Here is a 71,467-nt window from a genome sequence, read left to right on the forward strand (position 1 = left end):
CCTTGCCTTTAACTTGTCACGTTACTTTTGAATTTATTCACCCTCTCTTGTCTCTTTGACACAGAATTTTAAAGGTGGAAATATTCGAAAATGCTTGAACGTCTCAGCAGATTTGTTTTAGTTTCTTTGTTTTTAGCTTCTCTCAAGCGCATCACTGGAAGTATACATGGAAGGACACGCCTGAGTTTGTTCATGAACATTTTTGCTGTTGTTAGCTTTAAGCTACACGTGGCTGGCTCTCTCTGTATTATCAGAAGCGAAGAAGTGATGGAGGATGGAAATGGTGTCTTTTATCCTTTTCACACAAACAAACGCGTGTCAACGCGGGTGTTTGGACCCGTGTTTGCTTGCCATTAGGACGCATTCAAGCTTCTAGAAGACCCTGGTCTGAGCTCCCGCTGTGAGGGCTTCGTGCCTGTGTTTTTCTCCCCTCGTACGTCATCGTGCTGACAGCGTCATCATTTCACATAAACGTGCACCGGAACACTGAGAGGAACATTAGCGTTGTCGTTGTGTGCATTGCAATGCTGTCTCTTTTGCAAAGCACACAAACTCGGCGCAGATTGGAAAATGTCCCGAGCGCTAAAGCAGCGAAGGAGGATGGAGTTTTATGGCTCGTCTGGAAGGGAGCCGAAGAAGCTACAGGTGAAGCCTGACAGGCGGCACAGTGACAAAATCAGGATGCAACAGGAAGGTCGCGTGAAACCTGAGACGTTTCGCACTGCAGGCGAGCCGAGTCGTTAAACACCCGGGTCGCTTGGCGAGTCGGTCGGACGCGGGTCGAAATGCCAAGTCGACCCTTTCAGAGTGCCCAACAACCTGTGTTGACCCGTGTCTTTGGTGCAGCGTGAAAGGGGCTTTAGTGAGGAAGACACACTTATTTGTGAGTGCTTGAAAGGCAAAATACCCTTTTTGCGTGGAGTAACACTTCAAAAGGAAGCACAAAATCTCTACTTACTGAATTATCTGTAAAAAAACACCAAAAAAAAGCAAACAAACTCGAACTTAAGTAACTTTCATACATGTTCTTTTCAATAAATGTGAAGCATTTTCCATGGGGGCCAGAGCAAATGTTGTCTCGTTGATAGAATCAATTACTAATTTTGTTTTCTTCGAGTGATTCATTTTCACTACGGTCACATCAAGAATAATTACTACGTTTTATAGGATTGTGGACTTCTTGTCTTTGAACTGTTAATCAGACCAAACAAGCAGTTTGACAATCATCGCATGAAGAATAATTGGAATAATTAGTCATTGACGTGAGAATAATTGTGTTTGATATTTGCTCAGATCTACGAGGCTTTGATAATGTTTTACCCTCTCCAAAAAAAAAAAAAGGAAATTCTGGTGGTGCTTCGTGAAATTAGAATACCAGGGGGGAAACACAGAGCTAATCTGTTTAACATGATCATTTTTCCTTAGTGGTGAATGGACTACATCTCTCATCAGTCGTCCGTTCCGTGTTAAGAGAGGAAATAGTACATTTTCAGCAAGTTAAATAATAAATCTGAGCAGATCCGACGGCTCAATTAAACATCCTCAAATTTGAAACTCAGGACATTACACAATTAACCAAACTGTAAGTGCACTGTATATGAATGGCTCACTAATGTATGTGTTTCACTCCTCCACTCAGTTTAAATGAATTAAATCGAATCTGGTTTAATATAATTCATCGAGTGTAATTTAATTACAGCTAGCTTTGTGATTTCCCTCTGGAGTTTTCCATTTTGTCCTCGCCACTCTCGAAATACCACCCCAGTGAAAGCTACTGGAATTGACCCACAGCATTTTTGAAATGCTTTCAAAATGTATTTATTTGGAAAACACTTATGCTAATGCGTTTTTGTCATTTAAAGCGTCTGTGTGTGCTGCAGCAGCTCCGCCGGCGACGGCTGGCGGCCAACGCTGAGGCCTGGAAAAGTCAACAGGAATCAGTACGTCCCAGTCGTCTGAGCCAAACCAGCACCAATCAGCGGAAACAGATGGGTGTTTGTTTAGCAGAACAGGGGACACTGGAAAATATGGAGGAGCTTAAACTCTTTTATTGACTGTACTTAAAAAAAAAAATCCTGACTAGAGAACACCAATGTAGGAGGTGATTCTTTTATTTTATCCTGAAATGGTGTCCAACTCTGTAGAGCTCAACAGTGAGTGGGACTGCTAGCATTAGAGGTGAACTGTGGGCACGGAACCGTCCACGGACGACTCTTCCCCACAGAACCATGGTTTCCTCCCCTTCCTATGATATCAATTTTCGTTTAAGAAAAACAGGTTTTTACCAGCAATTTCACTGAGAATCACTGCGCTACCCACGATCCCAAAGAGTGTCAGCTACATGTTTCATCGGTAGTGTGGTGTTACCGCGGACATGTGTCCTGAAGTAGTCACTGTCAGCCATTTTGATTCAGTCATGATCTCCCTCTCTGGTGACAAACTGCATATTTTGATCTTGTATTCGATGACATCAGTGACAGAATAGCTAGGAGCAACAATGACTCCAGGATGCAGGAGGAGCCAGCCATGTATTATTAGCTTGAAGCTAATAGCAACTGACAGCTAACAATAGTAAATCTGTGCCAAAATTGCGCCAAAGTGAGCATCGTCCCGCATCGCCCTCTTTATCCAGCTGTTAGCGTGGCCATCCACCAACACTCTGAGACAGCAACAAATTAGCTGTAAGGCTTGTTGGTCGGTGCTGCTATGAACACACGGCAACCTGCTGCTACTGCTGGTTCACATTAGCGCCAAACTGGAAGTGTTATTGGCGGAAGCGACGCAGAAGGAAAAAAAACACACCTTTGTGAGCTCGGGATGTCTGCTTGTTAGCACCTGAAAGGCTAAATACACTTTTTGGGTTTGGGTTTGTGGCGGTTTGAGATGAATATGCACGCAGCCTAGAACATCTGCCTTTTATGTCCACTTTCCTCACGATCTTTTCTTTTTGCACCGAATCAAACATGTCCCGGTCACAATTCATCTGCTCACCGTTTGAGCCCAGCCTTAAAACTCTTTACATGAAGATTTGCTGCGACGTCGATGGAAGAATTGAACGGGGAATTACTTCTCGGGCAGCTCTTTTAGTGGGCTGTTGAGCTCTGTTCTCTTCACACTTCCTTAAAGGATCTGACCTTTGCCCGGTCCCATCACTTTCAGCGTTTAAACATACATCAGAGTGACATATTGGATCCCCGCAGCAGGCCTGTGACAGTTAAATCTGTGCCATACTTCATGTGGGATGTGATAACATTTACCAGAGCAAAGCTGCCAATTGTTTGATGACCCTTGAGCAATGCAAGAGCCTGGGTTTATAATTTAATCACAAGAGCCCAGTGGTTTTCTGTTCCACAGCCCACAGTGAGGACTGAATCGGGGGGATTATTCATTCCAGGAGAGACTGGCTGTAGGCTACCATCTCATGAGTGTCCCATGATTCTCATCAAGCAGCACTCCTACACACACACACACACACACACACACACGGACAGTGATACTTCAAAGGAAGTCTTCACTTTCTGATTTTTGCGATAATTGTAAAATGCCTCCAGTTATTGTTTGGCCTGTTTATCAGAATATGTTTTGTTTTAATTCACCACAGAAGGCCCTGTGATTTATGAAGAATAATGATAAAACACATGGATTTGGTGCATAGCTTTAGCCATTGTCTCCGTCATTAATGAATCCTACTCACCACCAATCTGGGCAGGACAACAAAACAGGAGTGGATCAACCGCGCGATACAAGCCAAGATATTTTTATAGATTTTCTTTCATGTTTGTTGAGCTTTTACTCAACGGCGGACAGTAGAGCCAGAGAACAAGAGCACTTGGGATTAGACAGAAATAACCTGCTGTTATCAAATGGTGCTTTCATCATGTGGCGTGTGTGATATCAGTGTCGGGGTCACTAGGACGCGCCACAAGATTAGCCAGCCAGCACAATGGTTTAACCAGATTATCTAAAAGTCTTTATGTGGAGCTTAAAGGTACGCGCTCTTAACGATCCCCACAGGTTATGATATCTGGATACAAACGCTTGTTGCCCCATTTGTCTTTTTTAGGGATGTCATGTTTTTTTTTTATCTTAGAATTTACGCTAACGGCAGTAGTTCAAGTAAACATGCTGAAGTTGCAGGTCTAGTAGAGAGGTTTCCTCCCTTCCCATAGTGACACGGATGGAGGAGACCTGTTACGGTCTACGTCCTAGCAAGCTTTGCTATTTTCTCAAACCGGTTTCGTAAACCAGCTGACTTGTGAACTCGCTTGCGTGCTTCCTTTTTATTCTCATTGCCCAGGAAAGTCCGCTGGCTCATGTTCTGAAATAGTTTTAAAAAAAAAAAGAAAAAAGAAGCAGTTCCACAAAAACAAGGACTAAACACAGAGAGCGTTCTAGCTACATAGGCTACCGATTTCACAAATACCAACCCAGAGCAGTTCTGCTGCACCCACGTCTGCTCCCTCCAATGAGGAAAAGCTACTCCAGCTGTGATGCGTCTCTGTCGTTTTTTTTGTCCGTAGCTTCCTTTTGTTTTCTTCGTAACTCTTCGGTCCAATGAGGAGGATCCATTTCTTCAGTACAGGGGCACTAGCGAGGGAATGGTGCTCAAAACTCAATAATAATGTGAAAAAAAATCCAAAGATTTACCCGGCAGAGATGAACTTGTTGGGGGCTTTCCCTCAGGGACGCTCATCGACAAGCTGAGTACTACAGTAATACAGGATATAAGCCAAATCTCCTACTTGAAGAACCAGAACCTCATGAATTATCCTGTCCCTTGCGCAGGTCTCCCCCCAGGCCCAGTCCAGGCAGTCTCCACTATTCCGATGAAGATGTGAGCACCAAGTACAACGATCTGATCCCCGTAGAGAGCAGCAGCCTGACTGAGAAACCCTCAGAAATCTCAGATTCCCAGGTAAAGCACTTTTGGTTTTTATTCCGTCTCGTATGGTTTGTGTACAACACCGTGTGTTTGCTATTTGTAATTGTCAACGTATGCTCACCATCATATCCTTGAATTCTTCAGGAATTCAGCTTTGCATTGTTGGCTGTACAGTGTTTTGTGTCAGTCCATACTCCTTTTTTCTGTCATCCTCTGGAACACATTCGACCTGCAGAGCTCATACGTTGGAACTGCACTAATACACACGGAGAGATGAGAGATTAATGACCGCTCATGTTCGCGGGGAAGTAGTTTTTAGACCTGGCACTGACCTGCGGAGGATGTCATTCTGCAGGCATCTACCGCCGATCCAGGCCGCAGCACTCAGTGGCAGCATTTGTTAGGAAAGTCACCCAGAAAATTTAATCCAAACCGCCTCTGAATTTATCCCTCTGTTGGAAGTTTGCACTGGCCAAGGAGTCGATCCTTCATCCCTCCTGAATTATCACTCAGTAAACAAGCATTTCATGAGAAAACCAAGAAAATTCCCTCTTGTCAGCTCTCGTAATCAAACCCTTTAAATTTGCTCTGCCTTTTATATAACAGGTATAATATATATAACGCGTAACGTCGCCTATACGCCATCCTCAGATGATAACACACCAAGATAATTGGCTCCCTAAAAGCAGAGTTAAGCACACGTACTTTTTATTTCCTTTTTTGCAACATTTTGTGTTGCCTTTTCCTCATAAGTTTGAAGAGTGAGGCAGTTTAATCAATAAATTAGGCCGTGCGCTGTTTGTTTCCGATCTGCCCACAGTCGTGTCTGGTTTCCTGACTTTTTCATTCATTCCCCTTTGTTCTTTTATCTAAATGATGTATTCTCAGATGTTTTATGTATATATGTTTATTTCTGTTTTGTCAGCCCTTCATCCGGCTGTCTGCGGTTTTCTGAAACATCTCACAGTCCACAGTCTGGTTTTGATCCTAGTCAAATGCAGGAGACAGTGGGGCTGGGGGGGGGGCGGGGGGCGGTGGAGGACTGGTCCTGAATTTCCTTTGTTTCAGGCATCCTTCAGTTTTCTCTTTCATCTAGGAATTCTTTACTTTTGGCATTTCCCAAATTACATAAGAACGTCTTTCAGCTAAAAACATTCCAAGTATGAACACACAGCCAGCGATCTCTCGTCACCTGGACTTATCGACGTCTCCGTTTCCAGATCAAATGAAAACCTCCCTGCAATGAGTCACCATGGACAGGACCTTTCGCTGCATGTTAACATCCTCTCAAATGAAGCATTTCAACATTTCATCGCCTGTCTTGACATATCTACTGTTTGCACTTGTGCATTGTCAAACATGGCCCGGATGCAGTCACTGAAGCTCGCCTCGAGATGACGACCTGCCCGATGCCACGCTGCACTTTCACCGCGTTTCCTTTAGCTTTGATGGGCTAAAAGACACAGAGCCGCGCCTGTTACCCGAGGGGCCTGCTGCCATGTATCCCTGACAGGGCGCCATATCATCACCCAATGCTTTGTAAAAATCCAGGAATGCTCTTTGAAGTTTTATTGAGCAGATAACTCTGAGCTATCAGTGAGGCATCGTGCTGTCAGTCCTCTTTAATCCTCAGGGCCTCCACCAGCAGGTATAAGTTGACTTTTGTACTCCTCCTCTGGAGAGGATTTTAGGAAGCCAACACCGACTACAAGGCCACCATTACTATCCTACTCCCTGCAGGTAGAGGCAACCTTTCTGCCTTCACCATATAGACTGTCTCCTTCGCCGAGGTTGCTTTTGTGTGCCATAAAAAGCTGAAACCAGTCAAAGACGAATGATCTCAGCTCTGAGTCAGAGATAGTAGATCATGCTCTCTGCAGAGTGGCTTTCCGTCAGAGAGAAATTAATGTGTCTGCCGTCTCTCATATGTTTTCTCTCTTTTTTTTTCCCCTCTCACAGTTTCTATCTTTGTTTTCTCCACCCTCTCCCTCCCTAGCGTAGCTTCGTTAGTTGGCAGAGACTCAAGTGAGACTTCTGTCTGTAATATTTGTATTGTCTCCGATGACAACGCACCACTTTGTTTTTACTGGCTCATTCTCAAGCGATGATGTCACAGCCTAAAATAAAGGAAAATCGCACCCATGAATAATATAAAAATGAGCAGGAAAGCTTAATGAATGCTGGTTGTCGTTAGCCCTAATTCCCAACAAAATGTCAAATCCCTTTGATTATAATTGCTCTGATGAGGCAACGTGGACATCCCTTTTTAACGACGACGACAGAATATGATTTTCCAACAACAAGCCGACATCTACCATTTTCATTTTTCCACACAGAAAGTGCTGTAAACACACAGAAATGTTTAATCTGCGAATGTCTCTGTAATCCCCCTCCGGACCCACATTGACTGTTATTGTCTCTGTTGCTAGGGACCCCCTGCTGTGTTCACTTCATCAATGGGAGTGACATAGACAGCCTCCCCTCTTCTCCCCCTCCTCTCTGCAATAATCCATAACTGGAGGACAAAGGGTTGACCCAGTCCGCTGTGATGTGTGTGTGTGTGTGTGTGTGTGTGTGTGGGGGGGGGGGATCCTGCTAGCCAGGAGGTTTTTCGTTCCAGTCTCATGTCATTATATAAACTGTAGGACTGATATAACCCTTGGTTAACTCCTTCCAGACAGAAATAAGAGCTCCTAGAAGAAATCACATTTCATTTCTATGATAGTTTGTCTCAAAACTCGCACTGTGATCATACGCGCATTAAATTTACTTCAACCCCAAATTATCATTTGACTTGACTGCTATTTCCTTTACCAAAAGGCATGAGGAGCGCATTTCAAACCCAGCAGGGTTCAAAGTTCGGCAAGATTCCCGTGGTCGGACAGAGGAGTCACTTGTTTAAGACATAGCCACACATACTGGAATTCAGCTTCCAAAATGAAAAACCAGATTGAGAATAACAATCGGCAACGCTCAAGAACTCCCTGAGACCCGTTCACTCTTCAAATTAAACAGAGATGTTATTAATAAAGTTTAAAAAGAGTCCTCAGACCAGTTTTCATACTTTTCTTTCGTCCAGTGCCACGTGATTGGACTTGAGCTCCAGACCAGAACGCAGTCATCCTATTCTGGTCTGGAGCTCCGGTCCAACCATGCTAACCGACTGCATTGCCAATGAGCCTGGCACATTAGCATGGCAGCCAGAGTGCATATACAACCGGAGGGATGGCGCTCCATCCACCACCACCACCACCACCACCACCCCTTTGGGAAGTGAATCCCAGTGTTCTTTTCCAATCCCTTATGGCCTCACGGAAACCCGTCTAACCTCAGACTCTCTATGTAGGGTAGCCACCCTGGTCCTGAACCCACGAGCTCCCAAACACCAAAGAGCCACCAGGCACGTTAGCATAGCGGCTAGAGTACGTATTCAACTGCAGTGTTTTACCTCCCGTCAAAAATACACCTGAATGCTTGTAGACATTCTAACCTTGTGATTAATTGTAATTAAGCACAGGATTGATTTATACTGTCATTAGCTCGATTAAACGCTTTAATCCATTTATGAAACTATTTAAAGCCTGTCTTTTTGTCATTGTCAGTGTTCATTTTTATCTGAAGAAAAGGAAATGTTGGCCTCTACCTAAAGCACTTTCGTTCTCCGGTTTCTCCCTCTGAGTTTTAGCAATAGTAAGCAGCAACTTTATGATGCTGATGATAAAATAAACTACTTTCAGGAGGTTTCCCTAGTAATTGGATAGACCCTCTCTGCCTAATTTAACATCGTAATGATGAAAATATGTTTATTAATTGACAGTGGCTGGCTGGTATGTGTCTGTCTTACTCATATCCTCACATAAATATCATGGCGGTTTCCTTAAGGCTGAGGTGCAACCTGACATTTCATGCCTTAAATCTATTCCTTTCACAGCATTCGGCACTAATTAGGTTGTAATGAGTTAAAGTAAGGAGCTGTTTCATGGACTGTACTGCCCTCGAAGCGCCTTTCAAGCATCTCCTTCTCCCCAGTAGGATCCTCAACTAGATCCTTGAGTTATTTCTGTGACTGACTGGCTATAAAGCAAAAGCAAAAAGAGGCAGGGGTAGCGTAAACGCAGACAATTTCAAGAGTTGGAACATCTGTTACTGTGCACAGGAGGAGGATGAAATTCACTGTGTCAACACTTGGTCTGCACTCGCTCTTTTCCACTACGACACACACACACACACACACACACACACACACACACACACACACAATGGTGGTGTGTGTGCTGTTTCATCTCTCAATGCAATGCTAATTCTTCTAGAGTGAGGTAATACCACTTGAGGTGGCTCAGTCCGCCTTGTTGGTCCTCTGTGAACGGTTCATGTTATTGTGTTGTGTTGCTAAACTCACTGGCATGGTGGGAATGCTTTTCAGCAGCCGTAGGCCTCAAGTGTTTACAACAATTTTAAAAATGGACTCGCACACGTAATGATGCGTCTTCTTAATGTGGAGGGAGGCTTTTTTTGTACCCAGTGTCTGCCTTTGATTAATTTGCGGAAAAGCAAGAGTAGGAGGGAGAAGGGATCATTTTCCTTTACTTAGAATCAAAGAGGATAAAAAATGTGGGGCCTTTTCCTTATAATTCAACACAAGCATCGCCTTTTTGGACATTTATAAACACTGCTGACAGCTACAGAGGAAAAGCCTTTCATATAGGTCTTTGGCATAGGCGACATGAACCAGGCCTGGGGAAATCCGAGCCTACCGACATATGCATCACATATGTGCCGTGCGATATCGAGCGTAGGTGCTACACCATGCTCTGGAGTGGTCCTTGTGCCTGCAGCAAGATAGAACATGATCATATGAAGAGTGAGTGAGCAATGAATCTCTCATCTCTTTGGTGTGCAGAAAAGACTGGGCATTTGTGGCTTCACTTTTATGATAAATGCATACTTCCGAGCCGCCGCTTTGCAAATCACCCAATGAAAATGTTGGCAGTGGACTGTACAGTTGTTCATTGTGGCCAGGCGATTACTCAGAGGCTAGCTGGTGAATTGGCAGCTTGCTTTCATGGAAATTAGTTGACCATGAGCATTTCCCACTGAGTGTCCAATGATCGTGGTGCTTTTTGTTTGACACGTGGAATGTTAGCTGACATGAATACAATGGTGTGTCTAACCCGGCCTGCAGCGAGGTGGCGGGTCACTGACGAGAATGTGCCGAGGATTATTGTCATTTCTCAACACACAGCTTGACTGGAATCCAAACTGACATCATCCAGAAAGAAAAAATTCTACTTCCTTCTAGAAGTGGGCGGAGCCAGTCTTTTCACAGTACCGGTGCTCCCTTTTTTGGGGGATTTTTTTTCCGGCCTTTAACCCCATTGCTCCCCTCAATTGTATATGACCCGTTCAAGCTCCCAAACTGCCCTGGTCTTTGCTTAACTACCCCCCCCCCCCAACCAAGCCTCCATGCTGGCCTGGGGAGCACCGTCACCGACCACATGCTTCCTCCATCATTTGGACTCATGAGCTGCAACTTTTCACCTGATGGCAAAGAGGATCCCGCTGTCCCCCTCAGGTCCCCTCCCTCCAGAACAGGTGCTTCAACTGACCAAAGGAGGCGCTAGCACACCAACAGTGACATGTACACTCGTCCAGTTTCCCATCTGCAGATACAGCGAATTGGGTCCGTTTAAACTCCCAACTAAGCCAAACGGAAACCAAACCAGTGGCCCCAGTGTTGGTGGCAGACTAAAGATTTGTTAGTTTTCTGAAATGGAGCACCACTTTCTCCGATACTGACAAAGTACCTTGCCGTGATACACAGATCCTGCATCCTACTTGCCTGTAGGTAGGATATGTAAGCTCAGTTCCATGTTATTGTCTCCAAACTGGGACTTACTACAACAGTTTGTGCTTCTTGTCTCAATCCTTGTCCAAAGGAAGGGTTCAATCATCTCGCAGTCTCGTTCAGAAGTCCAGTTCCATGGCTCGCCACCCGACTGTGGCCGGCGTCAGTCTTCCTTAATGTCCCATTCAGTCAGTCTTGCTCATCCGTTAGTCGTCCGGTTTGTCATGGACGCTGTTTAGAAACCATGACCAGCAGCAAGTGGCCATTTGCAGTCTGGTGTAGGACAGGAAAGTCCAATTCATGCCAGGCTAATCCAGACCCTATCGGACTCTGAAAAGATTTGTTCAGAATGATTAATCTCTTCATTTTGACGTTATTTTCTTCTCAATGAACTCCTAAAGTTGCACTCCCGTGTTTGAGAATGCACCACAGAACCTTTTCATTGTTTTTCGTCAGCTTTTGACACTATTCGTTCACAATTGCATTTACGATTGACACACATGCAGTATCCACACTTACCTATGGTACTATCATCATCGTCATGACTGGGCCATTTTAATCATTCTGTTATGGTGATGTACTGTAAAAACCATTGTTCTGTTCACCCGTAGGAGGCGCTGGTCTTTTCATATGGGACAGGTGGTCTACATACACTTCCACTGCATTTGGTGAGGTTCCTGTGGCTGCCTGCTTTGAATGTTTGTAGCCAGATAGGTTCCTATTGCTAGTTCCCATCTAAATCTTTCCTTCAGATTTCCATTAAAGGATTGATGTGGTACCCTGAGCTAAACAACACCACTTTACTGGCGTGGTGTGGGGACAAAGAACCTAAATACGTAGTTGATCTGGTTAAAGTCCTGATGATAAATTGACCTCTACCGTCTTGTGTTGATGGTCCATCTACAATGCACGCTTCAGTAACAAGTCACCCGTCCGTAATCATGCTTTGACCATCTCTGATCATTTTTCGGTGTCCACGTGTTCTCGTGATGTGTTGTAAATGTAAGTATGTGTGTGTGCATGAGTGTGCCGTGTACACAGGGTGATTGTGTTTTGACGGAGGCTCAGAATAATCCAATAACTCCATGTTCATGTACATTTATAGCTTCAGCATCCCTAACAGCTCCGCATGGAAACACTGCACAGTGGTGTCAAGCTAACCTCATAGATCAATGTCTCTTCTTTCTCTCACAGGGCAGCGACAGCGAGTATGAGGTGGACCCCAACCGACAGAAGACCCACTCTTTTGTCAATCACTACATAAGTGACCCCACTTACTACAACTCGTGGCGCCGCCAGCAGAAAGGCATATCCAGAGCACAAGCGTACAGCTACACAGAATCCGAGTCCGGTGACCCAGATCACTGCGCCCCGCCGCCACTGCCTCCTCTACCTCCTCTGCCACCTCAGCTCAGTTCACCTAGCCCCCAGCCCCAGCAGGCCCAGGGACAGCCCCAGGGCCAAGGCAGCCTGTTCAGGCCCAAAGGTAGTCGGACTCCCACCCCTTCACAGCAGAGCTCCAACCCCCCCAGCCAGCACAGCACCCTCTACAGGCCTCCCAGCAGCCTAGCGCCTGGCACACGCGCCCCCATCGCTGGCTTCTCCTCCTTTGTGTGAAAAAATGCAGAAAAGGACACGGAAATGTCTGGATATATCTTCCCAATGTGTGTTGAAAAGAACACAACATGGCTTAAAGCTCAATCAACGCAATCCTGTAATTTACACATCTCTCTCATTTCATTACATTTCTTTTTTTGTACAAGTTTTGTTTTTTTTTTCCCTCGGGTCAGCCTTGATACACGGATAACTAACAACTCTACGAGACTTTTTTGGAGCACTCTCTCTTTTTTCTATTGTGTGGAAGTGGTGCCGGTCAACTCTAACTTGCATCTATTCACTTTTATTTTGCTGGTTGAACTGTTTGCATGACCTCCTATCATTTATTTCCCTCCTTTCAGGTTATTTTTCTTTGCACACATCCAAATGCTAATATCTTCGATGCTGTACAAAGTCACAAGAATCCTTGAAAACACATACACATATAAATATATATATACTGTATATATATATATATAGTAGATGTACCTAAAAGACACAATCAAGTCAATGCAGACGGCATTGACAGAGGCTGAAAACAATATGATGGAGTCATATTGTGGAAAGACAAGGGTCAAGAAAATTAAAGGTCAGGTTTTTTTTCCATCACGATAAAATGACCTGGATGTAAAAACAGAGAGGATGTGGAATTCATGCCAAATTGAACAAATGCGAATGTGGCGGCCGGGAGACTTAACGGCGGACATTGGATCAACAATCATGCGTTTCCTGGGAAACGGGAACAGGTCAATAGCACACAAACGCGTAGAAAAGTTGAGCAACGTTTGGCCTTTGCTTGTCAAATGCGGCGGGTTGTTCTGTGCCTGAAGGATCCAGCAGATATGAGATGAATATATATCTGTTCAAGTGTCATGTCTTTTTGTGAGTGGATCAAGATGCCTTGATAGAGAAACACTTATTTATATCTGGCACCAATTGTGACTAAACTGCTGCCGGTGCTCCTGACTGTGGCATTGTAATGACTGGCCTCGTGCTACAAGAGCCTTCTTTTAATCTTGACAGATGTTGGGGGGGGGGGGGGGGGGGTGGATTGATTTGCATTCACAAACTGGTATTGTTCCACTATTTGCACACATTCTGCACATTTCCTCTGAAAAGCTTTGAAAATCCGGAGTGTCAATGTGTGTCAAAACTGTCTGAAGTAGCAGGGGACATTCGGGCGCAGCTGCTTGCCCTGCTCTAATGTTAGCAGCGTGATTTTTGAGAGAAGAAAAAAAAAATATGATTTTTCTTTTTTTCCCTGTTTCCTTCTCTGCTGGTATAACTATTCCATCACTGACCGCTGTCACGGTGCAGCACTGCACCAAGAGATGATGTCATTGAATTGCCTCACCGCCCTCCCTCTCTTTGTGTAATCAACCATTCTGTACATTTCAGGTGTGACTGTCCCTTCCCAAAATGCTAACGTGTGTGTGTGTGTGTGTGGGAATACACTTCTTGTGTGTGAGCTTTACAGATCATTCACTGTGCGTCTGGTTCTAAAGACATTATCCTGTGGCGACCTGCCTGGGGTTCAAAACCCCACGGAGGGTTGGTACCACCCGGCCTGCTGTCAGGTGCACTCATAACGCTATAGTGAAGACTCAGTGGTGTGTTCCTAGTTCCCATAGCTCAAAAGAAAAAAAAATGTCACTTATTATTTTTCTCTGTGGGGTGATTTCATTGTACACAGCAAAAGCTTACCAAGCAGAATCTGAATGAATATATGATCACAGTACATTTCTGAAATAAATTATTTTTCAATGTTAGTCATTCTGGTGCTCATTTGTAAACTCTTGGAGGCGGGAACGGTGATGAAGGCCCATACAGGAGTTACATTCTAGATTCTTGGTTGTCTGGGAAATAAAGCCAGACGTTTTTTTGGCCCCTTCCCAGTGCGGCTTTATGACGCACAGAACCTCCGCACTTTGAAAAATTCAACCAGGCAACCACGGCGAGTAGGGAAGCTGCCTTTTGTGTTTGGTTTGATTTCTGGTTACGTTCAACGTCAAGGACGCGGCAGAAGTCAGCACGGACCCGCGGAGCAACACGGCGGGCAATTTCACCAGTTACTGTTTTACTCTTTTGGTCCAGGCTGTTTTGTCCACACCTACTGAAAGCTGCTTGAGGGCAGACAGGTTGAATTGGTGCCTGAGATGACAAAAAAAAAAAAAAAAAAAAGTCACAGAAGTTACTAGCGGCTACCACAAATTACTGTGTTCATCTGGGTTTTGTGTTTACATCGGGACTCTTGTCTACAGCAGGGTCATTTGAGGTGGGATTAAATGCTGATTAAACCTGTTTCCATTGCAGACAAAAGCCAAATGTTAGCGGGTGTTAGCAGGTTTTCTGACCGGTGGAAAAGGGGCTTTTGTTCCGTCTAACTCGCAGTGAGAAAGGGGTCAGGTTTGAAAACCTGCATGCATCTGCAGTTGAAAAACCGTGTAAATGGATCTTGGCTTCTGCCGCGAGATGAGGGCAGTCCATTCACCTCACAAACTCCTTATGAAGACGGTAGCATGTTGGCCTCTCCTGTTAGCGCTACTCGTGGTTTTTAGTGAATGCTAACAAAAGGTCACGGTCAAGTCGGAACCGTCTTAACTTTTGTGACGCTTCCAAAAAACAAACAAAATGAACAGACAACATGAGGAAGAACGCTCGCTTACGGTTCAGGAATGCTCAGTGTATAAATGTTTTGTGTCACCACAGAGGAAGGATGGGTCGATAGCTAATCAGTTGATAAAATTCCACCTTACCTGAGTGTTACTCGGGGCAGTAATGAATTAGATCTGTGCAGATGCTGTGAAATCCTGTTAAATGGCACCTAATGTCCCGTCCTGGATTTTTCATCTTCCTCCCTGTTCCTGGAAAACAGAAACTCGTTAGCTCATCATTTGTTTCTTCAAAAAGGGAGGTAAACTTACACGCGCGCTTGCATCGCAAACACAAGCACTGTCTCAAATGATACTCAGTGGTAATTGGATCATAGTCAACCTGAGCCATAGCTAACCTAGTAAACTCATTGGCATGAGACAGGAGGAGATTAGAGGGGATGGAATGGGGAATTGGAACGGGCACATCCACAGAACTAATCCCTTTTTTGAAAACACATGGGAAATTTCCCTCTGACAGAAGAATCACTGACAGGTTCATTTCCCTCTCTCTTTCCCTCAGGAAATTAATGACAGTAAGAGCAAGTTGGTGGTCCCCGTTCAAAGGGGAGCCCACGGTACTAAATAGCCCTGATAAGCTTTGAGAACCCACAGTTGGAATATTAAAGGATTCAGACAGAAGGTGTAGTTCTAGGAGTCCGAAACTCTGAGTTTAATTGCCTCATTTGTGAGCTTCACTGAGGGGTGGTTTGGGGATTTGAAGAGTCGGAGAAAGGATAGTAATTTGAAAAAGGAGGATGTTCATGAATGCATTTGTACCGTATTGTTTGGCGAATGCTTAAATTGGTTTCTGACTTAATGTGCATTATGGGAGAACACACACACACACACACAAACACAAAAATGAAGCAATATGTCCGTAACCATTTTGCTAAGTCCCTTTGGCCTAACCGACCTCGTGCTCTCTCTGGTTTTACCCAGTTGTCGCTCTGTTTGTCAAGTTAATTGGTTTGCGCAGGAAAATAATGTCCCAATTTCTTCCTGTAGCCATGCCAGGCTGCATGCATTACATAACGTATACAACACAAAACCACACAAGGAAGTAATCACTGAATAAGGGGCCTGCTTCAGAGTGAGGCGCCACCGAAGTTTTGTGTTCCTGCGCAACCTCGCTGAAGTTCTGACGGACTCCAACGGAGCTGACCATGAAACAACGGCACCCTTAATTGGTCCGCTGTGTGGTAATATGGGATCTGATGGTATTCACAGGTGGCTGGATGAGGTCGTAAAAGATGTCTGTGGTGTTGAAGTTCACACCTGACGACCAGATGACTTGTTTTAACCACACGTGAGCAATTTTACATTTTACATCTGTGAAAATAAAGGCCTTTTTTTTGTTGTTGTTTTTTTGTTGTTGTTTTTTTAAATGCGATGTGGACATAGTCAAGAAAAAATTGGACCAAAGGGCATTATGTCTACCTTAACTGCCTCTATGAATAATATGACGCTAGGACATTTCCCCTTTGTGCTTGAAATTATATCCCATACAGGCAGAATTTTAAAGCCTATTGTCTTGGTCAGGCAGTTCATGTCTGATATTAGAATAATAAGGCCTTAAGCACAATGTTCATCTGGTACAACATGCATATACAGTATTTGTGTGTTGTCTGGGAAATTCACTGCCCTCTACTTTAATTACCACACAACTTGAAGCCAATGTTTTGTTCGCACGTCTACAATGTGTCGACTGTCACCTCTACCCTTAAGTTAAGGAATGCAAGCCCAGTCATGAAGGACGACTCATTATTAAGACTTAATAGAGCCACAATACTCTTGATTTCAAGGTTAAACACAGATCATTCCTCTCCACAGACAACTCCTCTGCCTCTGGGTCAGTGCATCTACAGTCGGACCAAAAAATGAAAAATCTTCTTTGAAAATGAAGACTACAGAAGTTGAGGGAATAATTAATTCTTTTGGAAATAAAAAAAAAAAAACTTTTCCAGGGGTAATGGTTAACAATATGTTGCAATGGTGAATTTAAAGCGACAGGAAACGTTAGCTTAGCACAAGTACGGCTATGAGGTTGTAAAACCCACTTCAAACAAATATGGATAGTATGCAACCACCCAGGTCTAAGCCGTTAACATCTAGAGGAAATTTAAAGGTACATATACTCCAGTATCTCAAGTAGTTTGACATCTGAAAACTTCTCTTTTACATTTGTATTTGTTTCTGTCAAATTTGTTCCCGTAGAGTGCTGAGGTGAGGTCTTTTTGTCCACCAACCCATAAAAAAGCATTGTTTCAGGTTCCCTCAACAAAAAAATCGGAGTAATTTTACCTGAAAAACATTAAGGCAACTTACGTTTTGTTTCTAAATATTTAGATGATGTGAGGATAATATTCACAAATGAACACCAAGTTTATAATGTTTGAAAGGTCAATTAAATTCTTAGGTGCTAACGTTATGCTAAAAGGGTACTCCATGGACGCGTGACTAGCTTTGCTTCCCGCTGCCCAGGAATTTCACTATTTGTTAGAAATCACCTTTTTTTTTTTTAAAGAAAACATTTTTTTTAACATTCAAATGTGGTATTTGATGGTGTAGAAAAACATCAGAATAACCTAAGCTTGTGTCAACCACAGACCTTATTTTTCCCACTGACTCTACACTCATAGTTTAATGAAATGAAGTTAAAGTAACAACACGGTGACAAATATACAAATAGAAACAAAGAGTACATCCGTAAAGTCTCCGACATTCCAATTCTGTGGTGTGTGTTTGTCTCATTGGCTTGGGGGAGCCCCCCAACCGCCAAGTTGAAGTTCTGCCTATTGTGATGTGTTGTGGGGGTGAGGGGGGTTGTGTCCCTTTAAAACGCAGCGGGAGGTGGTGCTCTCCTTCTCCGGTAGCAGAGGGGTGGAGAGCTGAGAGGAGGGGGGGGGACGGCCCGCTTTTGTGCGCCACAGTCACAGAACAAACTACGGACGGACGTTTGAGGCTCCGACAAGGGAACTGCCCCGCTGCCACTCCGCCGCAACTCCCCCGCTGAGGAAACCGACACACGGGCTTCATCTTGTGGCCGTTGACCGTGAAAGTTGAGTGGAATATAACCTGAAACGGTTGGAGCTTGACGAAAGGTAGGCTGCCGTTTCTTCCGTGTATTCCCCTGAACTAACTTGTTCAGCGGTGTTGTAATACTCAATCTGTCTTTAATAGAGTACTTTTTTTTTTTTTTGGCAATGTTTTTTGTTCAGGAAATGTAGTTTCCAGACTGCCTGGTGAGGTTTGAATAACGCCATCGGTGTGAAATCTGCATCTCATTTGAATGTTGAATCTGCTTGAGGACAACCATCGCCTGGCTGTCCCTCAGGTCTCACGGCCGTATGGAGACAACAATAAGCCCTCTGGTCTCGCTCCCTCTCTCTCTGTCCCCCAGGAGCCCCGTGAAAAGAAAGTGAAGGAGCCAAACATATCCCTGAAAGTTGCCCTGAAACACAATGCTGGTTCAGAAGTTTTTCAGTTGCACAGTAGACTTTTTAACCACTAAATCTGGACTCCATAACTTTTTTTTTTTTTTTTTAATGTTGATGGATCACCAAATATAGAAATGTAAGATTGCCATAATTAGATTCTTGCACACAGCTCTCATTTCACAAGAAGCCATGCTTTGTAAATTTAAGAGTTATATAATCATAATCTGTTTTTAGAAGCATCAACCATTGGGACAAACTTGATATTGGATTTTTCTGCAGAGATCCACCACATCGATACAGACTGATGTCAGTGCTTTTTTTTATGGTCTAAAAACAAGTTTATATGGTCCTCGCATTTTGAGCATCAAATACATGTCAACATTGTGAAATTGTAAGAAAAATTATGTTCTTACTATTGGAAAAGCCCAGGATTTATACATGTATGCCCTGTCTCCTCAAGGAGAGAAGAGCATCACCAGATCAATATTGATACATTATAAAAATGGCCCACATGTCTGTGCTGATATCGATGTTGTGCCGATATTATTGTGCGTTCCCCAATGATGAAACATCGCCATGAACTGTGATCCGTTCTTAAAAGTCATGAAACTTCCAAGTACTCTCAGAGTTCCTCTGGGATCCCATCGTCGCTCTGCAAATCATGACCAGCCAGCTGATGTGGATGCCCAGCAGTTGTCAAATTTGTGATTATTTTGGCTCTGTCGAATATGATGTGCAGGTTGGAGTATTTCTGCAGTACCGCAGTACTTCATCTAGAAGGGTATTTTGGACAAACAATTAGCAAATATTGCACCTCCTGCCAGTTGAATGCTGCCTTAGGCCTCACTTTTGTGCAGGGATCTAAGGATATCATGTCCATCAGGATGTTCGACTAGATGTTGTCTGAGGTTTTGGACGTTATCATATCTTCATTTAGCATCTGTGCCTAAATGTGTGAGTGTTTATCAAAAAAAAGAAAGAACTCCCCTCCATGAGAGCTGCTCAAGTGATGTGACGCATGAAAAATATCCTGCCGCCCCATTGGGTTTTTGTCCGTTTCCCTCGGCTTTCCTCCACTGCAGAGGTGTCCTAAATAACTATTTTCAGGAAGGGATGTGATTTAGTCAGGGACAGAAGCAGATGGACCATCAGTTCGCCTCACTGGCAGTTATGTAACATTAATACTCTGAGCTGAGAGCAGTGAACAAGAGCTCCACAAGCTACGCTGTCCCTCTCTGCCTCCCACCCTCCTGTCCAAGTGTTGTGCCTGCAGACCCGGTGTCCATTGCCTCCTGGTCTTCATACCCTCCGAGCTGAGTAATTCACTCTAAAGTTGCCACCTGATGGTGTAGCCGCTAACCGTCATTCATGCATCATGCGCCTCCTGAAGGCCGTACGGCCAGCGTTCAGCTTTAATTACGCTTGACGGTAAAGTCTGCGAGTCTGTTTTTGTAACCTTCACTATTCCTGGCTTATCACCAGTAATCAAGGCTCGTTCAACAGCCCAGGTGGACAAATGTAGGCGGACATATTGAGTAATGAGCTTGGCGTGGTCAGCCTCTTGGCCTTTGACCTCGCGCTACACACACAAACACAAACAACCCCACCCCGAACACCAACCTTAAGGTCAGTCATTAATCATCTCGCTTGATGAATCATATACTTGGCCGTTAGTTACTGGAGAAATTCAGGTCAAGGTCTGATTAATACTTGGCCGGCCGTTTCTCTGGAGCATGAAAAGTAGCTGAGTATCACTTGAGCTACAAACCTCTGAGTCGCTAAGTTAGAACGCCGCTGTTCCTTAGCTGCTGGGCAAATATCTCTCCATCGAGATAAGGTCTATTGTATGAGTTGCAGAGGCTGGGGGGGGGGGGGGGGGCGGTTGAGTGTGTCATCTCTGACTGTGCTGCTTCTTGTGCGAGCTATTCCAGTTTGCTCTGGAGGATACTGCTGCTGCTGCTGCTGCTGCTGCTGCGTAGTGAGGAAGCTGGCTACCTGCCCGACTGCACTGAGGTCATTATAGTTTTATACTGGAAAGAGAGTGCTTGCAGGAGTTGTGTGTGTGTGTGTGGGGGGGGGGGTTAGTTTGACTCATTTGCATTCTGTTTCTCATGAAAACACACTTCAGGCGGTCCTCATGCAGCCAGTTAAACGGCAACTGATTTGTTTGTAATAAAGTCCAGAGTTGTTGTATGTGTGTGTGTGTGTGTATTTGGAGTAGGTAACGTCGTTTAATATATGGAGTGTGCGCTCTAGGAGTCAGATGTGATGACTTGTGGTATGTAGCATATTTTTTGTAGCTTCCCGTGCCCCAGGAAATGCTTATGTAAATTGTCAGATACACCCACTTTAATCCCAAGCTCCATAGGAGGCCGCCTGGGAAGGATGGGAGAATGTCTTGACATTTGGCTCTCTGTTGCAACAGCTAAGAGGTTACGTGAGGAAAAATGAGAATGAGCAAACGGCTTCTTGCGAATTATTGGTGGTATATCTAAGGCTGACATTGCAAAGGGTCAAGTCTGACGTCCTCTCACATCTCCGCTGCTGTTGCAGAAGAAGAGCCGCGGAGAAAGTATTTGTTGAGGGGAATGTGTCAGGTGGCTGCCGTCAGACTTTCTCCCGGTTCAACTGTGCTTCATGCCAAACGAGTTGGCAAGCAAAGGCTCTTGCTAACAACTCACAAAGAACCTGGTCTTGAACCAGCTGGAGGAGCCAGACGGGTTCAGCTTCTGGGTGGAAGTGCGGTTTATCACTGTGACACTGGCACATTACTGTTCCTGTTAGATGCTATGACCCCAGAAGGGCAAAGGGCTTTTGACCACTTGACTACCAAAGTTTTTTGGTCAAGTTGCGCTGATTCTCTTGTGTAATTAAGTGTTAGACATCGTAGCGGCGATAAATTCTGTGACACAGCACCTCAAGAAGAGCCTGAAGTTTCTTGAACAGTTCAGTGAACGTCAGACAGCACAGTCCAGGGGTTGACATCTCAGTAGCCGACAGTAGAAGCTCCTCTACACCCGCCGCGATCATACCTCCCTTGACTGCGCACAGGTTGACTTGAGGGTTAAATTCCACGGTAGGATAGAGGGACCATGTGCTGATTGTGTAGGCTAACATGGAGAAGACTGAGGGGGAAGACCATGGAAATCATTTCTGAATATGATTCCATTTTAAAACTAGAGAGCATCACGTCATGAGATGACGTTTGAGGCCCTGGCTCAGAGCTACAGTCACTTCCACATCGGTGTAATTATGAGACCACTCCTACGCTCACGTGTGGTCTGCACATTGATCTCAGTTCCACATCTGTGGACTTTAGAGACTGAAGATCATTGAGGGTATCCAGCTCCCTCCTTACTTCCTACCTCCCTCGCCCCCATCTTCATCTCCACCATGCACCTGGGTAGTTTCACACAACTGCCTCTTGCGGAGTTGTGACATTATCGCGGTTATAGAATTCCACCAGTCACACACACACACACACACCTGCCAAAGTGCTCCAAACCACCTCTGTGTATCGTTCCTGCCACATTCGCTGTCTCCAAAACCACCTTTTGCCTTGATGACACAGACAGACTCACAAGGTGAAAACAAAAGCAGCCACGCTCCGTTGCAGCTGGTGCTAATATCACACTGGAAGCATTTCAGAAACGCTCTCTGGAGCTCTGAAGCTGTGAAGTATTAATCACTTCAGCGTGTGTCAGTTTTTAAGCTGCTGGGACCAGAGGCTTTTGTTGAAGTTCGTGAGCGGCGTTGTTTTGTCTTTGACAATTACAGGATTCGCCCCTCCTGGCAAAAAAAAAAAAAAGAAGCCCTGCAGTCTTTGAACTGTGAAGAAAAATCAAGTTGGAGTTTGAGCTCGTTTTTACAGAGTTTACATAGAGGGAGAATGTACCATGATTTCCTCAGGCGTGTGTTAAACTTGTGCTTTGAACAAGTGGGGTTTAATTGCACGAACAAAATCTTGAAAAGTTAGTCAAATCTAAAATGCGGCACTACATGAGGAAAAAAGCAAATGAGGAAAATTTAAAAAAAAAACAATAACATAAAGACGTGTGTTTATTGCTCTGTAGCCTGTCAGATTCTGTGTCAATTGAAATTTTTCATTGATTCCCGCACATCCATTCCTGCTTGGAATCAAATCTCAGTTCCCATCGCTACGTTGTACTTGTTTTTAAAAGATTTTTAAAAACAAAATGATGATATTGTGTCAGGGTTGCACAAATCAATCAGTGAGACACGTGTGCAGCTCCACACGCCATCATCAATAGTCAGGGAGGACAAAGACTTCATGACTTCATCCCAAGTCATGTGCAGCACCAGGGACCAGACACGGGCCTCTTTCTCTTTCACACAGCTGATATGTTCTTGACTCTGAAGAGTGCACATCCGCTTGCTTTGCTGTCACCATGTGATAACTGGGGCGATAACAGTAGTACTTGTTTATGTACTGTTATTCTGGCCATGTTGCTGTGGGCCAGTCAAAACCACTACGAGCAACACAAGTGCCTGAACTCTCGGTGACGCCACCAGAGTCACAGTGACTTTAAAATGCACTTTTGAACAAGATGTTCCGCACGACGGTGAAATTCTTCGTGAGTTTATGTCGAGCCGTCCCGGTGATTGCGGCACCTGTCAGTGTTTATGCCCTGAGACTGTCGTGTTGTTTAAAGCAGTTAAACCAGTTTAGATAATTGTCACGTCTGTGGTAAAGCAGCTCTCTTGCCGCGTTATTAGATCGTTCCCACATTGCTTGAGTTTCAGATCATCGCCCGCGTTGTGTTTATGTCACAGAAGGAGACTGCCGAGCAGCTTCATTCATCAGCAGCTGGCACGCCTGTCCAGCTCACATTCACTGGAGTCTGCTCTGATTACAGCTTCACGCAGACATAGTTGTAAACACGTCAGAACTGTGTCGCAACAAATGTGAAGGCCTGTCGGAAGACCAGTGAGACTGACTTGAAACTCAGGTTAACTCAGGTGTTTCTCACATATTTGTCCAGTATCATTATCACTCATTTCCACTTTGCTCCCGTTGTAGAGACCTGGAGGACCCAGCAAATACCATTTTAATCAGGCCACATTCAAGTGTTTGATCCATGCCAGTAAACCACGAGTTATACACTACCAGCTTACAAACAGGTAAAGAAGTGTGTGGATAAGCAACTCTGATGGAGTTCAAGCCATCAAAAAATAAAATGGTTCAGGACAAACTCATGTAGAAGATACATTTATTTACTTATAGGCAGCTGGATGAGACAGAAAACCATTGTGATAATCAGACCAAATGCCTGTAAAAACACTGGCTCCAGCAGTACGTTGAACCGTAACAAAAAAGTGATGTAGCACATTGGGTCAAAGCTGAATTTGTATTCATAGTTCAATATGTTTTCCTATATTGGTCAATTTATCAATATCAGTTGACTCTGGTTCACGCTGGACTCTGGGGTGGCGCTAACCCACCCTTATCTGCGTTAGCGCCACCTCAACCGAGTATGACTTCCTCCTCCACCTTGACGGAATATTGTTTTTTCTCTCTCCGTGTTGACATGATTCACTCTGAATCATGCATATTGAGAGCAGCTGGTCCTCCTGGCCTGTTCACAGTGCAGCCGAGCGTTGGCTGTTTTTAAGCTCTGTGTGGACCAAAAAAAACCAAAAAAAAAAAACAGGTGGTTTCTCTCACGCCTACTAAAATGACCAAAGAGAACTGTTGGCATAACTGTGGTTGTCTCCGTGCCCACTGGATGACAAATTCATGCTGGGAAACAGCACTGACACAGGGGAACCATGAGCTGAACTATCAGGGGCTCTTATCATGGTGGAATCTGTCTGTGAGAACCGAGAGAAGGCTTGAATATCCGCTCGCCAGAGACCCCGCAGGATATTCCCAGGTTAGCAAGCTGCTGCGGTGTAGAAGACTTACAATACCTTGATAGATAAGCATCTCGGGCCGTTCTCGTATGAAATGAATTTCAGTCCCAGTAAGGAGTGGGTGTTGCTAATGTGGGTCACCTTTATTTATTCTTTTATGCGTGTGTGTTGTTGAGGAGTGGCAGAAGGGTTTGGTTCTAGTCTTCCTCCAAGTTGCTTTGTGTTTTATTGTTTCCATTGTAGTGTGTGTGTGACATTGTTGGTTCCTCAGTTACAGAGGAATTGTGTTGGCTGTTTAGAAAGCAACAGGGTGTGTGCGTGTGTGTGTGTGTTGTGTTTGTGACTCTGTGTACTGAGCCCACCTCTCCCTGATGACCCTTGAACCTGTTTACTAACATCAGCACAAGGCTGTTGGGGCGGTTGATGGACTTTAAACTTCTTGTTGACATCGTGCACTCGCCGTCACATTTCCACACACATGCTCAGACCAGAACATATGCAGACATTAACCAGGGGACTGGAACGCAGAGAGAAGCTCTTGTTCAGTGCTCCTTGTGTGTGAGTGCTGCCCCATAAAATATCCACCAATACACCAAATTCTGCAGACACTGAAAAACTTCAGAAACTTTGCTCATGTGATCATTTGGCTCACAGATCAGGTTGAAGAAGAAACCATGTGTTTCAGTAGAGTCCTTAAATCTTTCTTGTTGAAATGGAATAACTTTCCAAATAATCCAGCTAAAGGTAGTGAAAAGAATCCATCAGAAGTTCCCAAGGCGACCACAAAATGCTGCCTTTATCGTGACATGAAACAGAAAAAGCTTTGAAACTGTCAAACACTGTTTCCATCTTGTCTGCGGTCACATTGACCAACATGTAGGCCAAAATACGTGGACAAAAACTAGTTCGGCCTGAAATGGTCAGGTTGGACTGTGACCTGGGCTTTAGTGGGGCAGGACTGCAGGCGCTTGCCCACAACAACACGTCCCCCTCAGATGCAGAGCTGAGAAACACTGCAGCTCATGTAGGTAAATCAAGCAAGGGTGAAATTACCCCGGTGATGTCTTTCATGGAGAAAAGAGCTGTTTATGTTTTCAAGTGTGTACCTCTTCCTCATTCTGTGTGTTCTCAGCTCGTCAGCCGTTGTGAATTGCTGTTATCACGCTGAAGTGGTCGTGTCTGCGGGACCGTGGGCTTTCTTTTGTCTGTGAACGTTCAGCGTGTTTGCTGTTGGTGACATTAAAGTTAACACCAAGGGAGTTTATTACCTCATCTTGTCAGTCAGGGCTCTGTGCCCGAGGCCTTTACAGCCAGTTTGTGTGTTTGTCCTTAGCAGGGAGCCTGCTGATAAAGAAAGGGCTGAGAACCGTTGAGAAGTTGACACTGTGCAGAAACACTCACTTATCTTCCAGTCACACTGTCAAGCCCCCTGCTGATTTCACCAGAGTTTGTGGATGTGCTGTTTGTGTGGGGTCTAAGGTTGTCACATTGGCTTATCTGTTTGGATCCCCAAACCCTCTTTCTTTGGAAAAACAGCAGCTAATATGGTCGGTGAACTATTTGAACTTAGCGATAGTTCAAGCCGGCTGTGATATTGGCATCCCTGCTGTAACAGAGCGTTCTGGATTCTCTCTCTTGTCTTTTTGTACAATCCTCAGTAGAGATTCTGCTTTGTGTTGTTGTCCAGCAGCTCGGACAGTTAATTCAACCACTTGGCTCGGATCCTGTGCTGCTGTACCAGGCATAAAGGCTGTATTTGTCAAAGAATGATGGGGAGGGTTTCATTTATTAATTAGACATGCACCAGTATCCCCCCCACACACACACACATATTACAGTTTAGTCCCTCCACACTAAGCATAATGAGGGTTTTGGGACAGTCCATGGTGAAAGAACGTCTGTCACTCGCTGGAATGACTGAATCCAACATGGTGACACCCCTTTTGGAGGATGTGTTTCTCTTCAATGGCTCCATCTGTGCTTTTCTTTTCTTGTCTTTTTTTTTTTTGACACAGTCCCTGAATGATCAGGATGGTAATGACACGATAGCTTTATTTTATTTTTTGTTTTCACAACCCCCTGAAGTCAACTGGTCTTTCTTCATGGCTCGGTAATTAATGTTAATTTCATCAGTGAAAACTAAGCTAAAGGTTCAGTCCTTGAGTGGGACACTTCTCCCTCTCAGAGCCACAGGCAATGCACCGGTGCAGCTTTGGTGCCGGTCCCAAGCCCACATCAACAAGGAGGGTCGGGTCAGTAGGGACATCCGACGTCAAAACCCGTTTCAAATGAGATATGCAAGGACTCAAATGAACTTAAAAGTGAAAAATCAAATGACTAAAATGTGACTAAAACTATTATGCATGAATATCAAAATTAGACTACAATGTCATAGGTTTTCATGGACTAAAACTAAACTGAATAAAACCAGGATGTGGGTGACTAAATGTGTTGAGAACTATTCAGGACATTTGACACAGGATTCAGGTTAAAGCCTGGAGTACAGCGGGTCTGCCTGTAGAGTGAGAGTCACCATGGTCCTGCCAGCTAACAAGGATCGCAACCAATTTGAGCAGCTACGCTGAACACATTTGTCCAGCATCTCTGTTTCTTCTCTCACGGCGTGTCTCGCCTCCCCCCGTCATGTGACAACGTCGTCCTCCGGGCGATTCAGCGAACAGGATCTGCACAGAAACTGCTCTGTTTGTGCTGCGTGGCGAGCAGAATAATCAGTGCCCTAAAAACCCGGCTGCGCACCACTGTGCACCTCTCTGGTGTGTCACAGATGGAAGACCTGATTCAAAATTAGCACGACGCAGAGCACCGGGAGATGCTGCCCCCCAGCAGGCTTCCAGATTACTTCTGATCAGAATGCTGAGGGATTTTGTCTGAAACAGAGGATGAATGAGTGCCTTCATAAATGGCAGGTCCAATTTACGATATTTTTTTAATCCGTGAATCATGAACTGGAGTCCCAGAATAAAAATACAGAGCAGGAAATGAGCTTATTGTTGAACGGTTTAATGTAACAAGGGAAAGGTTGTGCTGATCCATCCTTTTTATGTAATTCCTACATCAGCAAAAGCCTCAGACTTGTTTTGGGCCAGTGCGACTTCAGGTGATCAAGATATATGGTCACCAACCATCTTCTGGCCTTTCCATGCCCCCCCCCCCCCCCCCCCCCCCCCCCCCCCCCCGGGCCCACCCAGCATCTGACCAAACATTTTGTCCAGTCATGCAGGGGTAACAGCTTTATAAAAGGCCAGCTTGACTGCAAACACAGAGAAATCAATTTGAAGCCTGCCCTCTGCTACTGGATATGAGGATTTAGGAAGACGTCCACAAAGTCAGGTGGTGATTGTGTTACAGGGTGGTGTTTTGGGGGCATTAGAGCTTGTGCAACAAAACAAAAGGAAGATGGGTTTTTGGAGTCAGGGTGAGGAAGGCTGGCTGGTGGGGCAGTGGGTGGGCGGTGTGCTTGTGTCTCTTTGGTGGATGGGGGTGTGGTGTTTGCTGTCCTGAGCTCCTATCATGCAGTGCGGAGGGCCGACCCAGGCATGCCGGCTTTATTTGCTCACGTTGAACATGCTGCTCTTAATCCTCCTGTGGTTTGTTTCTGCCTGTGCAGCATTGGGGCCCTGGAGGCTGAAACACACACACACACACGCAAATACAGAGGGCCTGTAGAACTTGGCCAGCAGCCCTGCTGATGTAGCTATGTTTTCCCAGATATATCTGTTTGAACCTGTCACCCAAATTGCTTGAATACAATTATATTCACCTTGTTGTCAGCCTCCTGGAGATTAACTGCATTGCTAAGTGATGCATCTCACCTCCTCCCCTTCCCACAGGTTTCATGTTTCCTCTCACTGGTAGATTTGCCAATCAATTAAAAGTAATCATTACAACCATCGCTACTTTGGACATTGGACCAAATATTGTACCATCTCTACACATCTGTCCTTGCTGGCTTAACGTACCAGTCTCTACCAGCCTGGGCAGCTTAAGGCTACATTCACCTCAGTATGATTTCTTTTTTATCTTAAAATCCAAATCTGTTGCCATGTTCCCACCAAGCATCCCCACCGCTGTGTTGGCTTGCTATTACTTGACATCCAGGAATGTGTTTTAGTCTGGAATGACAGCTGAGGACACTTGCCGTAATGTTGACGTCCTCGTTTGTGTTTATCCCTCATCCAACAGGAGAAATTACATCGGCTCATCGTTATTACAGCTTGTCAGAATATAACTACTACCCTCATGTGCAGGAGGCTGAAGTTGCATTTTGACAGCAGACAGTTCCCATGTCCAGCTGCGTTATCAGACCTACATGGGGTGCTGATTTTGAGTGAGTCTGGTAAGAACCACCGTTAGTTGGCATATTGGTCAATGGAGTTTTTGTTCAAAGGAAAAAGGTGGGAAAATCTTCAAATGTCCAAATTGTTGCTTTTCAACCTCACAGAAAGAATTGGTCCATTTGTAGAGGGAACAATAAGAAGGAGGGCGACCATGGAGCTCAAGCCTGGTGTGGTCAAATATGATTCAGTTTTTATAATTCAAAAAATAAAGTTGCATATAAATTAGGGTCCAACTGTTTGGTTTTTTTTTCCGTTTATATCATGATACTTTTATTTTAACTGTACTTGTGTTATTTTATGACATTTCCAACAAGCCCTGTGGAGATTTGATTCATTGAAAACATGGTTCTTTTTAGATCCGGAAACATGCAGTGAAATACATATGGATTTTTTTTTTAAATGATAGTAATAATATACACCATTGAAGAACACTGTGAGTCACTGTTCCTGACAGCATGTTTAGTTTGTAAGAGGACCTTGAATTTTGGCCGGGGCAACAGTCTGTAGTCCCAACTTAGGTACTGTTTTCTCCCCGTAGCAGAGCTGAGAATATGAGCGCAGCAAGTGTGTTTAGATGTGTTGTATCTGTTCACCGTGAGATCATAGTTTCTATGTCAGACCTCCACCTGTGGAACGGCCCCTCGGGTGGGAGGTGCGCACTCTCTCTTACCCAACATTCTCATCCTTTTGTCTGCTTCGGTTCAAGATGTTTCTGCCATTTGTCATCTGGCTTTGGCCTTCGAGCGCCGTGACTCGATGTGAAGTTTAACAAGAAGAACAGGTTCCATTCCAGGGAGTAATGGTGTAGGACAGGCTAAAGGATGGTTAACAGCTCCGAGTTGACTTGCTAATTCACTTGTTAATGTCATTGTTGTTATGTTACATTATCAGTCATATCTTAAGGCCTTTAATTCACAACTGTCATTGTTGTGTCAGACAAAGTCATAGCCAAGTCTGCTGCAGAGATAGCATTTTATGGTTATTTACTTGTTATCTGTACAGCTAGTAGACTTAACCTCTTTATATTCTTATTTATGGTATTTTTGGTCACAAGTTTTATTACTTGAACAAAAAATATTATACATCTTTTTCTTTCTTTTTTTTTGCTTGAACTATGAGCCCTTTTAGGTTTGGATGAGGAATCGACTCACTGGAATAAAATAACAGAACCTCTAGACTTGTATTTGCTCATGCAGAATTGAATGTGTCCATTATATGAAGCCATGGTTGGATCGATGTGCTTTCACGTCACTGGTCTCAACACGCCGGCCTCCTCTTCCCCCCATGGGAATCAGATGTTTGGGCTCAAGGTTACGGACCTCACAGTGAACTCTTCTTTATTATGCAGGCACACTAATTAATTATTAGCATTGCTATGGATGGCATCGGCTAACTTGCGAAGGCATTAGCATATCAATGGTGCTGACAATAGGACTGAATAATAGAGGAGACAGTTGCAAGTTCAAGGTTAAACAAAGCTGAGTTGTTGTTTTTTTAACATTCTATATTTAGAACTCCAGGGTAGCCAAGAGTTTTGAAGAAAAAAAAATATTGGTTATACTGATAACATTATGACTACTGAATTTTGCGAGGCAAAATGAAGTTCTGGAAGTAGATATGAAACATCCCAGCAGAAACAGAGAGTCAGTTGGAGAGTCTTTAAACACTGTAAGAACTCTTTCTTCAGGGTATAGCCTGTAGATCTCAAGATAACCCGATACGCTATTTTTGGGGGCCCATAGCTGTTGTGTAATTCTTTACCCAGCATCCCCTGACATTTGCACGGAGCTATCCATCTTCTAAATAAATGATAGACTTTTTCCCTCTTTCTCTCTTTTTTAAAAATTCAAATGCAGTCAAAAATAAATCCAGAAAGTCTTGCGTCATTGTGTGCCTGTTGGTTTAATCGTGATTGGATGAGCAGCCAAAGCCTCTTTTGTCTGTGCACTGAGTGGAAGGAGAGAAAGTGGCATGGGAGCTGAGGACTGCATGGCGCCTGTGATCCATGGGATTACAAGAGTGGGACGGAGCACTGATGAGCGCAGTGATTGTTGTGATGTCATTCTGCGCGCATCAGAGTATGCAGGCGACATAAGATGGCCTTAATCATTCATGGTCCCTGTCATTGCTTGTCTCCGTGTGCTCCGGTGACGTGGCGCTCTGAGTGCTCTGTTATATAAAGGCACTGCTGGCATGATGTCGGAGGCAAAAGAAATTTTAACTAGGACAAAAAAGAGAATTGTGACCTTTTCTATTGTGTGTGTGTGTGTGTGTGTGTGTGTGTGTGTGTGTGTGTGTGTGTGTGTGTTGAGGTAGCTGCATCCTGGTGGTGCAACCTGTCAATCTGTTTAGGTCTGTAAGCTTGGTAAAACAGATGGAATTTTCCCCCAACTGAGCTGAGAGCGTGTGTGGTATGGGTCATAAAGGCCAGACTGAACACCGTGTTGACATCGCTCAAATGTGAGAGCGGCACAAAGCTACAGCTATGTGTTGTGTTTGGCTGTTAGACTGACACATCTGACCAGAAACCACCTTCAAGCCCATATTCTGAGCCTTACAGTCATTGGGTTAAGATCCACCTGGCAGTTAACGTCTTACCAACAATTTAGTGAATCTGCAAATCATCTGCAGATGTTAATATGAAAGAAAAAAATAAGAACTTTACTGCTGTTGTTAGAGGCACTTGGCCAATAAATAGCCTCATTGTTCAAGATTTTTCTCCTCGTATTTCTTGACGTAGGCAGTTGAAGGTAATAAAGCCTGATAAACTTATCCTAAAAAGATTTGGCAAAAGCATGGAGAGACTTTCCAAAACAACAAAAGTGACATTTTCATGTGCGGTACATTAAAGTGATTTTGCAGGCTTTTAATACTGTCACTGGAAAGTTGTTTTGAAACCATAGAACACACATGACACTGCCATTCTTCCCCTTTTAAACATGTATTGAAAGCCTAGAACTGAATATCAAAGGACTGCCTGCAGCTTATACTTCATCTTTTGTCATGCCCACAATAATGGGTTCTTGATGATGGTGAAACCACAAAGGGGCTCCTAAAGACATAAAACGGGCCATTTCCTAGAATGGCTTAAGGTGAGAAGCTGGCACCTTTTTGATATTTGAGCCCCCACCGGCATCTTTTATACTGAAGCTGAATGTCCCCTTGTGTCACATCAAAAACATTCCCCCCTCAGCTATGTGGTGATATTGCCCTGCATGTGGCCACCTAGAAGGGTTAATCCATCTGAACGGGATGATCTCCCCATGAAGAGGATAAAATCTTTCTGTCTCCGCCTGGCTGAGAGACAGGAAGCTCTGCACTAATGTTGCCATAGAGAAACAAAACTATGGGCAGTTGATGAGTCGTCTTGAGTGGTTGGTCACACATTCAGCAGCCTTTTGTTTAGGCTGCTGCACAAAGTCATGAAGGATTTAGCTAATGTTAGATTATAATGCATTAATCTGTCCGCCATGGGTCTATTCAGACAGACTTTGCTGGTATTTCTTTGGTCTTAGCCATAATCTTATAAATTGGCATCCAGTTGCTGTTTAAAAAGCTATAACAGCCTCCCAGTTGTGACAAGTGTGAACTCTAATTAAATAAAACTTGAAAACAAGCTTTTCAAAAATGACCTTCTACTTCGTTAGGCCTTCTTTTATGTACATTTTATGTTGTTGTAAGGGACAGTAACGTTCTCTCATTAGCACCACTAGAACTACTGAAGAAATCTTGAATGTATTTGTAGAGGATAAAAGTTTGGCAGTGGATGGAGTTCAGCCTTCTTTAGGGATGATCTGTCTCGAGAAAGAGAAGCAAACAATAAAAATCCAGCTCTAGCTTTCATGATCTCTCCAACTCTCCCTCTGTTCCCTCTAACGCTACTGTTGCCTTTCCCATTGAATGGGCTCTTGTCAGAGATGCAAATGTTTTCAAGGATGACGTTCCCTTGGAATATTGTTGAGCGAACTCCCCATTCATGTACAGGGGAATACACATGCAAGCCCAGAGCGTGGGCTGCAGCTCCAGTGCAAAAACACAGAATGACGGGGTCCCTGTCTGGCTGGAACAATGGACACCCTTGTTGATGTCAGTAACACATGGAGCTAGTGGACCGTGGCTCGCCCCCTCTCCGCTCAATACTTGGTTAAAATCATGTTTCAAGGCGTGAATCACTGGTGACTTAAGCACAGTTACTTCAAATTCTGCTCAAAATCCATGTACTCATCAGCCTACGTTGCAGAGTCCAAGAGACCATGTTGAAACCGAAGTCGCCTTGCTTCCCTCACGTTAGAGCAACCCTGAGTTTGTTACTGAGTAGGTATTCGCGGACAATTGCAATCAAACTCTAGTTGTAGTGGCGTTTGGATTGCTGTAGTTCCAGGACACCAGAACAGAAAGAATCAATATATTGACATTCGTATGTCCACCTCCTGAACAGTAGATGGCAATTTGCTGGCTGCATTCAGACTTTTGTCTGGTTGCCGGTTTGCGTCACACACCAAACAAGTTGGTAAGTGGTGCATTTGTCAAATGTTGGACAATCATCCATGTACTTCAAGTTTGTTTCCTTGCGCACACATTTCTTTTTCTGTTTTTAGCTCAGCACCCTTCATGATAATACCTCCTCAGCGGCACACTGTTAAGCACCTCAGTGGGACTGATGGAACATACAGTGTGGAGTGCCTAAGTCAGTTGGGGCCATATTGACGCATATGCAATCCAACTTTAAAAAAGGAACGACTAAGATTTCAGTCAGACGAACATATGTCATGTATTTTAAAACAAACGTTTTTCTAACATCATGTAAATGTTCTACCTGATCATTGCAGTAATTCGCCATATTATCAGCCTGTTTTGCAGGGTCAGATTGACCTTCTCCAAATCAACACCCCTTTTCTTTCTTCAGCCTTGTATCTGTCACAGATATCCCCAGAGCTGGCATTTTACTGTGAGTTGCTTTTTTTTCGTGTTTTGCCAGTGTTTGTTTTGTGAAAAACAGACACAATGAGACAGTAAAGGACAGAAACAAATATTAGGTTGCCTTGAAGGCTAAATAAAGGCGAACAGTGAGAAAAAATACAAAGAAACAGGGCAAAGTAAGAACAGACTGAAGCGAATCTTGACTTCCTTCTGCACTGTAAGTCGATCCAAGCCGAAGAAATGCTGTTCAACTTCATTCTTTCTCTTTTTTTCCCCATTCTTTTATTCCCCGCAGCTTGATTTGCACTAGCTCCCGGTATCCTGTGTCTGGCTGGTTATGCAACAGTCAGGGGCCTAAATGGGAACTAAAGCACTGCAGTGATAGCAGCCACTGCAGCCACTTGAAAACTGAAAGTGACAGCAGCCCTTATAAGTTTTTAGAAAGAACTCAAACATGTACCAAAAGAATTGTTCTGACACATTTGAATGGGAACTTAATTTGCCGTGGTTAAATTCGCTGGGTTTATTATTAGTAGTTTGAAGTTAGGTGAAGGTTGGATGAACTTTGTACCAGAAAGCTTTTTCTCCATCATTACATAACGCCCGTACAGATTTCTCCATATTAAGCTTTTCTGGGTTGGAGCCACTGAAGTGAGGCCTCATTTTGAAGTGCTGGCAACAAAAGTTTCCATATTTTATGTGCAGCAGGACAGAGGAAGTTGGCCTATTCAGTGGTGCCCTAACTTTAAAGCTCTGCACCCTTGAAACATTCAGCCATGTGCTGTGTATCCCTGTTTCTCTCGGACTTTCTTTCATAACCAACTCACTTAAGTTTGTGAAAAAAACTTGTTTGTTTTTTGAGGACGTTCTAAAAATTTTGATGTACTCCCTGACGTAACAGTGTATCCCAGTTTTGGAGTCATGGGCCTGTGTGTTGGATTGTGCTGTGAAATGAAACGCTCTTTAGGGGCATATTTTAAGTGGAATGTAACACTTACATCTGATTTAAAATGCCGTCTGTTGTTTTTGGATTTTATGTTGCCAGATTCCCAGCCACAATGCAAAGCTATTCTTGGTTTACAGAACCATTGATTGTCTTGTATTTATATTACTGATTAGAATTACTTGTATTGTCTAATACTCTCCATTCTTTCTCTTCATAGGCTGATCCAACTGAAAGATGAAACCTGAGCTGGAGGACCATCATGGCTGCGCACGCTAAACGCCTGGAATTGTACTTGCTTTGACAACACATCGATTTGCCAAAGATTTTTGTAAGGATCCCACCTCTACAAAAGTAATTTCTGTCTGTGGATTATAAGATACTGCCATCATGCCAATTCTCAAGCAGCTGGTTAACAACTCTAACCAGTCCAAGCGGCGGTCTCGGGCTGACTTGACGGCGGAGATGATCAGCGCTCCGCTGGGGGACTTCCGCCACACCATGCACGTGGGTCGGGGTGGCGATGCATTCGGGGACACTTCATTCCTCAGCACCAGATCAGGGGAACCTCCAAGGGAGCAGGACTCAAAGCAGGGCTCACCAGGTCCCAAACCAGGGCTTTTGTCTCGTACCTTCAGAAGCAGCAAGCGCTCTCAGTCGGTAAACCGGGGGGACAAGTTTGACTACAATATGATGGCACCTTCTGGGGGCTCTGCCAACTTTGTGAAAAACGCCATATCCCTGCCATATCTTAACGACGAGGATGTTAACAGCGGCAAGCAACTGCCTAAGAGTGTCTCCTCCAGTCCAATGAAGAAGCTGATGGAGATTGACACCAAGCCAGTAAATGGAGCAGCAGCCATGGCAACACTGGATGCAGAGTTTGACGAACATAATTTCGGAGAGCTTACAGATTTGCCCCCATCCCTGCCTAAGGGAGGCGGACTGAAGCACGCTGAGTCCATGATGTCCTTCCACATCGACTTGGGGCCCTCAATGCTTGGTGATATTCTGAGTGTGATGGAAAAGAAAGGGTGGGAGGAGGACGACCTCGGCTATGAGGAAGGCAAAGGTAGCGAGGGCCATGGGTCACCCTCCCACATTCCCCACATAGATGATGATGAGGAGGAGGAGGAGGAGCGGGCTCCTGCAAGGCCACCTCGTATAATGTACCAGCAAAAGGCAGTGGTGGATCCGTACACCCCAGAGCTGCACACCAGGAACAACCACCACAACCTGGATAGCTGCTCTGTGTCGAGCTCCGGCTCGGCCGCTGAAGAAAAACCACAGTACCACCTTCATGACGGCGACACGGACAGTGCAAAGTACAGTTCACCACGTGGGGAGGACGACAGAGATTTCACCTTCATGGATGAGGATGATGAGATTCGCGTGTAAGCTGACCTGATATCAGGAGTCTCAGAGGACACTTATGGAGACATTGGGAGGCTGTCACATGCTGGGAAAGGCAGGGAAGGGATTTGGAGGCAGGGCCACATCTGCTTCTTTATTGATCAATCTAATCTCTGTACACTTTGTTCGGCAACAAAAATAAAACCAATTAAGCCTTATTTGCTCGACTGTAGCCAGGAGATGTGAGTGTGTTAGATTGTAGACAGACTGGCTCGCAGAGGACAAACTCTTGCAAAATTCATCATCATCCAAGGCTCTTGTGTTTCAACCCTCTCAGAGGTACGGTAGCGAAGAGGGGGAAAAATCAACAAGCCATTAGTTATGAGCATCGCACTCATTTTAAGAATGGTGATCACGATGTAGGCGCTGTATCCTGTCTGTCAATCATATGGAAATGACATTTGGAGTGGGATGTGTGAAAAACAGGACATGTGAGGTTCTGGGGAGTAACGAGGGAAAAGAATGGAAGCAAAATGTTGTATTTTCTGTGTATGGAATCGATCGTGGAGCGTCATTTGCCAAATATAATGTTTTGGCATAAACACTAAATACTTAGGAAGTTATAACTTTTGTCCACGCTTGACTCTTACGGAGTATTTCTGCTATTTTACTTTATTTTATACACAGAACGTATCTGTACTGCAGCCCTCTGAATCTGTATTTGTGGCTGTCTTTGGAAAGTCTGTATTCCCATAATTTACAGACAAGTCTGTGATATTTGTTCATTTTCATAAGGGATGGATTACGTGCACTGCTGGGTCTTAAAGGTTCTGTTTTTCCTTGATGAAATTGTCTTAACAGTACAACAGAATGGGTTAACTTCTGTGTAGAGAAATTGGCTTAATTGCACTTAACGATTGGACTCAAGTAGACATGAAACTGTCTAAATCACATGTATTAGTTTATGAAATCCCTGGGTCGGGGAATGCTTTCAAATTAGTGTGAGGCAATACAGAACTGTCAAAAACAAAGAGGCCTTTTGTACGGCTAAATTTGAGCGTACAAAAATTCCACATTATTCCTGAGGTTTGGCAGGATTAGTAGGTCAGCAGAGAGACATAAGAAATGTCTGAAAGGGAGTTGCTGCAGAGAAAAAAAAGTTAGGGTTCCACCTCCTCTCTCTAGTTGTCTGTCCATACGTGTTTTTCGTGCAGAGAAAGAATGTAAATCATGTACAAAGTGTTATTACAGATACTTCAGATGGTCATCAGGTACGCCTGCGGGCGGAGAAAGTGAAAGATACTTCCTGTCCGCAGGCCTCACTTGTGACAATATTCAGCTCTTCTGCAAAACCCAGTCTACGGAGCCCTGGAGTTGCCATGAAGAGAAAAATACTAAATTGTTGCCACAAGATATAAATTGATCCCTCTGTTTAGTTATTTGAGGCCACACTTGATAACGTGCCCTCAAAATAATCTTGTTTGTGGTCACGAGATATAAATTGTCCCCTCCACTCTTGCCCAGGGATTACAACTTTCTCCATCCATTGAATTTATTTGTGCCCTCAGTTCATAACTTGTTCCCTCAATTTAGTTATTTTGCGGGCCACATGGCATAACTTGTTCCGACAAATTGCGCAAAGCAAGGGAACATGTTTTGTTATTATCTTTTGGCATCAACATAACTCAATTGAGGGGAAAAGCTAAATTTTGTACACTTTATTAGACACATTTTGAGAGCAACAGTTATGACCTGAGGCAAAGAATTAAACTGAGCCTGCAGGTTTTATCTTGTGGCCTCAAAATCTATATTTTCCTCTGTGGCCAAACTGTATTTATATGTGTCTTTCTGTGGCTGCTGCAGGGCTCTGTACAAATCCCACAGTACGAGCAGATGATTAAATCAACCGATCATCTGGTGTTTCCCTGTCTACTCATTAAACGTGCTGGATTAATGGCCCCCAACCAGCTGGAGCCGCTCCAAAAACAGCAAGGTCAGGGCCAGACAGGTGGGCTGTTTCTCTTTCAACTGTTTGTGTTTAGTTGGTTTTACACTCCTGGTGATAAATTAGAAAGAGGTGTACCTTCTTCTCCACTGTCTGTGACTAATGTTGATCTTTTTATTTTGTGTTAATGTGCTAATCGCTACATTTGACAAAGCTTTGATTTTCCTGTTGTGACACTGATGCAGGGGGGTGTGGACATAGCCAGTCAGGATGCAGTGCCATTCTGCCTTGAGGTATTTTTATGTTTTGGAGTCATGTTTCATGAACAGGTTGGAACAAGTAAATTCAAATATCAGGAGGAAATTGCCAAGATACCATTTATGGGATAATGTAGCAGGATTGTGTGTCTTATGTATGGAAATGCAGTATGATATGAGTCGAATCTCACTCACATTTTGAGGTAATTGGGCCAAATTTGAAGATGTCTTAGTTTTTTTTTTGGTCCTTGTGTGGAATAGAAGTGGATTGTTTGGGCAGCTGCAATCCCTCAAGACACGGAAAAGGAACAAAAACACTCCTTATCTTCCATCGTTATGTTGTGTAATCAAGAAATGTAAATATAATTTGTGCCATTATAGTGAACAATCTTTGTTATCAGCATTGGTACTGCAGAGAGAACCAGAGGAATGTTAGCTGCTTGAACTCTTGCGCCTCGGTTCCATAGCCGCATATCTGGATTCCATGTAATGCACCTAAAGTTCACTCATTTCCGTGGAAACCGCCAGGATCTCCTACATATTTGCAAAGCTTTTGCCTCAACTATGTCGCAACATGCTGCAGATTGAGGATTTACCACGGACAGTGTGCTCGCGAAAAGAAGCTAACGGGCTACGAATGAGCTAACGGGCTATTGTGAACTTTTATTCCACATTTAGTTATGGGGGGGGGGGACTATTTGAACTTCTCTGGACGAATTGATGGGTGTCTGTCACCTTGCGGTGCATAGCAACAAGCTCAAACACAAGATGTACGTGGAAACGTGGAGTTAAAAGCACATTTGTGGCTAACTCGCATTTGCATTTAAAATCTTTCACCAAGCTGGGTTGTCAGATTGCAAGAATTTACATGATGTAAACAGATGATTGTGGAAAACTATACTAATTTACTCTGAAATACTTTTCTTGCAATGGTCTGGCACTTCTGTCTCTCTGTGGGAAACTCCCAAGAAGGCTAAAGCCATGTCAAGGAATTTGCAAATACTGTCTGCCCCTTAAAATCTTCTGTGCCCTGACAGTTATGGTTTGGTGAGTGGTTTAAAAAAAAAAAAGAAAAGAAAAGAAAAAAAGATAAGGACTGCGAAAAGCAACTGGTTCAGCTGTAGAATGTTTTTTTTTTCCTATTCAGTGGCTGTAGTGTTATCCCAAGTATGTACTGTTTTTCTTTTTCTCCTCTATTCTGGTTTTACAGTGCATTAATATATTTACCTCCCTCACTTTCCTTTCTTTGAAATAACAACTATATTTTTCAATAAAAGAGAAAGCTGGTAATATTTAACAATGACTCAGCTGTTTTTGTGTTTGCTTCCTTTTCATAGTCCTGCGACTCTATTCACATTTGCCTTCCAGAAACTGACCTGGAACCGACCTGGAGCACACCCAAGACTCCTTCCTGAGGGAGCCGGCAAAAGACTTCCAGCCACGTCCGCGTTCGAAAGGTGAAATATGTACTAATGAAAAGGTCACGTCGGCCGTCTACAGGCCTCCAACAGAGAAAAGCTTAGAATTCCTGAGAAAATTTCGTTCACCTGGACTTCAGCACCAGCTAGTATCCACCATGTTGCATGTTGCCCTGGGACAAATTTAGGGACCACATCGGTGCAGGAACAAGTCCTACAATCAGAAAACGCATTAGCATCGTTTAGTATCTGGCTCCCTCCAAGTCAGTGAAATATGTGAATGAGGGATATGTGGTTCACACTAACTTTAGACATTTCAACGTTTTCTTTAACGGCATTAAAATGCGTCTATCATAGTGCATTCATTTATTGTAAAGCACCAATGAATCTTAAAAATACTCTTAGCATCGCGTTAGCTTTGCATTTGCTCCTCAAAATCAAAAAGTGGTGTTGATTGCTAAAGATTTGATGTCAAACAAGACACGTTCAGTCTAGCAGGGGGTGACAGATTTGCCTGTTCAGAAAACAGGTTCCCCATCCCCCGATTTGTACATTCACCGTTTCCAAAAAGACAAAAACAACCTCAAGCAAGCATAAAAACTTTTAACATTTTCAAACTGTGCATCAGCATGTTGATGGAAGCACAACCGGTGACTCACCATCACCTCTTGAAGTTGTTTGCAGTGCTGCGTATTTGCTCCGTTAACAAACATCTTCGGAGAGGATCAGTCCACATAAAAAACATTAAGACAAAACAAAAAAAAAATCTGGTTCCACGCAGCAGCGTCCCCGGCCGAATGTATCTGGGCTACTAATGAGAGTCCTCCTTCCTGCCTTTGATTGTAACAGAGTTAAGAACTTGTCGATCAAACACTCAGATCTACTTCATACTTGTACCGTGAACCAGAAAAAAATACTGTGCAGCAGTTATTTACTGTTTCATATTACCTCATTAGTTCAGTGTCTTTAACAAAAGGCGACCTAACGGCTTAAATGACTCATTAATAACGAAGAGAGAGAAGAGTAAATGAAGTGTACAGATGGAATACATCACAGCCTTCTCCTCTCTTTTCTTTTCTGCACATCCAATTTATCCAGTTGATGGCGTAGCGCTTTGCTTCACCTCAGCAAGATTACTCTGAAGTTGTTGTCACAACCCATAAAATTACCACATTAGTTGCAAAAGTCTTGATTTAAACTTCCAAATCTAAAAAAAAAAAATTGCAAGAGGATGACTCGTTTTTTTTGTGTGTGTCACACTAGCGCCCTCTAGTGACTGATGGATGCAAATAAAAGACTTTTAATGTAGAGTTTCATCTTGCAGGTCCGTCAGACTACAGGAGGACTCCAGTTGCTTCGATGTCCAATGATAAGCTGTTGTTGGGCTGATAATTATTCTTTTTTTTCCAGATTATAATTTTATTATGTCACTGAAAACAAGAAATAATTAAAAAAAAAACCATTAAATTCAAACTTAAATGAATCAGACAGAGAAATGACAACGACCTGACTGAAACGCTTCCTCTTAATAACAACATTTACGAACACACAATGAAGTTCAATTAAAATTATGAGCAAAGAAAAGCAATTAAACAAACCTGAGAGTCATAAGAATTAAAAAAAGCTGGACCATAATGGTGAGTTTTTACAAGTGACTTGAGAGAAGCAGCTTCAGTTGGTCTGAAATTACCGAGGGACTATGAATCCTTCTGATCGGGAAATTGAACACATGGAAGTATCATCACTTTGCTGTCCATCCAGTTTCTCTACCGCTTGTCTGTAGGGTCGTGGGGGGGTGGAGCCTATCCCAGCTGACATTGGGTGAGAGGCGGGGTTCACCCTGGACGGGTCGCCAGTCCGTCGCACGGCCATCAGGAGCAATTAGAGGTTCAGTGTCTTGCTCAAGGACACTTGGACATGGCCACCGGGGGAAGTGAGGACTGAACCAGCGACCCTTCGGTTTCTAGACGGCCACTCCACCTCTGAGCCACGCCGCCACAAATGTTCACTCCATAGTTATTTACTTTATGGTGCAAAAAATGGAAGCTAGCGCCTGCTGAAAAGGCTGATTTGTGATAAATATAAAGGAAAGAATATGAACGAAACACTCAGTTTGGTACATTTGAAGCAGCGGTCACAGTATTTCTGATTCGAATGGAATTTCCTGAAAACGTCACACAGAAAAATCTGAATTTCGTTCAAAAAACTCAGAGGCCAAATAGATAGACTAGGACGTTTTTCTCTCGATGTCAAACTTTGCCATGACGCTAAGCTACTTTGCTAACGAAAACTCAAGTCAGTTTTCCCTCAGTTGTCTCAAGTGTTTTGTTCTCAGTTTTTGCAATTAAAGTATGTAAAACTATACTACTACTGTACTAGTAATACTCCGAATGGTGTTTGGTTTCCTCTGGTATGTTTCTGAGCTGCTGAAACCATCAATAACATACTTCATGCACTCTATTTTTACCCTGTCTGTTCCGAACATCTTAAACGATGAAACGGTCCTATCGAGCTCCGCTCTTCCTCTCGTTTGCTGTCACAAGATGTTTTGTTTGTTGTTGTTTTTTTTGTTTTTTCGCACCGGCAGGTTAGCGGACTTCCAAAATCAGGTTTTCATCGGTGCCTCTCCCCCGTCTGAGCCGTGTGGAGGAGAACAAACAGCTCCATCAGGAGGGCGCGAGTCAGCGGAGCTGCTGGGTGAACGTGGAGCAACGGGACGGGCGAGCCGAGGTCGAGTCTAAAAATGACACAGAGAGAAACACGCCGCTCCCGGTGGAACATTCAGGGACCTCTTTGAAATGTGTTGAAATCACGATTCTGCTACGCCGCGTCTCATACATACGGCGAGAGCAGAGAAATCTATAGTTTTTTAATTATATACGTTTTAATGAAGGCATCCGAAGTCATTGACTGACCTTACAATCAAGTCAGGCTGGACGATCGTTAGCCCCGCTTATTAGGAACTATCGACTTCTTCCTCCTAATGGCCTGGAAGGTTTTCTTGACTGGTGGCATCGCCATCGAACGGCGCCGAGATCACGTGACCATGCAGGGCATCAATGACATCATTAATCATACACTAATCACAGTCATAGACAAACAGCCAGTATTGAGAGTAAAAAGCATGGAGGCTGGTTCTGAATTACAGCTAATTCCTTTAGAAATGTTAGATGTGGACTATGGAGCAGGTCTCTGCTGATCTCTAGATCGATAAACAAAACTACAGAACGTTCCATGTTTCTCGTATTTTTCTTCTAATGTAAAGAACGAACTCGTGCAAACTTACCGACCAAAAAAAGCGTTTTTTTTTTCTTTTCTTTAAAACAATAAAAGCATGTAACATTACAGAAAAAAGTAGTCGAGTACTGCAGATTTTCCTGTTAATGAAAACCGTAACTGCAAGTAAATTTGCAGAGGGAAGTGCCGTATTTATCAGATTCTTCTCGTCCTCCGGATGAATAAAAGTCTCGCCAAGCCCTTTTTATTTCCACGCCGCATTTACAGAACTCTGAGTCGCACCAACGTGCTTCACGGTAAAGTGCTTGAGGTGCAATAAACACAGGAATGAACCGAGGGTTAAAGACATCGCCTGTACCAGTTCAAATAAAGTAAAAACAGCCATTTAAAAGGTAACGCGGGGGTTAGGGGACATTTTCACTCGGAATTGAAAAAGCAGACACTAATCAAAGGCAAGTGAACAGAGACGGGTCTTCAGCTGGGACTTGAAAAAAAAAGTCTCGTCTGCACGGTTGTGGAGGGGGAGGCAGTTCCAGAGTCTGGGGGCTGCTACTGCAAAGGTTCTGTCCCCCCTGGTTTTGACCTGGACCTGGACACCTCCAGCAGCAGCTGGTCAGCTGACCCCGGCGCTCTGGAGGAGGTGTGGTGGTGTAAAAGTCTAGAAAATGGCTGTGATTCTGCTCAAATGTTGTAACGTTTTCTAATTGTTGAAATGTTTCACAGTAACAGTGATGCTGGATTTGGAGCCGGTGTTGTACATGTCCAGTCACGACCACTAGATGGAGCCAGTGGTCTGTTCAGCTGCCTCTCCAACAGCACAGAGGCCCTCATCTCATGCTCTTACCACTGTTACTGACAGGAAACGAGTGACTGCACGAGTCACCCTGTGGCCTTCACAAGCGACGCTTGTGGTTTCTCACTTCTTATCACTGTCGCGCCAACTTCACACCAACTCCAAAACCAGCGGAACAAACTAAACGATGGGCGTGTCGTGTTTTGTCTTGTTTTGTTTCTTTTTTAAACTTTGCCGACGTTCCTGCGAGTTGATTCAACTTTCAGTTTTTTAGCTTTTCTTGGGAGTAAAAGCAAAGTCGAGGCTGCTGTCAACGACGAGGGTTCTCAGATTCTTCTCTAATTAGGCAGATGAGTGAAGAGCACCTCGAGTGTTTCTCGGTGAGCTGCACGGTTCCGCTGCCTCTCATCTCCAGTTCCTACTTGACTAATTACATGCTGGCACTAAAATACAGAGCCTGAATCAATAGTGAGCTGCTAACAAGCAGACTCACTGATGCTAAACGGCAAACGCGCATCATATCCTGTCATTCTATTGGCTCGCAGTGCAGAGGTGATGCACACGAATGGATGCATTAGAAACTCCACTCCTCATTCTACTGCAACGGCCTCTTTATCACCTTCCTCTTCCTCTAAAGGAACTCTGAGCTGAACCGGATCCAGCGCTGTAGCATTGTAGCTTTCCAGGTCTTGTTCCTCTCAGGCAGCATCATTTAAACGCACCTTGGAACCCACAGCAAGACTCCTGCCCAGACGTTTCCCATCATCGTCTCTTAAATTTAGTCTGAGCAGAGGTTTGTTCCTCATAGTCCATCATCTGATCCTTTGGTGAGCAGGAACTGTGTGCAGCTCGCGTGCAAATCCACACACGTATGTACATGGGACTGCTTTCTGCGTCGTCATGCTGCGTGTGAACCTGAAGGGGAGTTGTCACGTTGAGGGTGAGGTGGCATGTGTGGGCTGAGAAAAACCAACTGACTGATCCAGCCGACAGGGGCCGGATCCGACGGCACGCACGTCCGACCCCTAAATGTTTACTCAAGTACAGCCGAGCCGGCCTGGACCAGATTCATCCGTACGAATGAGAGAGTGGTCAAACAATCCAAGATGGGAGCATAATGAAGCTTTCCCCTGAGTATACCCTTCAGCGTGTGTGTGTGTGTGTGTGTGTGTGTGTGTGTGTGTGTGTGTGTGTGTGGTTGCATTTCACTGCAGAGGACACCCGTGTCATGAATCACTGCCGGGTAGCACGCAGCTGAATTTATGTCCTCTGCTGCGAGGATTACAACCTTGATCGATATATTTGATTTCCTAAACTGTTGAAAACATCCGTCAAGTCAAAGCTCAAGGTCTCGTTCTGATAAATTATAATTAATGGGTCTAGCAGGGTCTCCTTTTCCCCCTCCTTGGCTCATTTTTAGCTGAGGAGTGCATATTTAAGTGAAGGGATAGCAGCTGCACGTTAGAGTCGTTCTATAGAATAACACATCTGGACGCAGTCCCTCTTGTAGCTGCTTGGACAAAGACTGTTCTATTCAGTTCGTCTAAGCAGCCTCAAACTCTGGAGACCCTCAAACAGCGAGGAAGTAAAGTGAGAGGACTTCCAGCCGTGCCTCACATTTGTTCAAAGTGGCGCAATTAATTATTGTCACTTCTAACGCTGCTGCTTTCGTTCCAGCCTCCAGCTGAATTCCTTCGCAGAGCTCAAGACGGCTCCATTCTTTATTTAGATGAAACAAAACTGCCTGATGTTTCATGTCACCTCAAGCAAACAAGCTTTTAATCAGGATGATCCAGCAGTCACCAGTCTAACGTCCACGGCCAGACGACCATTCACGCCTACCAGGCTCCAAATAACCGCATGGAACCCTGAGCACCCAGAGGGAACCCGGGCGAGCGCAGGAGAACGCCATGTCGCCCAACTCCAGATAATGAATTCATCATTCACAAAAATCTCAAATTAATTGCAAGTTTGGTCATTTTCTGCTCCCGTAGCTCTCTTACAGGACTTTGACACAACAGTTTTCTACCTGGCAGCAGGGACGCGTTCAGTCGCAGGAGCGTTTATCACGAGTGAAGTCCGGTGATAAGAACTCGCTCACGCTGGTGGTTACAGCTGAGCTCACGGGCCGGTGTGAGGAGTCGAGGTCAGGGCTCTACTGGATGTAGACCAGTCGAGGTCTTCACACCACAGGGGAAGCCATGATGGATGGACCTGGTGAGAGACACCGGGATGTTGAATCAGGGAGCAGCCTGACTCACGCTTGAGCTTCAGGCTGTAGTTCCACCGCTGAAACACTAGTTGGCAGTGAAACTGTCTTTGGATGGGAACAATGGGCCTAACCCAAACCATGACAATCAGTCATGGATCAAAAAGTACACAAAGGTGTGTGTGCGTGCGTGCGTGCATGCAGGGATGATCACAATTCTACGGACAAATAGTGTAAAACTGAGTTGATGTCAAGAACCTTCTGTGTCAGACATGTAAGTAGATCTACATATAGTAGATTCCCTGTCAGTAGATTCCTGATCAGTAGATTCCCGATGAGTCGGACACATTCAGGCTCAGTCTCCTCCTCCAGAGACCGAACCCCTGATCTCATAAACGTCTCGCCTGTGTGTCCTGCTTCACATCAGCAGGAGAACACGCGAGCGTGGAGGTTAAGACCCATGAGTGTTAGTGCCAGTCTGCGTGTCTCTGGGTGTGTCAGGGTGCAGCACGACCTGCTAACCAGGGGCGTTTTTAGGACTTTGAAACATCAGGGGCTGAGGCTGGAACAGTGCACGGCTGTGTGGAGAAGTCTAGTCTTCGGAGTAGAAGCATGGAGAAGAAAACATGGACTTTTTAATGTTCAGGGTTAGCAAAAAAACAAAAAAAATCTTCAGGATTAAGGGCCAAGACGCCAGGCTTAGCTGTGCTAACCAAGGTCCCACCAGCACAGGAGAAAACCCGAACCATGCAGGATTTGTTAATTAGCCATATTTGTTCAATATCTTCTGGTCTTATGACCATTTTCAGCGTGTAGGTTGCTACTAGCTTACTCGCCGCCTCGGAGGTTGTTGTTACTTCACATAGTGACGTTTTGGTTGTTCTCGATGTACCGGTCGTTCTGGTAAACCAGCCCCAAGAGTCCCTCCTCCACTTAAGAGTTAGGAGTGAAGGAACCATTCGAGAGGAGTCGTGTCCTGCTTTTCTGAGAGCCGTGTTCCAAACGGGTCGTCTGGAGACGCCATGCACGCTTCATGAAAACTGCTGACAGACACTTAGGCGGAAGACCAGCACGACTCCGGAGAAACTATACAAAACCTAGTGTGTCCTTACTGTGGCCTGCTGAGGAATGAATGTCCCAGTGAATGGATGTGAATCTAATAACGGCACTGTGTAATGTGGCGGGGGCTGGTATGTGGGACATAAAGCGCTGGCTCCAGCTTCTCTTTAAGTAAACATTACAGTGTAAAGCCTTTTGTGTCCACCGCGCTCGAGTAACACCAGTGTGTCAGAGAGGAAAAGTGCTTTTGGCTTGATTGATTGTTCTTGGTTTGGAGTTTAATTTGGAGAAATTTGGCCTGAGAGTCCATGAAATGAAGAGATTTCCTGTTTGTTTTTGTGTGTTTTTAAGTGACAAAGGAGATATGCAGTAAAAGGGCACCACGCATACGAGCAGAGATAAAGTGTTTTTATAGAATATGAGGTCAGGGGGCCCTGACATACCATCGCTATGCAACATCACTCTGGCATTACACATCCTGTCTGTTACTATTGAAAAACAGACGCACCATTCCTTTGTTTCCTCCTCATGTTTCCTGCTGTCAGTCGAAGGTTCCAGGGCGACACCCTTCTCTTCCCGCCTCTGGGATTTCACCTTGTACAGGGTGGAGAGGGTCAACTTCCTTCCCTCGTGAGGAGGCTGAAGAGGGAGGAAGGGGGGCACGGGGCTGGTGGAGGAGGAGGAGGAGGAGGAGACCCAAGATCGCGGGATATTTACAGAAAACCCAGGCGTGTCCCGTACATTCTCTCCCTCTGAATGAAACGCCGGGGTGGGGTCGAGAGGGGTTTGAACATGAAACACAGAGGAGGAAACAGACTGGACTGATACTTGGCTACTCCATCATCTGCACCTCCCTTTCCCTTTAAGTGTTTATTTTTTGCCACGTGTGTATGAGTGTGAGTCTCCTGAGGGGGTCCTCCTGACTCAGATGGCCTGGATGAGGGAGGTCATGCCCTGCTTCAGTTCATCCACTCTTTCCTTTTCGTGTGTGACGTTATTGAATGAAGAAAAAACAGTTAAAGTGAATCATCTTGTGTGAATCGCTAATGAGACGTGAAGGTTAAATGGCTCCTATTCTGTTTAACAAGAACTGTAAGTGATACGCCAGGCAGACGGTTGCCAGAATGAAAGGTCAAGCATACACAAAATCAAATTGCTAAGATAATAGCATAAAAGGCCACTGTAGACACGAGGCACTTAGTAGGAGCCATGTTGAAATTCCTCAATCTCACTGGTTAATCTCTCACATCTGCGACCGGCCTTTGCGCTCTGGAGTATAGCCGGAGATCCCGGTCCTCATTGACCTATTTGCTCAGTAAAGCTGTGGGTTGTGGACCTTCTTGTAATGGAGGGATCCTTTTCCGAGCTCTTCCAGAGATCCTGCGTCCTTGAACATCTCCTAATGCCTCTGACGTGACTGTGTGAATGTGGGTGAGAGGGTGAACGGGTGGTAAACAGCTCGTACTAGAAAAGCCTTTGTCATTTCCTCTAGTTAGGGTCTCCTCGAGGACACGGCGCTGACTCACTGGGTGAACTCCCAGTGTTCTCAGACTGAGGACGACGAGGCCTGGTTTCATTCATGGCGTTTCCTCTAGTCCTCCTCTGCAATTTAAGGCCGTTCCTCCATCGCGTGGGCTTTAGAGTCGAGATGCTGATGACAAAGCTTCAGCTGTACTTTCCTTGAATATTCCAAGGTTCCCATGACGTGAATCTGTTGTGACCACGAACAAGGGTACCAACTGCATATTAGTTTGTGAAAATACTGTCTTTATTGAATGAAGCAGTTTTGCCTGCAGGATTTCGTTGGTCGGACCTGCATTTTTTCCCCCGTTTCATTTATTATGCTGTATTTTTTCTGTTGCCATGAACAGACGAGCGTGGATGCACTTGAGATCCTGGTAAATCCAGATCCGCTGCCACCGCGTGTGGAACATCGATTCCAGAGAGTTTAAATTGTGCAACTGTAACTTGGACTAAAAGTTTAAAACACTAAAATAGAAGGTGCTTATTTCTGCCTGAATATAAAACTCCCAAATGTCCACCTCCCAAAGAAGGATTTGTGAACGGCAGGCGGCTGCTCGGACAACTGCTAACAAATCCCTGCTGCTAAGATTTCTCACTGTCGATGTCACCTCTCCATCGTCCCCGCAGTGAAGCGAGGTAGAGACGTGCTAATCCCTTGCTAACATGTTGACATCTTTTTCAAAAATGTTGAAAAGTGGATGTAGGATGCGTTTCGCCACAAATGCTACGAAGCAAGCGTGCAGAAGTTTTCTTTGGCGACACAACGAGGCCATCCTACTTTGCATTGACAGTTTAGAGGAAGCGGTCCGCCTCGTTCTCTCCAAGCGAGGCGTTCAGAGCGACCCGAGAGTCTGTGGGAGCGCAGATGTTGATTCCACTTGCTGACGTTCTGTCTTGCAATGGTTTGCTCCAATTGAATCACAAGACTTATGAGTTTTCCAATGATGCTTTGCATGAGTTCCCTCTAAAACAGCATCGGCCCGCCTGTGGGTCCTCAGCATTTTCGCTCAGGCACTTGATGACTAAGACATCAGATTCATGGGTACGTCTTCTGTACACGTGTTTTAGAAACTAGACAAAGGAGAATTTGTGACAGCTCACATGCTCTTTCTACAGTGCAGTACATTCTCAAAGCAAGCAGGCCTCATGTTGACTGACAGCAGACAACGCCACTGTCAAATTAGCGAGCCATTTAGTCAACCATTCACAAAGCCACTGCTTCCCTCCTGGCCGCCGGCCCTCTGGCCTCGTAATGGAGCAAGCACTGGTCTGAGTGCAGAGTAGTAGTTAGGAAAGTTGGTGCGGAACACGAACGGGTGGAAAAGTGAAGCCTTTGCTGAGTAATCTGGAGACTTTTTTCACCGTTGACATTTTGACGTGTCATAATTTATAAAAGTAGAGGTGGAACAGCTCGTCAATGCTCCATTCTAGCGTCCAAGGAAGATTTAATGGCAAATTGTAGTTCAATAGGTTCATAAATAGGAAAAAAGGAGTAGAATCAGCCTGCATTTGTTTTATTAATCACTTTTCCTCCTTTGACATTCCAAAAATACCTTGAGTGGAAAAAGACAGCACGATATGCTGGCATGAATGAGGAAAATATACAGAAATCTGTTAAATCATAGGGAAATTTAGAGTGGGATGATAACCCGCGTGACATTTCCAGGAAGCTTTTGGTCAAGCATGCACAAGAAGTTTGTGCAAAGACCACACACAGCGGAGTCCCACACTTCCACAGTAGGCTGGGCACTGCAACTGTACCGCCATTCACAAACGCATGAAAAACATCTGAAAACAATTTGACTTTACAGCTCCGTGGGCTTTAAAAAAATGTTATTTCTACAACCATTCTCAGGAAAAAGTGGTAAAAGCAAGCAGCTCCTTGGTGTACATGACTGCTGAGCTGACACGCTCGGCTACGGGAAGAATAATGGCCGACACTCGCACTCTGACATGTTATTTTCCTCCTTGCCTCTAAAAATGGCTGAACTCATCCCAGGACCTAAAAAGTGTGTGATCACTGCAAAAACAACTCGACACTGCCCATTCTTCATCCTACACATCACTGCTCCAACACACACACACACACACACACAAAGAGTCATAAATGAGGAATCTGTGTTTACTAGGTTTTGCAACCTCTGCAATCTGAAAGGGGTGTCACTCAAACTCAGAGACCTTAAATCTGCCCCTCTGTGAATTCCTCGCCAGCCTGCATCAGGTCAAAAGGCCATTGGGTTCTTGGACAAACACAGAACATCTATTTTGTGTGCAGAATTTTTTTTTCCAGCATTTACAACTAGCCACCCTAAAGTAGTGATGTACTTTCTGTGTCCACGAGTGTGCAAGGTTGCTGAACACAGAGGCTCCGTGTGAAGGTTGCACGCCAGGCAAGTTGCTCTGACCACGCGTTTTAGTCCGCGAACAAAGAAACAACCTGAAAATGCGCTAGAGGACGTCCTTACCAGTGACTCAGGGTTCTTAACCCACCAGCAGGTTAGCCAAGCTACGTGTGTATCGTCAGATCTGATCACGGCAGGAGATCTTTGATGTTCTGCCTTTCCCGCCCTGCTTCTCGCTGAACCGTATGACCTTTTGTTGCCATCGTCTGGTTTGAGCTTCGGATGCAGGAGAAACTTTTTTTGAAAACAAGTTTAAAACTGGCAATGACTGCTGTCGCTAGCAAACACCAATATGCCGCGCTCACATCTGTTTCGCAGTACGGTTGAGGCTTTAAGGTTTGTTTTTCACACGGGGACCGTGCTGGCGTCCCTCACCTCTTGAAACATAAGGCCCCGGAAAGGTGATGCAGACCTTAATTTCCCCTGTCTTTCCATACCCAGGCAAGGGGAATATCCACTTGGACGGCATTCTAGAGAACCACAGAGTAAACAAGCGCTGGTTAGCCTGGTAGCTCACCGTCACTGGTTTATATGATGTCTGCTGACGAAGTTGAAATTACTGGACCGAAAAGAAATGGAAGAACGGCAATGAAGTGAACGCTCCTCTCGTGTATTACGAAGATGTTGTCGTGATGTGAGAGTGAAACACTGATCTGAGCTTGCAGCTGTGCTGGTAGTTGAGTTGCTGGGGGGGGGGGGGGATGGAACATTTCTGCTGGTTAAATCAACTGCCAAACTGCGCGATTGGACAGCGATGTAAGTCACATGACTGTACAGCTCCAATCAGCGGCTTGAACAAGCTCGCAGGTCCTCTTGTCCTGTCACTAGAAAATGCACCGTCACAAGTGCGTCAGTTACTGTGAGTCAGTCTGAAGAGACCAGAGGAGAGAAATATGGAGGAACTGATGCACTGAAAGCCTGGAGGAAGAGGCTGTGCTTTGTCAAATCCAGTAAAATGTGTTGTTTCATTCATTATATGGTCAAATAAGCAGGGATTTTCTTTGTAGTGATGCGACATCCTCCAAGTAGGAGTTATGATTTTGTGTCTTCCTTCACAAAAAGGCAGACAGACGTTTTCTGTGACTCATTTAACATTTCTTTGAGCATCTTTCAGTGTTTGAAACTGGATCTGCTCTGTCAGGGACTGTAATAGAGTTAGTCTCCCTTTAAAGCCCGGAGCTGCTGTGCTGTCATGCATTAGAGTGTATTTCAGATGAGACCAAAAAGAAGCGCAGGGGATGTTTTCATTTGAAACAGCAGACAGGGGAATGGAAACTTTGCTTCGAGTGGATTGCAGCCAAATCTGCCGAATGTAAGTGTTTGAAATGAGAGAGGCAGAGTACGCAAGCAAGCCAGGGACAGGGAGAGAGGGAGATCAGGATGCTATTTTCTGGACACGCTAAAGAGGAAGGTCCTGCCCTATGACCTGACAGATACTCAGATCAGTCAACACAGCAGACACACCCAGTCAGTTTAAAGCTTTCCTGTACAAAAACGCCACTGAGTCGAACTCTGTAGATTTGCTGGGAGGAATATGCGCCGCCTGTGTCGGGCTCCGAAAGCAGCGATAATATTTCCAAACCTTTTGTGCGCTTTTGTGTCTCACGTCGATGGCTTTAGGAATGCCGCTGGCCTTTATTGGTGCCAGTTCTGGTAACACCCAAAGCATTCAAAGCATGCCAGACTTGGTGGGCTTGCAATTTATAAATACACCCCTCTAAACTTGTCTGAAATTCACTGTGTGGTTTTACTGCCATGAGAATCACCGCTCAGCCCATATGAAGAGGGCGCCGTGTGTATTTGCATGTATCATACGCTCGAAGGAGCACGTGTCCGAGCAACCTATCAACAAGATAACACACAGGTCGCCGCGACAATGAGGGCCGTCGTGATTTAGCGTTCAGGCCTGTGTATTTACAGCCAGTGAAAAGATATCCTGCCAAATATGCTTCACATGACACACCATCACTTCCAGCTTCAGCGGTCATGAACAACAGCGACACCTTGGCTGGAACGAGTCAGTCACACTTTGGGGTGGTTCAAGGTTTTTTTTTTTGTCAAGTCACTTCCCTGCAGTAGCCGTTCCTTCTGGCTGTGCAGGGATGCAGGGGGAGAAAAAATCCACAGGAATTTCATGTTAAATTTATGAGCTTAATATGAGGTTCCAGCAGTCCCTCTTCAGGTCCAGCTGAAATAAAAAAAAAATAAAAAAAATCAAATAATGGCTTCATTTTATTTCCAGAAGTCACATGTCTGCACCCACTTAAGTCCTCTACCTCGTAAACGAAGCAGAAATAAATGTCTCAGGGTCATAAACCATAAAGTGGAAAATATGCTTTTCTGCTGTAATGTAAAAAAAACCAACATATTATAAAACTACATTTTATTGTGCCACTGGAAAGCTCCACGGACTGCAAGCTCCTGCCAAAGAGAACGCTTGGCCCCCGACAATTCACCAGAAGCAATGAACGGACCCTTACGACCCTGCACGTCCCAGTGTTTGGCCGCAGCAGCAAGAAGGTGGCGGCATGTGATAATAGTTCGATTTTGAGTAAAGGAGCATATTACTGCTTCACTGAGATACCACTTCCTTCCACTAGGCGGCACAAGAGAGCACACAGAGTTATTAAAAAATATGTCGCTGTACATCCCGCAAAGGCAACACGTAATAATTCGGATGTAAATCAAACGATGTCCGTTATATCAGGCTTCCTGCAACTACTAGGTGGAGCTATGACGATGACATCAATTCAGCTTGAAGGTAACAGCCTTACAGTTCTTGTGCTGACGAGTACAACGTGGGAACTGCTGAGCCAGAAGGCTGATTTCATTCCAAGTTTGGAGAACAAATTGTTTTCTCCTGCCTCCAGACTTTATGCTAAGCTAAGGTCCCTCCTAGCTTCCCTGACACATAGGTTATATCAGTCAATTTAATGTCCTTTCAAAGCTTTTATTGGAATTTCAGACCAAAAAAAAACAACAACAAACATTCTAAAGTCCAGCCAAAAGTACAGCGCATACAGCAATTTCTTCTTGATTAGTTTATTATTGACTTTGGAAATGCAAATGAGCTCTCGTCCAAATTAGAGTGAACGTACAGCTCCATTCCCTGAAGCGTCATCCTTCCTACAGACAACGTTATTAGTGGTGTGCTGTGAAGCCAGAGGGGATGGAATAGGCTTTGAAGGGGCCTCGACTCAAAAGAGACAGGCAAAAAAAACAAGAAGAAGAAACAAACTGCACAACTGAAGAGTGCGGGACTATAAAGTGAAAAAGACTAAAGTCAGACAGAATTAATCATATATGTGCGGGATATTGTATTTTTTCTCTAATGTTTTTGGTACATTATCCTACAAAGTAAGGAACAGTCGTATTATGTAAGGTAGTACTGGAACTGTGACGTAATCCCAACGTCACCATGTTGTGCCTCGTAGCCTCAGCTCTTCATCAGGCTAAACGTTTTTCCTTTATGTGCGAGGAAATGTCAAAAAGACGTATGCGAGTGCTGACCGAGACGTTCTGGGACTTCCTATGTCCCACTTTACTTGTGCAGTTGTGGAATTTGTGTGACCGGCTATCAGTCACACAATGACAGCATCATTTTTTACTCCGTTTGAACTCAGCTGGACCAACTCCTGGGCCAGAATAAAGGAACTTCTACAGGCGTGTAGTCTTATTCATAATGTTGCCCTGTAGTCCAACTCTCTGGCAGAGGTCATCTGTGTTTCAGCAGGTGGTTGGAGATCATAAAGCAGTTTGCTGTCCTCTCTTAATGTAAAACACCCTTAAAAGATCAACAGTCTGCCGATCACCTTTTCTCTGCTGCCACCGTACTCACAGTCAGGAGCAGGACGGGAACCTAAGTTCATGTGTAGATAAATCATCTTGTTGTAATGAGAGAACACAGACATCTTAACTGCATACATCAAAGTTTGTTACCATCGTGTGCCGGCCCACTCAGACCTCAAACAATGTTGGGCTTTGTTGGAGAGTCATGTTCCCTGACAGGGCAGAGATACGTCCCTGTCTGCTCCTCATTACAGCTCTAATGATGGACCAGGTACCTCCAGCTCAGTCAGCTCTCACATCTAAACTCGGCTTTTGCTTTCTCCCCTACTAATCCCACCTCTCCAGGTTCTTTTTCTCTGTTTATGGTCCATGTTCTCTTCCCCCTATGTCTTAATTCTCTGTGGAACCCACTGGAGATGTACATGCTATGTTACATCAGTGGTGCATAACAGTGTTTTTAAGCAACAGCACCGATTCAGTTGGTTCTACTTGCCCTGCAGCTCAAACAGAGTTGTTCCAATGGAGATTCTGTCATTTGAAATGCCCGTGGGACCACACTGTTGTGTGAGGGGGAAAGAAAAACAGAACTGCTGCCTAAAAACAGAATGAATAGAATGTCTTCAGTGTGGCTATTTTAATTGATTGCAATGATACTTGACAGCAGCAACGACTGGTACAGACCCCGTGTTTTTCTGCCTTCACCTCGACATCCTCTTTGAAAAGAGTTACCTCTTTGTGTTTTTCCTATTGAAAAATTTGTTTTGCAAAATTTTTTGACATAAACCCAGAAGCCCATCGCAACCTTACAGACTTTACCGAAAAGGCAAAAAACTGGCATTCCTGCAGTATAGCCGAAAAAGGCTAGCACGTGCTAACGTTATCTGTCAGTCTCCGGCCCGCCGTAGCATTATCTGATGGAGCAGCTGGCTTTTCCAAATTGGTCTATCTATATGGTTTCTTTGACTGAGCGGCCAGACTCTGTCGTGTCAATCTTCCGCACCAATGTATCTGTACGATGCTGAGGCCCACCGCTTTTGACTAGGAAGCCAAGAAAGAACCAAAAGAGCATACAATGCCTGGTGATTATCATTGTCAAATCAACTGGACTTTTGTTGGTACGGATGGCGTACAGTTTGAGCAGGCCCTCGGACTGAGATGATGCTGGAACTTGTGTGGAACTTGTGTGAGAATGCGTAACCTTGAGCGAAGCGAGCTATCGGTGGGCCTTCAGGGCGACTGGCAACTATTTAGCATGTGTTGGAGCTACGTTGTACTTTGAGTGACCTGTAACCTTTGTAGTAATGGGGCAAAGCTGCTGCGTTTCTGGTTTGACAACACCATAATGGACAGTCGTGTCTACCGAGTTTGTGCCGATCAGAGCTAGAGCCAGTAAATACCCGTGACTACTGGCAAGTCATCTGACTTAGGAGTGAGTGATTGTACCCTTTCCCAGTGAAGTCAAAAGTCAGATGTTGGTGGGTGTTTGTGGGTTTTTTGGCCAGTTGAAAAGGGTAAAAATAACAGTATCAATCCCCTCTACGAACTACAGGAGGCAACAGAGAGCACACTTCATCTTTCTGACTGGCTGTCGTGCAGTAAAATTACCCTTTCATTTAAAACACAGTGCCTGAACACACTTTCATCCCTGCTTTGGTGGTGAGCGTTCGTTTTCTTTGAATGTCATTTTATGTCTCCCTTGTGGCATTTTCACCTCTACCTTCCCCTTCTTCCATCCCTTACCAAAGTCACAAATTCATCAGCCATTTCAAGCTAGATTGATGCCGTCTTCTTCCCTCCCTCATCCTCCTGAGAGCATTTTCTGAAAGGCTCTAACACCCTCTCCCCACATAGCGGCCACTCCCACAGGATTCTCGTCTGCAGACAGGTCATGGAGGGGAGGAAGAGTTTACATCATCGTGGCTTCATTGAACTGCGGTAAGCATGCATGCACGCTGAAATGACAGTGCATCCATATGCATTCGCGCTGATTTGCAGTTGGAAGACTGAGCCGACCAATACAATAACAACACACAGTGGGACAGTGGTATGACATCAATTTGCAAGGTGGGAGAGTGTCGGTGGGCTCATTGTGTTGTCTGCTCAGCACTGGCAGACAGAATGATAGTGGGGGCTCAGAGTGGTGAGACAATTTAACTGTCTTTGTGACATATAGACACAGCTCTTTGTTTGCTTTGGCAGACAGGGGGCACTGGGCTGCTATCCGGGCTCCTCTGTACCCACTGAACAACATTAGATAGCAGGGAGTCCAGGATAATAAATTACACCTAATAAACAGTGCAACTGCGAATCCCTCATACAGGCAAACGTTTATGCAGTAGTTCCCTGGCTGCAGACCTTCTAAGGACAAGAGATGGGATTTTTTTCCCTTGTCTGTGAGACCACTGTGATTACAATATAGGTTTTTGCTCCTATATAAAGTTCACATCTGAGCTCTGACCACTGTGAAACTATGTAGTTTTACTAGTCTATCTTTGGTTACGGGGTAGTTAGTCACAAGATGGTTGCCACTGACGTAAGTAAAAAGTATTCTTTATCATGGAGAAGCCTTCAGTCATGTACTTTCCTTCATTCTCTGAATACTGCAGTGTATGTAAGCTGAGGGAAAGAAAGTTGGAAAGTAATCTTTGGCCAGACTGGAGCAGAAAGGTTTACATTGAGAAATAATGAATTTAAAGACTTTCCCATTCAGGTCCTCACAAATAGATGTCTTGAGCACACTGATACGTTTTTTTTGCCCACCTCTGAGACCCCAGAGTGCAGAGAGCCACACCTACTTAGCTCAAAGCTAACGGTGAGCCAATGTTAACGGCCGCAAGTTTGTCCATAAATGTCAGTTTACAAAAGTTCAAATCAAAATGTTAATGAATTACTGAGCATGCAGCTGGATAGACAAGACAGGGATTACTGGACAACGCACTTGAGACTCTGTAACTTGACATTTTTTGGACAGTTTTGCAGGTGTTAGCCATCAGCTGCCATTAGCTTCAAGCTAAATAGTCAGGGGAAAATATCTTCCTGAGCTCAAGACAGGAGAGTCCTTGAAAGGCAAAATACCCTTTCTGTGTCAAGCTGATTAATTGCTTTAACATGAAATGGATGAAACTAAAGTAGTTAATAACTGCATGAGCTTTTAAGTGTTGCCAAAATTGAATATGTCCCTTATGGAGGCGTTGTGGACCACTAACAGAAATTAACAGACCAGTCAGTCTGGGCTCTTAATTACACTCTAAGCTGACTGAGCATTTTCAGCTATTGCCCCTCCGCCCTGTTAGAGTTAACCTGCCAATATGAGCTCGGTTTTGAAGTTTTATCCTAGGACTCGTCTTTTCACGGTTGCAAAACGCCCTAGGGAAGGACGTTTGTTGTTTTAGTCACAGCTGAGCTCATCCATTACTCTCATCACGAGTAAGAGAAGCTGCAACTGCTACCTTGATTCACCACGGCGTCTCAGGGGGAAAAAAAAACCCACGGCTACACATAAGAACCCAGAAGTGGCAGCTATTAGGGCTCCACCTGTACTCACAGATTCTGAAGTAACTTTTGCTACTATAACTGCAACCCCCCCCCCCACGCCAAGGTGGAAGACTGAAAGTAATCTTTGATTGGAGAATGATCAGGATAACAAAGGGTTGCAAAGGTGAAAATTTGAGCCAATCAGGGCTGGAGGGCATGAGGTCAACTGAGACTGTCTTGCTGTCGCGCAGGAGAGGCAGAAGCTGCTTTTTTTTTTTTAATTAAATTTAGTCGTGCATACCATTTTAATCTGGAAAGCATGATGCGATATATCAATATTGAAAAATGCTGACCAGCAAAATTATAATATCGCATCATAACATCACCGCATCCAGAAAACTGATGAGCTTTGCTAAACATGACCATTCATGAAGGACTTGATTGGAGCTGCAGTGGCGATACTTTGGTATAAAAGGAGAGAAGCATGCAGCTGAGGCTGCTCACTTAGAGAAGAGCAACCCCTTATTACTGTACATTACTTCATAAGAGTCCAGCCACCTAGTCGGGTCTATGGTTGGTGGTCTGCAGCTGCAGGAAAGAGAGACTGTAGCGAGGTTTGCCAAAGTGAGGTGGGTGAAATTTAGTCCTGAGTGCAGCTGTGCTCTGCTGTCCTCAGCAGCCAGGATAAACTGGCCTGGGCATGTGATGCCTGTGCTGGGTAGATCAGGAGGGAGGGAGAGAGAGAGAGTGGAACGAGGTGGTAGCACTACAAAACTCTCTCTGCTTCCCGCTCAGGAGCGACGTGCAATGTGGTCGGAGGCCATGGGTGGTCGCTGTGTCAAAGAACTGAGAATTCACCACTGCAGCACAAATCCAGAGCAGGAGACTTGGCAGCACATAGAGGATTAGACAAAAGCCAACATACTAAAAGGAAAAGGACCAAAAAAACAAAACCAAAAACAAGAAAATAGCATCAGGTATTTACACGTGCTAAACGTGCTTGGATTATTCACTTTCATGATAAAAGGGTTGTAATTTGAAATGTGAAATAACTTAAAATGAATGCCAATTTGAGGCCTTTCGCCCCTTTGGTGTCCTTCTGCTATACAGCGCCCTGTTTTCCTCCAGACACATTTCTGACCACTACTTTAATCTTTCTTTTGACTTCACATTGCTGACCTTGGCTCCGCTCGTTGAGGTCAATGTACATTCCCAGCTGTTGCGGCCTGTCCGATCCAAACACAGGATGAGGCTGAATAGCTGCCACTGGAGCCACGCAGGAGCTAACCTGCACCTCTTGGCACCCCTCACGTGGCACACACACCTGACTTGGCCTCCAAACTAAAATGTCGTAATAATCAGAGTTGGAATGGACTGTAATGGGGGCCAGGAGGACACTGCAGGGTGGGGAACACTGGAGCGCAATCGCCAAGGAAATAACCACTTGGAATCTCACTGAGACATATTTGCCCGCACTTGTGTGCGATGCCCAAATCAGGAATCATGTGGCCATAATTGACACTATTTCATTTATGAAATGTACTGAGTGAATGTTGCAGCCATGAACTCATTTAATTGCGGTAAACACGTCCCACAGTCCCCTCCTCATCTTTTGGGTTGTTACGTTGGTAGGAAAGATATATGAATTTCTCCCAAGTCTGCTTAACACTTTGACAATAGCCCCATTCTGCCACAATCCAAATTTGGGAAAAGGAGGACAATTTGAAAGCTTGTGAGAAGCTGTCAACCAGATGCCTTCGGCATTTCAGAGGGAGAGGGAGGGCGCAGGGGTTGGAAAATGCCTCTGAACAAAAAAGCCTTGGTTTTAAATGTCTTTCTCCGCCTTATGACTGTACGTCTGAATCCTCGATGGTCTTTTGTTTAGCTAGAGTGAGCAATTACAGAACAATGCAGCAGAAGTGAGTGTGCAAATCAGAGAGTTTTAGTTATGTTTTAAGCACCAAGTTCTCTCATGGTCAAGTAAACAGTGTGTGTTGGCACAGAAAAGCGACAACGCACAGTAACACACTGAAAAGACCGCAAACTGGAAGCCTTTATTCCCTTTGTTGCAGAGGTCACTGTGGGGGTAATATTTTCACACACGTTAAGAACACTGTCACTGCAAAAAACAGAAAAATTTGAACGCATCTTCTTATTGTAATTAGAAGCTGCTAAATGGCAGCAGGGTTGGGTTGCAGCAGGGTGTGTCCCTCCAAAGGCATAACATGAGAGCATGCCTTCTGGTTCCATCTGATATGTTACTAGTTGCACTTTGACCTTTGGCAATGTGCAAAGAGAATGCACAGCGAGGGAATGCTGTAGCAGCAGCTGTGCATAAGTCAGACGTATGTGTGCTGCTTGTGACACTGAAGAGTCCACATGCTTGGCAGATCAAGTGAAGGCTCTTTTCCCTCTCACGCTGGAAAGTTCAATGCCGTGGCTTTGTCGACGAGATACACGCTACAAGACCTCAAGAATTTCAATATACCGCCTTAAATCTGCACAGGGATATAGTCTCATGAGCCCCCGAGGTGAAATATCTCACTGGTGTACCCACACCTGCAAACTAGACTGCACCACTGGTCCAGCGCGTTGCAAAATCAATTTATTGACAGAAGTACGTATGTCCACCTCTGGAGCAGCAGATGCCGACATGGCCTCACCTTGTTGCAATCGGACTTTCTTCTGGTTGACCTTTGGCATCACATACCACAAAAGTTAGAGATGGTAGTTCCCTGTCCAGCTGCGGCCTTAAACTCAAAGACTACAAATGAAAACTTTATGATGTTACATTTCTGTCTGGAAATGCAGTGTTTCTGCCCGAACACCAGAATATGGATGGAATATGGGCAGAATGCAATTCTTGGCTGACTGAAGCACATAAAGGCCTGAATAAATAGATCCTCGACTGAAATCTCAAGGTGTGTTGGACTTCAAAGGTAGGCATAGTAGGATTTCAGTCAATATAACGGGTTTACATGGATTATTTAATTGAATTCTGAAACATTGACTGAAACATGATAGAACAAAAACAGGGGCATCATCCATCCACACTGGACTTTCATTAAAAGACTTCAGCGGAAACAGACAGGAGAGTTGTTCTGCTGTCAGTTTTAATCTTCACGAACCTCTGTTGTCTCTTGGAGACAGCGGTTTGTTTGGAAGGCTGTGTTAATCATGTAGCAGAAATGGCCACAGTCACAGAGTCCATCTGGACCCAGCAGCCCCAGGTCCCAGTTCCAACTCTTGTTCCCATGCTGCCAAGGTCCAGCTGTGTACAGTCTCCCATCAGCACTGACAGACACCTCTTTGTGCGAGAGGACATAGACTACGGCCAACTATAAAAGGGTACTTAAACAACTGTAGCAGACGGAACATTCACCAAGTGATTAAAGAGACTGATGGTGGAGGAATAGGGAAAAGGGGGAGCCAGTGCAAGAGTTAGACCAAAGGGAAAAAGGGGGGTAGTGGAGGACAAAATACAAAAAGCACCACGGTCCTCATTATCTTTCTTGGCTCGGATGCCCGATGCAGTTCGCACATCAGTTGGCCACATGTTGAACATGTCTCATTTCGCACCCTCCCTCCCAAGTGTCACCAGCATGAGGAATGTGGGGGCTTGTCCTCATGAATAAGGATCAAGATATTCCTCTGACCACTGCACTTGCATGATTATGAGTCACCGTGTAACCATCTGAGGTTTCTATCGTTCACACTTCATTCTGGTCTTGACTCTATGACAAGCAAAGGCTGCATATTCCCTAATTTGGGGTGGAGTTTGAGAGCATTACACATGCCAAGAGTGAATAATTCTACTCCTGAGTCAGCATGGAAACATTAGACCTGTCTCTCTGTATACTCTTGACCAGGAAGCACACCAAGCTGAGGTCACTCTGTTGACTCAGCTTGGATTGTGTTAAAACAAAGGATTTTCTGAGGCTGCTGGGAAAACCAACAGAAAAATCGATATATTGAGAGGATCAGTGCACCAATTGAGTTTTTTTTTTAATGAGAAACAATTATCTGTCTGCTCTGTTACATGCATGAATTTCTCTGAGTTAGCAGTCGTTGTTGTAGCCTGAACGTGCGTATTTCGAAATACTGGATTGGAAAACGTTGACGTGAATGGAGAAAATTTGTAAAAACTCAATTTTGGGGAAAAAAAACCCTTTTATGCTAGCCCGAGGTGGCTCTTATCTTTTTCGAAAAGAGTACAAAACAAGCAAACCCTCTTTCTTTTCCTGAGCTCTGATGTCGCAGATCGTAAACTTGCATTACTGACCACCTGTTTCAGCTGCCGTCATCTCCCCTGATGTTCCAAAAACTGATAGCTGGTACGTCGGAACAATTTGCCAAACGGAGAGTAATTTCTCAAGTCTTCTCTCCTCTCGCTGGTACATGGCCAAGACCACCTCCCTTCTTCTACGTTTGTTACAGCCATGCCTAACATTGCCTATTTTGCTTTGTTCTGATAAAAGCATGCATTGCTTATCCCTCTGTATTCACTCAAACTAGTTTATGGACATGTGTCAGCTCCATTTTCCTTTTTTTCGTTGCCATTTTGAAAGTTTGCTTATAATATGCCAAACGGAGCCAAGCTATTCGTTTATCAATGTACCTGTTAATTTGAATAGGGACGATGCACTTATGAACACGCGTAACAGACGGAAACCTGCTGGACTGTGGCATCAGGTAGCAATAAACACCCTTCACTGATTGAGATCCAGTCAAAGTCTAAAACACGAGGCGCTTCGTCAGAGCGTAGGAAAGTTCCTGCTGTGCTTCACTGGTAGCGGTCAAACTCTGGCCGGCCATTAAAGGTGTTATTTTGAAAATCAAGACACTGGGAGGTTTGGAATCTTTGGACACAGAGCGAGAATATTCTTAAAACCTCCACGTGTACCAACATCAGCTGAAAAAATATGAAATGTGGAAGAAAAAAAAAAGTGGCACAGAAACATCTTTGATGTTAAGGTGCATGATACTGTGACTGTTAAGAGTGTGGCCAGTATTTCCTCTCCAGGCCTCCCCTCGCTAACTGTCCTGCCCTGGTCTGCCCTCTCCCCCGCTCTGCTGCGCACCACATAGTGGCTCCAATGGAATGTGATGACCACGGACTGGACAAAGCCCTGCATTCATGGCCCCTCGTCCCACTCTGGAAGTTTGCAACTGGAAGCCTTGATTAAAGAGTGGGGGTGGCCAGAGCCCATCCACCCCTCGTCTGTCCTGTCAGACACACATTGCCCACTGCACCACCATATGACCGGACTGGCAACACATCTTAGCTCCTGTATTCTACTGTTCAATGATCTGACTAGAACTTATCCTTATCAAGGATGCTGCAAGCTAACGTTATATGAAATGAGTTGTATGCTAGTACATTTTGGTTTCAGACTTACTGTAAAAACGGTGGATAAATTCTGCTGAGCACCACACAACCCCAAAGAAATGTCTCGCGTCGCTGTCGACAATCGGATCTATTTGATTTGATGACATCAGGAAAGTCTACAAGAGCCACATGATTGAATTATTTATCGTCACTGAAGCCAGTGGAGGGTTTAGCAGAAGTCATCCAGGCCGAGACCTTATCTGCTGTAACTGTTTTAGCTTCAAAAGAGTAGATAAATTATTCTGTGTGTTACAAAAACCCCAGTTGAATAACTAATTCCACTATTGGAATTGGATCAGCTCGGTCCTTTAAGTACATTCAAGTTAGCAGAGAGCTAACCTGAAGTAGCCGGCTCCTCTGACAGGGCATGCGCGTAGGCCTTCTCCTAGCAGCAGGATAAAGTCACTTCAACACCATCTCGTCTGCTGTGGAGAGAGATGTACCTGGTTTGAATGAACCCAATATGAGTGCTTGAGTGTAAGAGACGATCACGTATATGAAAGTGCACTCCACTAATGCAATCATGAGAGTAATGTGAGCTAAGCTAACGTATGTTTTCAATCATCTCAGATACAGTTTGTGTGCATAGAAATGAAATTCTCAATGCTGCCTCACTGTCACACGAGACCGGAGCACAAACAAAGCCACACACATTCATCATCTGCTGCCCGACTGTCTCTCCTCTCTTTCCTCTGTCTGACAAACTAATACAGTATCCATTTACCTCCTTTCTGTGTGTAATATAATAGAGGCCACAGGCTCCTCCGAGGCCTGTCCACTACTCCTGCACACATCTAACTGCAAGCACATTAGTTACCATGCAACCCCGCGTAAACACGCACGAGTCATTAGTCGGGTTCTTTATTGCCATGCAACATGTACATTCTTGATACACATTATGTGCTGCGCAGTAATACACAGTATTCATACATCCACCCATCCATTTTCACCGCACCGGGTGGCAGTTGCGCCTTTTATATTTTGAGTCAGTGGAACATGTGTTTTTCTGTGACACTGCAGCTCAATTGCAGTTGTGTGCACGAACAGTGAATTCCAACTTTTGCTTCATCTCTGTTGTATTTTACACCATCCAAGGGAGGAATTCAGTTTACACAAGGCAGATTTCATCGAGTCACAAGGTCAATACTTGATCCCACGGGGCAGGAAAGTTGCAAAATTAGGTTGGGAAAGGTTTATTAAAAAAAAAAAAAAAAAAAGAGAGCACTACTGAAAGGTGTGCTGCAACTCCAACGGGGTGAGATAACACCCAGAGACGAACGCAGGATGTTCCCACCACTTCCCAGCAGGCCTTGCCTCTCAGCCAGCGGGAGATTGCTAACGGTGTCATCAGACATGCTGTATTTTCCCTCCTCTGCTCCAGAGAAAACTGATGCTGTAACAATCATCTACAGGCCAGGACGGAATAAGGACAGAAGAGCAGAGACTCATGAATAGGATTGGAAGATTTTTTTTATTATTATTTAAAAGAGGAAGCTGTGGTGTGACCAGAAGGATGGGTGGGGTGAAGTGTTTTGTGTGTGTGTGTGTGGGGGGGGGGGGGGGGGGGGGCTGTTGAAAAAGTGAAGCGACACACAGGGACATGTCTTCGGGGGGGAAACGGTTCGAAGCACTTCCTCCCTCCCTCTGCTGTCTATTCTGATAAGCTGCAGGTCAAAGGGTGAAAAGTGAAGCATGTGTCAAGGCTTTAGGGAGTGGGGTTGGGTGTGTGTAGAAAACTCTTACGAAAAGAGAGCAGAAGAAACTGTTGCTGTTTGATGGAGGGCCACGAGGCCGTGCGCCTCTTCCTCATTAATTCCTGGGTTGTGATGAGTCGTCTACTCGCCAACAAACTGGATGCTGTAGGGTTTTTTCTCTATAATTTGGAGGAGTTGCTCACTCGAGCTGCATGCTTGCACCAGGATGTTCCCAGCACATCTCTTTTTTTTTTTCTCTCTCCCTCGCTCCCACTAGTGCATCAGTGACCCGGGTCACCAGACACCACAAGCTTTGTTGTTGTGGCTCTGTACCGGTTCTCTAGCCGTCAGAATGTTCCTTCTCAATGTCAGCCTCATATGCCCCCCCCGACAGGTGCCACTGCAGCTCAACAATCATTGTTGTCCTCTTCAGTTATCAGTGATTTCACTGTTGTGGCTGATTGGTGTATATTTGGCACCCTTGGAGGGTTTGCAGACCTACAAACTACCTGTTTTGGACGGAATGCTGATTCAACTTACAATTTAATTACTAACTATAGCATGGATGGAGGGGGCGGGGCCGTATATCTTGTGTGAAGTCACAAAACATCCAATAATCATGTGACGTCCCTTGTGTCCAAAACCCGAGGCCGCCACGCTCTGGTTCCTGAGAGGAGAAGAGGACGCATTCTTGTGTCAACACTGGGATCCTTTGCGAGCATTCACACTTGAACGCATCAGAATGTTTCGTCTTCAAATGTTGTACATTTCGTGGTCTTCGGCCATTTTCCCTGTTGAAAGGGGAAGTTTGACCTCAGCAGAATTAAGAGTCTAAGGACAGAGAACTGACTGACATTCAGAGAAGACCCTCAGACCCTCAGACCCCAGACCCCAGACTTCAAACTCAGCCCTGCACTTACTTTAGGCACCAACAATGCACACGTCTACTCTGACGTTGATCAGATAAACGGTTGATTAGATAATTGAGTCAAAGACGGACAAACAGAGATTTCTTGCTTTATTATCAGACGATACAGTGCTCGACATTGTCCGTCAGTAAACAGTGTGCAGCGAGGAAGATTGCACCGACCCCGATATAAACAAAACAATCAATTTGTGTGCATGTCAGAAAGAAACTTGTTAGTTTTCAAATTCTGCTCGGTGAAATCCAAGACTGTATGTGCTGACACCTGAGAGCGCCGATCCTTTTTCTCTGTCCACATGTGAGCATTCGCTGCCAGAATGCAAAATATCCAGCGACGGCCATCTGCCAAACCACATTACATAACTTACAAAATTATAATACCTCCCTTTTCCTGCTTATAACAGCTTAATTCCTCAAGTAGGAAAGGAAATTATCCCTTGAATACTGTACATTTCAGACCAGTATTTCACTGAAAATCTGGCATTCATTGAGCTTTCATTCCATGCCAGTGCTCAGTTCAGTGTCACTATGTTCTTGGTTCAGGTGGACGAGATGTTTCCTCCCCAAACATTTCTACTAATTTACAACACTCCAAGGCCACAAGGCAGGCGTATATATAGGTGCTCACGTTCTGATGCCATAGGCAGCACTTCTCCAGAGGACACTTGCAGCTCCAGCCAGGGGAGGAATTTCGTTGGAGGGCTGGCTTTCCCCGCTTTTCTGGGTCGTATTTATAGTGGCTGAGGTCAGGGTGGGACAGGCATGTGGGGTGGCCTTCCTTCAGCCTAGCCATGTTAAGTGATGCTGAGGCTTCAGGGGTGGAGCAATGACATGTCGTTCCATTCTAAAACTAAACCTCCATGTTTATGACAATAGTAGCCTGGCCATGAGCCGCAAAATAGTGTGCAGAGCGTTGCATTTGAAGCTACCGCTAATTCCTGCCCTTTGAAACACTGGACACAGGGACGGGTTCAGGGCCAGAACCTCACAGATCTGGTCTCATTATCACTCGTGTCATGAAAAGACAAGCAGCTAATTGTAAATGTACGTCTGCTTTTATTAACATGTGACTGACAAGTTTGTGGGCAGTTTCATCTGCTCTGCAGTAAAGACAGTCTGGCTCTTGGTTACAGCTTTGCTTGCCTGTGTCGTGGAAACCAGGCTATCGTCTGTCTAGCCCTGCCCCTTCACAACATATTAGTGTAAATGATCCTCATTTCCAATGGTAGGTAACACAACACAGATTATTATTCTGTGCTACAGGGGTTTGTGTGGCATGAATCATTAAACAGGTGGCTGTAATCCATACAGACGGCTAGGGTGCGGATGAGCTATCCGATGCTGCCTGGAGACCAACTGAACTGCTCTGCTTCAAAGGCTGAGCTCAGATTGCTGGCAGTCGATTGAGGAATACAACCTGTCTAATATTTACACACAAAAAGAAGTGTTTTATTTTGTAATGTTGGAATGTAAATCCTCAGTTGTTGATGATCAGATGAATAAACCTCTCACTTCAGGGTGTAAAGTAACAGCATTTGGAGAGTTCCTATCCCTGCTTTCCATTGCAAGTCAGGAGTCGATAGTTCCAGGGTGGTGTTACCGCCTCTGAGAGCATCCACTCAGGAAAAGTATGAAGTGCATCCCAGCAAACGAATGTTTATTTATCATGTCTTGTGGAGAGATGATGGGACATGTGTGCACATGCGCACACACACATACACACACACAAACACACACGCATGATGCTAGGAGAATGCTAGTTGTAGAGTAGCATGCTTCTGTTGATCACCAGTTAAAGGAATGGGAATAGAGGTTGGTGGTGCAGTGGTCAGCACTGTGGCCTCACAGCAGGAAGGTTCCAGGTTCAAGCACCAGCTGGAGCACAGGGTCTTTCTGTGTGGAGTCTGCATGTTCTCCCTGTTCCTGTGTGGGTTCTCTCTGGTACTCCAGCTTCCTCCACAGTCCAAAGACATCAAGAGGGGACCAGGTTAATCCAGACTCTAAATTGACCGTAGGTGTGACTGTGAGAGCCAATGGTTGTCTGTCTCTATGTGTTGGCCCTGCCATGGACTGGCGACCTGTCCAGGATGAACCCTGCCTCTCACCTGAAGGCTGCTGGGATAGGCTCCACCCCCCCACGACCCTTAACAGGATAAGCGGTAGAAAATGGATGGGAATAGAAGTCACAACAACACAAAGAAAAATCATAAAAGCTAATTATGTTAACCCTTTATTGTACATTTGCTTTGACATCAGTCAGGCTAACATGAGTTTGTGAGTTGGAGTTCCCACTTAAGTGATCATTCTATTGTATTTTTCTGTGTCAAAGGTCACTTTAGTCTTCCCTGAATGTAGTGAGGTGGCGATCACCTGGAGACACACCTACACACACACTGGTTACTAACTGGCTGAAGAAGGTTGACGGGTGTAACTCCGAAAAATCACTGGTTCATGTTTCAGGAACAAAACATGATTGGATGTTGATAGAAAAAACACCCCAAAAAAATACACTTACATTATTCATACAAGCACTTCTTATTCCATCCTGAATCAAAAAGCAGCAAGAGGACAATGGAAACATTTAGAATAAATAAATGGGGAGCATTTTTGTATTTCCAAATAAGTTAAAAAATATGATCAGACGGTTATGATGAAATATTGTAATGCTGATTGTATGTTAACCATAAGTGGGGAATGTTACTGTACGATTTACAAATTATTTTGTGTACATAAATAGATTACCAATTTCAACATTATCCCACATCCACAAAGAATTACCGCGTTCATGCCACTGAAAAACATTTTTAAATTCAAGCCAATAGTTCAACCACGTGTGCTTGTCTGATCAATGTTGTGGTTACGGGTTTGGGCGTCCTGCAGGGAATTTTCAATTGGCCTGCAGCATTCCATTTGGAACTGGGAGAAGATGGTGCAGGAGATTTTCTACCACAGAAAAATAACTAACAGTTGGTTTTGTAGCAGTGAGCCATCGTCAGCCAAAGACAAAACAGAAACAGTATTATCTAGACTGTAATGCACCTGCTCATCATTAATCTTGAAATCCCACACGGAGTGCTGCAGTAACCCAGGGCAACTGCCATTGTGTCAACAGAAATCTTGGACAGGCCAGCTCCTGTAGGACAGTGCCCTGCCATTGGCTGGCTGAATGAATGACTTGCAAACTTGTTTATCCATTATGCATGTCAGTTTACCTTCAGTGTGTTCTTGGACTCATTTCCAGGTAAGCACAACTGAGAGAGAGCCTGCCTGCATGGTGACGACGCTGAGCGAAACCTTGGATTACTGTGGTAGGAGCCATCTTTTTCTGCTTTTATCGTGTTTCTGTTATCCATTAACTCAAAAAATATATATAATTTTATAGAAATTGTCCTGTCAATTCTTGGAACTAATACTTCTACAAGTATTACCTGTTTATGACTTCTTTTACATGTGCAGACAACTGACTGCTGAGAGAGGGGAAGCATCCAGAAAGGAGGCAAATATGGAGCTGATTGGTTCAACGCTGACAGCTACGTACGCCCGGCCAAAATCCAGCCACTTCCTCCCAGCCATTTCCACCATGGCATCCAGTTATCGCAACACCCAGCCAGCGCTGACCATGAATCACAGTGCCAACCAGTGGAGAACCAACAGCTACTTCAAGAGCAGCAACACCGTCCCGATCCCCCCTTCTATACAACGAGAGAATTTCGATCTGCTTCGAGCCAAGACAATGTTCTACCCATCCAACAGGACTGCACTGAGCACCCGCTACACTCCTGAAGACTGGTATAAGTCCAACCAAAGCAACTACAGGGAGTCCGAGTCATCCCGGAAAAGTGCGGAAAGGCTGAGAAGAGACACTATTCGGCTGATCCAGGACAGAGAGCAGCTGACCAGGCGTACGCAAGAGAGTACCAGCAAGAACCTTGGCGAGAGGCTGAATGACATTGTCTTTTGGAGATCTGAGCTGAGCCATGAGATTGACAACATGGTGACAGAGATCGCAGCCCTCAGTGAAGTCAAGAGGAGGCTGGAGAGGGCCTTGGCAGAGACGGAGGGACCCCTTCAGGTGAGACTAAATAGAAGATACAATGAGTTAGCACAAGCTTGAATTACGTAATGTGAACTTGCAACTACTTTACTAGATTTGGGAAAAAAAAACATTTGCCTTGAAAATGAAAACAGTCTTGTCATGGCTCCACCACTGCATCGTCTAGATCACGTCTCAGGATGTGATTTACTTGGGGTGGTTTGGTTCTTGCAACAGTCTCTAGAAAAACCTTTAACGCAGCTTATTGAGTCACACTCATGATGAGGTCATCTCAGTCAAGCGCCACTGGTCATATGTTTAACCCGGAGTGAGTCAACTTGATCTATCCAGCTGGAGATCTGATGACACCTTTCTAGAAGAAGATCATGTGGCAGGAAGCTATCTTAGGGACCTCTCCAGGTAACTGAACCTCCTGAAGAGTGCAGGTGAGACTTTGCATAATACATACAAGCTATAGCCAGGCCATAGCGTCGATGTCGAGCGATCCTACACGCCACATATACCTTAAATATCAAACTACAAGATTGTCTTCCCAAGAAAAATGATATGACGCTCTTAAAAGAAAGCAGCAGAATGACCAATATTAGAGGTGATACCATCTAGGAGCTGCAGTAACTCGAACCACAGGAACAAAACACACCCGATGGCATTAAAATATGACTAGGAAGTAACATTAACAAGTAGGTTGGAGTGATTGAAGTGTCAGTAAAATCAGAGTTTAACATAGGAGGCTGTAAAATGCAACATAGAGAGGTAGTTCCTATTGTCCCAGTCTAGCATTAATATCTGGTACTGATTTGGCAGCACTAGGGTACATAACTTGGAAGCTATTGTATTTCCATACATAAAGGGGGGGGGGGGGGCAGGCAGATATTTGCATTTAAATATTCAAATAAAATATAGGAGGCAATAAGAAAGCGCTGAGTAGAAGTGCGTCCTATTTTCATAATCCGGTATGAATATCTGGCACCGATTTGGAGTCCCGAGGTCACAATTTGGAAGCAATTGAAAATAAGTGTTGTGTTTAAACATAGAACGAAAGGGGGCCGACATTTGCAGCAAAATATTCATAGAAGGTATTAAAATGGGTAGGGGATGTAATTCCTCGCTAATTATATATTGTATTGAGTAATTCTTCATTTGAAGTCATGATCACTTTGTCAATAGGTGTCTCAAGAGTGTTTGTACCACAGAGAGAAGCGGATGTCCATCGACCTGGTCCATGACGATGTAGAGAAAGACCTGATTAAGGTAACTATATCACTATATACATACACACATGCACAATTTATATGACAAAAGCAATAAGCAGATCGTATCTCTTGGATTTGCCTGCGCGTCAACAAGGAAGTGGAGGCTATAAAGTCGTGTCAAGAGAGGATGAGACGTCATCTGGATCGAGCCATCGCTCAGCTGGCGTGAGTTCTAAAATATGA

General features: G+C 44.6%; 3 protein-coding genes and 1 long non-coding RNA gene across 13 annotated transcripts in view; 3 read left to right on the plus strand and 1 right to left on the minus strand.

The window, feature by feature from the left end:
- Positions 1 to 13,354, plus strand: part of sdk2b (sidekick cell adhesion molecule 2b) — a 294,224-nt gene extending 280,870 nt beyond the window's left edge. For 3 of the 6 annotated variants that reach the window (XM_086195274.1, XM_086195275.1, XM_086195276.1), the window contains exons 44-46: positions 4,786 to 4,915; positions 11,339 to 11,395; positions 11,922 to 13,354. In XM_086195274.1, coding sequence (XP_086051400.1) covers positions 4,786 to 4,915; positions 11,339 to 11,395; positions 11,922 to 12,344 — 610 coding nt within the window. In that variant the 3' untranslated portion in view covers positions 12,345 to 13,354. The remainder of the gene's footprint in view (positions 1 to 4,785; positions 4,916 to 11,338; positions 11,396 to 11,921) is intronic. The other 3 variants (XM_086195277.1, XM_086195279.1, XM_086195280.1) reach the window with 1 other exon arrangement.
- Positions 1 to 15,388, minus strand: part of LOC147239901 (uncharacterized) — a 40,726-nt gene extending 25,338 nt beyond the window's left edge. For all 3 annotated transcript variants that reach the window (XR_015111478.1, XR_015111476.1, XR_015111477.1), the window contains exon 1: positions 15,080 to 15,388. This is a non-coding gene — a long non-coding RNA (uncharacterized LOC147239901). The remainder of the gene's footprint in view (positions 1 to 15,079) is intronic.
- A 2,451-nt stretch (positions 15,389 to 17,839) lies between these two features.
- On the plus strand, positions 17,840 to 39,364 carry cdc42ep4b (CDC42 effector protein (Rho GTPase binding) 4b). 2 transcript variants are annotated; one of them, XM_086195284.1, is made up of 3 exons: positions 17,840 to 18,078; positions 18,196 to 18,219; positions 34,730 to 39,364. In XM_086195284.1, exon 3 carries the CDS (start codon positions 34,900 to 34,902, stop codon positions 35,905 to 35,907), a length of 1,008 nt encoding a protein of 335 aa, XP_086051410.1. In that variant the 5' UTR covers positions 17,840 to 18,078; positions 18,196 to 18,219; positions 34,730 to 34,899; the 3' UTR covers positions 35,908 to 39,364. The 2 variants fall into 2 exon arrangements, with proteins under 2 accessions (XP_086051410.1, XP_086051409.1); XM_086195283.1 differs by lacking the exon at positions 18,196 to 18,219.
- A 16,792-nt stretch (positions 39,365 to 56,156) lies between these two features.
- The window catches only part of tekt3 (tektin 3), a 19,781-nt gene continuing 4,470 nt past the window's right edge, over positions 56,157 to 71,467 (plus strand). Inside the window, exons 1-5 of one of the 2 annotated variants that reach the window (XM_086195165.1) lie at positions 56,157 to 56,430; positions 69,219 to 69,285; positions 69,434 to 70,049; positions 71,199 to 71,282; positions 71,379 to 71,449. In XM_086195165.1, coding sequence (XP_086051291.1) covers positions 69,480 to 70,049; positions 71,199 to 71,282; positions 71,379 to 71,449 — 725 coding nt within the window. In that variant the 5' untranslated portion in view covers positions 56,157 to 56,430; positions 69,219 to 69,285; positions 69,434 to 69,479. Of the gene's footprint in view, positions 56,431 to 68,586; positions 69,286 to 69,433; positions 70,050 to 71,198; positions 71,283 to 71,378; positions 71,450 to 71,467 lie in introns of those variants that run through there. The other variant, XM_086195166.1, reaches the window with a different exon arrangement.

Source organism: Aulostomus chinensis, chromosome 23, assembly GCF_037954235.1.
Source record: "Aulostomus chinensis isolate RoL2024-O1b breed Wild chromosome 23, RoL_Achi_v1.0, whole genome shotgun sequence".
Classification (NCBI taxonomy): domain Eukaryota; kingdom Metazoa; phylum Chordata; class Actinopteri; order Syngnathiformes; family Aulostomidae; genus Aulostomus; species Aulostomus chinensis.

What these genes read in the sequence shown, in the direction of transcription:
- cdc42ep4b (XM_086195284.1), top strand. Translation starts at nt 34,900, where the DNA reads ATGCCAATTCTCAAGCAGCTGGTTAACAACTCTAACCAGTCCAAGCGG.